At 37.9% G+C, this 72,089-nt stretch overlaps 5 protein-coding genes and 1 non-coding gene across 7 annotated transcripts; 1 reads left to right on the top strand and 5 right to left on the bottom strand.

The window, feature by feature from the left end:
• Positions 1 to 14,691: 14,691 nt before the first annotated feature.
• LOC110888005 lies at positions 14,692 to 15,099 on the bottom strand. Its single transcript, XM_022135552.1, has one exon. The coding sequence runs from the start codon at positions 15,097 to 15,099 to the stop codon at positions 14,692 to 14,694; it is 408 nt and encodes a 135-aa protein (XP_021991244.1).
• A 4,126-nt stretch (positions 15,100 to 19,225) lies between these two features.
• LOC110888006 lies at positions 19,226 to 20,119 on the bottom strand. Its single transcript, XM_022135553.1, has one exon. The coding sequence runs from the start codon at positions 20,117 to 20,119 to the stop codon at positions 19,226 to 19,228; it is 894 nt and encodes a 297-aa protein (XP_021991245.1).
• A 23,179-nt stretch (positions 20,120 to 43,298) lies between these two features.
• LOC110888007 (protein ALP1-like) lies at positions 43,299 to 43,931 on the bottom strand. The gene has a single exon (XM_022135554.1). It carries the CDS (start codon positions 43,929 to 43,931, stop codon positions 43,299 to 43,301), a length of 633 nt encoding a protein of 210 aa, XP_021991246.1.
• Positions 43,932 to 45,181: 1,250 nt separating this feature from the next.
• TRNAA-AGC lies at positions 45,182 to 45,254 on the bottom strand. Its single transcript has one exon. It is a non-coding gene; the product is annotated as a tRNA-Ala (tRNA).
• Positions 45,255 to 55,947: 10,693 nt separating this feature from the next.
• Positions 55,948 to 57,237, bottom strand: LOC110889949 (21.7 kDa class VI heat shock protein). The gene is made up of 2 exons (XM_022137515.2): positions 56,900 to 57,237; positions 55,948 to 56,471 (listed from the first exon to the last, which is right to left on the bottom strand). Exons 1-2 carry the CDS (start codon positions 57,192 to 57,194, stop codon positions 56,224 to 56,226), a joined length of 543 nt encoding a protein of 180 aa, XP_021993207.1. The 5' UTR covers positions 57,195 to 57,237; the 3' UTR covers positions 55,948 to 56,223.
• Positions 57,238 to 62,125: 4,888 nt separating this feature from the next.
• On the top strand, positions 62,126 to 67,999 carry LOC110889950 (formin-like protein 5). 2 transcript variants are annotated; one of them, XM_022137516.2, is made up of 7 exons: positions 62,126 to 62,539; positions 62,949 to 63,366; positions 64,217 to 64,877; positions 65,408 to 65,616; positions 65,684 to 65,919; positions 66,010 to 67,561; positions 67,680 to 67,999. In XM_022137516.2, exons 1-6 carry the CDS (start codon positions 62,471 to 62,473, stop codon positions 67,531 to 67,533), a joined length of 3,117 nt encoding a protein of 1,038 aa, XP_021993208.1. In that variant the 5' UTR covers positions 62,126 to 62,470; the 3' UTR covers positions 67,534 to 67,561; positions 67,680 to 67,999. The 2 variants fall into 2 exon arrangements, with proteins under 2 accessions (XP_021993208.1, XP_021993210.1); XM_022137518.2 differs by having other exon boundaries at positions 62,970 to 63,366; positions 67,680 to 67,993.
• The last annotated feature ends 4,090 nt before the right edge of the window (positions 68,000 to 72,089 follow it).

Below are 72,089 nucleotides of genomic sequence, written 5' to 3'. Positions count from 1 at the left end.
AAATGTTGTTAAAACATAAAAGGATAAGTATTGCACGCACAAAAAAATTAACTATATACCTTGTATATGTCTTTACAAGGCATATAGGTTTATACAAGGCGTATAACCACAAAAAGCACCATTTTGCCCAAGTTTGTAAGAAAATATTACATGGGTCACGTATAGGACTCGTATGCTTATACGTGACGTATAGATCCAGACGCTAGACAAGAACTAACAGCTACAGTTTTGTTTTTTAAAGTTCTGGTTATACGTCGTGTATAGACCTTACATAGTGTTAAAATATACTTTGGGGTGTGTAAGTAGAGAGAGCCTTAATTAAAAACATATTTTATCATAAATCAGTTAGATATGGTGTTCTTTCAGTTTCACTAACCAACAACTACGGCAACAATTATACTTAATCAAGTTATAAAGCTTCCAATCATAATTATAATAACTACCTAAAAAGTATAAAGCCAATCATAATTATAATAACTACCTAAAAAGTATAAAGCTTCAAATCATAATTAACTACCTACAAAGTAAAAACCAGAACTTTAATTAAACAAAAATGTCATTCCTCACAATAGTTCATATCCTCATTGCAATTATAAAAAGGCAACTTCATAAGATCACTCGTAGTGGAAACCAAATTGGACGTTTTTTTACCCCATTCACACTCAAACATGCCGACGCACCGCCCAGGGGCGTGATCTTCATGTTTTTGTTCATGGCGTGTTTCTTTAAATGCCCTAACTCAATTCAAAGGACCAATAGAATATTTTGCTTTTGTTTTATTTTTCTAAAAACAATAATAATTGGGTAATAATTGAAGGGGCATTATTGGTTATTGTACTACTACACCCATTTTAAACAATTGCCCCATAATGGCTCATTGCTGACTGGACTACCACGTGTCGCATCATGCCCAAGAGAGGGGCATTATTTCAAGTCCCACTACACATGGTCTAATAGTAACTGATCAATACAAATATGACCTAAAACTATATAACTTAACCATCGCAATTGAAATTAAAACTAAGAATGTAAAGATAAAAGACCTCAAATATGAGAGATTTGTATATCTGTTTGAATCCAAGCAAGTTGAAAAGTCGTAAAAACTAGCTCCATTTGTCGCCTGTATCGAAAGAAGGTCGCTGATTTAGGTTCTAAACTCTTACAACAATTGTTGTGCTCTCTCACATGACTATGTGATCTCTAACCACTTAGCCGAGTGTTTTCAGTTCTATGAGGGTTCCTCATCGCATACGACTATGTAAATTGTAACTACTTAGCCGTGTATGTTCTTCAGCGTTTTCTTTTAGTATCAAAAAATTAAACGACTAGTATCTTTTCAGATAACTACAAATGTATCTTTCTTTTCATTCTCCGTTAAGATTTCTACTTCACCAATTTATGACTGATCAGACTGTCGCACTCCGGTCAAAGATAATATTTATAGTCCCTAATTACCCTTAACAAATAGTTAGTGGTAGCAAGGGGTCGAACCACGAAGAGTATGTGGTTTGTGAATGGACTTTGAATGAATTGTAGGAGTTGTCACTTTTATGAAGCTTGCTAAGTTGTTTTTGAGGTTTTTGTTTGTTGCAAACATGTTGAATAAAATTACTAAAATAATAGGATTGATTAATTACTAATGAGAAATTGATTGTTTGAACAATATAAGGAAAACAAGGCTCACACCCGGTTTCAACAATTGCAAGACTTAGGGTTACTATATGTTTTAATTTGATTTACTCGAAATAATTCATTAACGGGTCACAATCACAAAGCTTAGGTGCCAATCGCTATCAACGTCATAGACAATGGACTACGATGCACTTCGTTACTTTGGACTAGCAAATCCTATCAAAAGACAAGGCATAAATACGTGTATTCATTTCACAAAGTCAAATTTAATCATTCACTCGACAATTCGCAAATTCAATACAAACGTAGGACAATTGTCTAAAGATTCAAATGTAATTCAAGTTGTCACAAAGCAAACATCAACACATAATAAACCCTAATTCTTACAAAAGTCTACACCGGGGTGAAACCTCCAATAAATTAGCCGCTCATGGAAGGACGAACGCTATCACCGGAAATTGAGAACTCGAACATCATCATCTTGAAGCTTTGAAGTTGTGAAGATGGTGGTTAGGGTTTGGAATGGTTGGTGATGATAAATGGATTGAAGGATGAATGATGGAATTAGGGTTGTGTAATGAAAGTGATAATGATTTGGATCTTGATTCGTGATGGTCGGTGATGGGTAGGTCTTTGATTCGTTCCAAGGCCAAAGAATCAAAAAATTCACGGACCCACTTTTGACGAGCCGTCGCCGACGACCATAAGATCCGTCGCTGACGGTATGTAAAAACTCCAAAAGTTGCCGACGGTGTAATGCGCTGTCTACGGACGTTTTTAGGCCACGGAGCTTTGCAGACGGCGTCGCCAACGGCCCAGTAGGGTGTCGGCGATGGTATGTGTAGATCGCACTTTCTGTTTTCCGCGTTCCTTGCTCCCGGTTGACCCGTTTAGCTTCCCGGTGACCTGTAAAGCTCCCGAAAAGCTCCTTTAACTCCGCTAGACCTGCAAAATACATATCTAATCAAAAGTAGGCTATTCGAAACTAAAAGTTGTGTAAATACATCAAATTAAGCAATTACAATCACCGGTTTTCGACCACGCATCACATCCCCACACTTGTCTTTTGCTTGCCCTCAAGCAAATCTGTTTTTCACTTTCACGTGGGTCGAACAACGAATACACTCCCCATTCCCGAGACGAAGGTTAAGGTCTATTGTCATACTAAAGTTCAAACTCTTTACAATTTTTCAACATATTTAACGGTAAATGAATTCACATATAAAATGGTTATCCAAGATTAACCCGCCCGTGAAACCAACAAATCATGCACATCCCTCACAATGTTCTCTCTACCCGGCTTATAAATTGGCTAATGTTTATAATGTATTATCACTTCACTAATTAATCGCTCAAAACCGATTAGAACACGTACCCGCATAGGCTTGCAACTCAGTCATTCTCCACCACTGATCACGAATACTAAGCACAAGTCATAAGGTCTTTGTAAGGGTTGTAATGGGGCTAGGCTAAGGGTAGGAAATCGGATATTTTAAAGTGGCTAAGGTGATGAAAAGTCCCTTTTTTATTACAAAAGACTACTCTAAACAAAACAAAACTAAACTATAAACATCAATACGAGGCAACAACTTTAGCCTTTTATTCAATAACCACTAACTTCATATTTTTGTTATTTTCTCAATGATTTTCAATTTTTTTTCATAACATTTTTCTAATTTTTCTCTCTTTTTTTTATGCAAACAATCAAATACAACTATACAAACTCGACTCCTATAATCGAATTTCCATCACACGGGTTTAAAAGAAAAAGGTTTAAGGTTATGGGCTATAGGGTGGTCAAACGAAGGGATTAGGCTCAAAATTGGCTACTAGGGAATAATTTTTGGGTAAGGATATAAAAATGGTGCAAAATGGAAAAGATTTACCTAATGCCTTAATCATTCTCGTGCTTGTATTCGGTCTATGGTCTCAAACGTATCAAAAGTTGCAAGTTCTACAATACATGACTAATGGTCCACTCAAACAAAGAAACATAAGTATGTAATCTATGATGTAAAAGTGGCTCAAAACACCACATATCTAAAGGGTATTGTATGTGACATGCATAAAATGCAAGTTTCTTAAGCGAATTATTCCCAAATAACCACCCGCTAAATACCTAACATGCTATTAATTTGAACTTGACCATGACAAAAGACCAAATGGGTTGTGACATCCCTCGTTGACTTAGTTACTTGTGCTTTAAGACCGCTTTTAAAACAAGACATTTTTGAAAAATTTTTGAAAATTTTCCCCATCCCCACACTTGAGGTAAACATTGTCCTCAATGTGTAGTGTTTAAATGAACGGGTCAAAATCGAAAACTTTTACTACTCCCCCATCCTCACACTTGAGGTACACATTGTCCTCAATTGTGTAAGAACTAGAGTTTTAAAAACGCACAAAGGATGCGACACGGCTAACTTCCCAAAAATTCCACCCCGGAAAAATAATATATAATTACACTCCACTTATTACTAATCTAAGAATCAAGGTAAAAAGGAAACGCATGCACCTGATATTTGTCGCTAGATGCTCCTGTCTTCTTCTTCTCGTCACAAAAATGGTTGTCCCGCGAACATGGTGTACCTACAAATCTAAACCCTTGTGTAGAAGCATGCTTCTCACAACCATTAAAATTTAGGTTCTTAGTTCTACCATTTTTATGCAAGTTTTACCAAATCGTGCGTTAATTTACCTTGATTTTTGTGGAAAAATAATGTACAACAATAACAAGCCTAACTCACTTTCGTAGGAATCACAGTTGCATTTAGCTTATGCAACAAGCCCTTTTAAACCCCCCAATAGCTTGGGAGGACGAGAGGTCTCGTGAGGGTTATATAGGGAACACACCCAGAACGTTCATTTAACTAGGCAAAAAGAATTAATAACGAAAAAGAAATAAAGAAACTGAAATATACAACAACAACACAAAACATACCTTGCCCTTACCGCTGATATCGCTCGTTGGGGTTAACTGGCGGGTTTGGCTGGTATGGATAACCAGTGAGGGCTTCAAACATCTCCTTGTAGTTATCGAGGGGCCCTTGCTCTCCTTGAGGTGGTGGTTGGTAGGGTGTCGGAATGAAGCTGGACCCAACTACCTCGGGTCAGTGAGGGGTTGGATCAGATGGGCCTCGTGGATGGGGGAGGTTGGGGTAATTGGTCCACCCCGAGTATTCGGCATAAGGGAGGTCGGCTTCATAGTCTCTTTGATGTCGCTCCTGATCGTGGAGGACCTTGGCATTATTAATAGCCATTTGATTAGAAACACATAAAGTACTCTATCGGCGTCGTTCCAGTTCTCTTTGTTCATTTTGACGCCTCGCCTCATCTTCCTCCCATGCCCGTCTTCGGGCCCTATCTTCCTCTTGCAATTGTAACAAGCGTTCCATTTGTGACCTTTGTAGCGCTTGTTGCAATTGGTGTTACTCCATTTGTTTCTCCATCCTCTCGCGATGGGCTGCTTGGAGAGCCCACTGTTCTTGCATTTAGCCCCCAAGCATCTCTTCCCAAGCCTTCCTTCTTACCTCATATTCTCTTCCCTCACCTATACATGCCGACACGTTATCATAAACCACTTGTTGCCCGCGGTTAAAATTCCTGTACGTTGGCCCCTGTCTTTGATTCACAAAATCTGCTACATTGACAGAAATTTCCCGATGTTTCTGCCTGTATCTCTGCCTTGGTCCCCGTGGACCGGGAGGCTTCATCTCATCCTCCATGTCAACCATCTCCTCATCTTCATCACCCTCTCTAGCCTCACTCGGATCAGTGAACCTGTAACTGTTTCCTTGGTCATCCTCAACTGTGTGAAGATGACCAAAGACCTTAACCGTTATCTTCCAATGCCGCTTCATTGAAGCGAGGTTAAACTAATCGATGGGCTTAGAAACCCACAGCGATTCCGGGGGCAACGCGTTTTGCTGCAAAATCATCGCGCTGATCAACCTCACGTAGGGGATCATCTTCCGTTTGAACGACTCCCTTGTATCCCACGTTTTTATCATCACGATTTGACGCCATGATAGCCTTGGCGTTCCATACAGCAACGAGTGTAAGATCCGGCATTCGGGTGCCTTCACTGTCTCGCGGTCTCCGAACCGCACCATAACATTCTCCAACGAAATGCCCTGTAATATTTTACCCTCCAAGGACAAATCGTTTCTAGATTCCCCCGCACCCCCTGAACCTGGCAAGACCGATGCTAGCATTTGATTCGGATCAGCTATGTTTGTTTTGTTATCCAAAAACTGATCATAGTCATAATAATCATATGCTTCATATCACGGCCCTCGGCCCCGGTTTGACCAGGTCCAGAGCCGCGAGGCAGGAAATCCTGTGGTATTAAATTATAAGCGACAGCGGAAGTCTTTTTAAAACAGGATCTTTTAATATTAAAACTGTCCGTTTACATAAATTAGGGATAAAACCTTGTAATTTACAATAAGGTGATTTCACTGGGAAATCTTTATTTTACAAAACATGTTTCTTTATTTATTTATATTGAGCCACTTCTCTATGCTTGTAGTGCTTCACGGCACTTTTCTTGGATCACAATAGATCACCTGAAACATGTTTGAAAAAGGTTTTGTCAGCGGGGAAATACTGAGTGAACCATTCTATTTACATAAAATGATGCATAGTTATTAATTACAGCATAAGAGTGATTACGATGGCTTATATCTTATTTTTATCTGGCGCTGTGTCACAAGCGCTGTGTCACAATGGTGACATGTCACAATGGTGACGATGGTCATACCACTATTAGGTCAATGAACCCAAATAGTGATGATTATCCCTAGTAGGTCAATGAACCTAACTGGGAGAAAATTAGTAATGTGCACAATACCCCACTAGCCAGTGATTCAAGATATCCACAACTTAGTCCCTGTAATTATAACTTTTGAAAAAAATTTGGAGTATTGTAGAACAGTTGATAAAAAGAGAATGACTCACGTTGCAGATTTAACGAGTAGTGTATAAGCCTACTGATTAGCCTTGATTAACCTAATTTAAATAACAATGCACACAAACGGGGTTAGTAACTAATACAGCAGTTACGTCAATTCACGAGATTAAACCCTCACAACGATTAACAAAGTGCAATACTTAACAATTCAGCGGATTCACAACGAATGACAGAGTATAGCCGGAGTTCGGACAACACTCAAACATTCAAGTCGAAATCACGACGAATGACAAAGTATAAACTCAATTTGAGCAGCACTTAATCATACGTTGGATAGTTTCAATCGATCGGACGTTGAATCGTAATAGCGAGCGAGTTATTACCCTGTATTGCGGCGTCGATTAGTGATCCGTGTGTGTTAATTGTGGTAAACAGAACGTAACTCAGTGCCTAAAACGAATTTCTTCGTCGAACGTACGCAGAATATCAAGTGCCAATGTCTGCTATTTATAGCCAAAATTTGACATTGCTTACGGACCGTAAGACTTTTATCCCTTACGGTCCGTAAGGGACACCTAATGGTCATAGGGTTGCCACGTGTGGGACTAGGCCTGCTGAGTTGATGAAATTGAAAAATTCGAATTTGACAGTACATAATTTAGATAATCGTCACTAGGGTTTACCCCCCCTGAGTTTTAGGGGCCCTGATCCTGATTCTGATTGTTCTGAAAATTTTAGGGTTTTGTGTAGAATCACTTGGGTGTCTTAATTAGGATTTCCTATTGGATAATTAAAATAATAATTAAGACTTTTTGATAGGAGTTGTTACATTCTCCCCACCTTAATAAAAATCTCGTCCTCGAGATTTACTGGAATAATTGAGGATACTTTCGCTTCTTTTCTGATTCGTGTTCCCAAGTGTATTAGGGTCCTATCTTTGAATCCCACTTTACTTGAACTAACACTAATCGTTTGTGTTTTTGAGAAATTTGATCTTTCTATCTTCTATCTGAAAAGGTTTATCTACAAATTTTAATTTTTCGTTTACCTTTATATCTTGGAGAGGTACTACCAAAGATTTGTCTGATAGACATTTCTTGAGATTGGATACATGAAATACATCATGTACTCCAGCTAACTCTCCTGGTAGTTGTAAACGATAAGCAACTGGTCCTATACGTTGGATAACTGGAAATGGTCCTACATACCTTGGACTTAGCTTTCCTTTCTTACCGAATCTAACAACTCCTTTCCAAGGAGATACTTTCAATAGCATTTTGTCTCCGACTTGAAACTCCAACGGCTTTCGTCTATTATCTGTATAACTCTTCTGGCGATCTCTAGTCGTCTTCAGCCTTTCCTTCGTGATACTGAATATTACAGTCGTAGTCACTTAGGATTTTCATCCATCTCCTTTGCCTCATGTTTAATTCTTTTTGCTCAAATATATATCTTAAATTCTTATGACCCGTATAGACAGTAAACTTACTTCCATACAGATAATGTCTCCAAATCTTAAGGGCAAAATTATGGCTCCTAATTCTAAGTCATGAGTGGTATAGCCTTCTCCGTGCTTTTTCAATTGCCTTGATGCATACGCAATTACCTTTTTGCGTTGCATTAACACACATCCAAATCCTAGCTTTGAAGCATCACCATATACTTTAAAATCTTCTGTTCCTTCTGGTAAGGCTAGGATTGGGGCATTTGTTAATTTATGCTTTAAGATCCTAAAGGCTTCTTCTTGTTTAGGTCCTCATTCAAACTTAACTGTTTTACAGGTTAGCTTAGTTAATGATATAGCTATCTTGGAAAAGTCCTTAATAAACCGTCTATAGAATCCGGCTAAACCTACAAAACTCCTAATTTCCATTGCGGATTGCAGAACCTTCCATTTGGTAATTGCTGCTATCTTATCAGGATCTACGTGAATACCTTCATGATTCACCATATGACCTAGAAATTGTACTTCTGGCAGCCAAAATTCACACTTCGAGAATTTGGCGAAAAGCTTCTCTTTTCTTAACAAAGTTAAGAGTGCATGCAAGTGTTGATAACGTTTTTCCTGTTTTTTTTTTTTTTTTTTTTTGCATAAATAAGTATATCGTCGATGAAGATAATTACAAATTTATCCAAATATGGTTTACAGATCCTATTCATTTTGTCCATGAATGTTGCAAGTGCATTCGTTAATCCGAAGGGCATCACTGTAAACTTGTAATGACCATACCTAGTTCTGAAAGCAGTTTTAGGTATGTCTTCCTCTTGTACTTTCAATTGATGATATCCGGAATGTAGGTATATCTTAGAAAAATATCTAGCTCCTTGAAGTTGATCGAAAAGATCATCAATCCTAGGTAATGGGTATCGATTCTTAATTGTAACCTTATTCAATTCTCTATAATCAATACACATCCTCATCGGACCATCCTTTTTCTCAATAAACAACATTGGTGCCCCCTCCCACGGGGATAAACTAGGTTGTATGAAACCTTTACTTAATAATTCATCTAATTGATTTTTCAGTTTTAATATTTCTGTGGGTGCTGACCGATAAGGTGCCTTGGCTATCGGTATAGTTTCTGGAATTAGATGAATCCTAAATTCTACCTCCCTATCTGGTGTTAACCCTGGTAATTCTTCTGGGAATACATCTGGGTATTCTGAAACTACAGAAATTTCCTTAAGTTCTTTATCTTTAGTATTAATGATTACTGAAATCATTTATACTATTCCTTGCTTTTGTTCATAATTAGCAACTTTCATTACTGATATAAACTTTATGGGTTTACATGGCTTATCTCCTGTAATCATTATTACTTCTCCAGTGGGTGCACAAATTTTTATGGAATTCTTATCACAGATAATTTAAGCATCGTTGTTTACTAACCAATCCATTCCTAACACATCATCAAATTCAACTAATTTCATAGATAATGGGGTTGCAGAAATTTATGACTTAAAAGTTCTATTTCTACGTTTTGCAGAACCTTATTTATTTTAACTGAATTCCCATCTGCCGTTTCTACTGTAGAAATTTGCCTAATGCTAAAGGTAAGTTAAGAGTTTGGCAGAATGAAATATTTATAAAACTTTGGTTTGCACCAGAGTCAAATAAGACTTTTGTGTAAACGTTGTGAACTAAGAACGTACCAGCTATCACATCTGAATGAGCTCTGCTTCCTGAGCAGTCAGTTGGAAGGCTCTTACATTCCTTTTTGCATCTTCTACAGGTTTGGCTTTATTGTTAGATAGTTTGTTCAGTTTTGGACAATCTGGCCTAAGATGTCCAGCTTCTCCACAGTTGTAGCAGACTGAAAATCTCTTCCTCCTGCAGTCTTCTTCTTGATGCCCCGGAATTTTGCAAAAATTGCAATATCCTTTGCATCTTCCAAAATGCTTTCTTTTGCAAGAATTGCAAAATGGGCTAGTGGAAGATTGCCTATTCCCTCCTTTCTTGAAATTGTTATGGTTACCCGGACGGAATCCTTGGGTAATCTTTTGGGCTACTTCCTTCCTTCTATTTTCTTCTCTTGTCCGTACTAGTTCGTCAGTCAGAGTATTGGCTAAATCCACCGCATCATCAATCGTGCGAGGTTTCGCAGCCTTGACGAAATTACGGATTTCAGCAATCAATCCCCAAATATAACGAGAAATAAGTACCGGCTCTGGCGAAGCCAGGGTTGGTACTACTCGAGCATACTTGAAGAATGTCGAAGTATACCTTCGACAATCTACATCCACCATCCGGTGGGTTAAAACTTATTTGTCATTTGTTCCTTTTCATATTCGGGACAGAATTTTCTTTCTACAAAGCTCTTAAATTCTTCCCAGTTCATAGCATACGCCATCCTTCTTCCTTTTGCTTGTAACACCGTATTCCACCATTCTAGCGCCCCTTCTTTGAAAAGGTTTGACGCGTACATGACCAGATCATCCTGAGCACATTTACTTATGGCAATTACTGCCTCGGTTTTCTCTAACCAACGCAGTGCCGCAGTCGCTCCTTCATTGCCTGCAAACTCAGTGGGTTTACAAGCAAGAAATTCTTTGTAAGTGCAACCAGGCGTTGCAGCTTTCATTTTCTTAGGGGGAGGAGCTTGTCGTGGTTCATTCTCATGATTAGTATGATTATTGCCTCCGTTTACGCTATTACTGAAGTTATCTTCAGAAATACGTTTGCTAGGAACGATTTGTTGTGGTTCTATTGGATTTTAACAGCAGCAACGATTGCTGGAATAGCGTTGGCTATCCCTTGAGCAACTATTGCTGGAATAGCGTTGGCTATCCCTTGAGCAACGATATTTTCTATATCCTGCCTAGTCATATATTGATCCCCCGGTTGTTGCTCAGATTGATTAACCTCATTAACTGGTTCATTACTAGCATTTTCCATCTGATAATATATTTATTAGTATTAATAATAACAATTATACATAAAATAATTATATTAATTTCCCAATACGCATATAGCCAAAGTTATTGATTTCTTGATTTCCATTTATATTTAATAGTATGCATTAATACACACCATTATCTTACAATGTTTTATTTTAGGTTATTTTACAGACTGATTTTTACTATTACTATTACACAACCACAGTTCCATAAATCCCCTATCCTTTGTCAGATGATATTCTAGTAATGGCGTCCCCTCTCATCGTATTTCCAGGAGATCTGTCCCCCAAATCTCTTGGATCCTATTCCCAGTATCCATTAGTTCTTTGCCAAAGTGGCGGTGTTCAGCCATATTCTCGTTACTCATTGGTGGATTTGGTAAAGGTTCTGGATTGAACTGAGGAAAAAGCTTATAGGGATTGTTTTGGAACTGTATTTCATTAGTTAACCATTCGTCTATTTGCGAGTGGATTGAAGGATTTGGAATAGCTGGTTCTAAGTTCATTGGCAGTTGTGTTTCAAGAAAGTGAATAAAAACATTTTCATTAACAGGCTTAATAGTATTATAGCTTGCCAATATAAAATCTAGCTCTTCCTGAGACGGTAACCTTTCAATTTGCCTAGAACTTTCCCTAATTTCCATTTTCTTAGGCTTGGGTTTCTCGAGAGGTAAAGCGTTGAATTCTATAGGTTCTTCTATGTCTGGTATATACCTATTGAAATCTCTAGAAACCTCTATTCTTACTGGATAGAGATTTAAATTCTGAAGGGCGTCAGACAAGTCACTCATGCTGTTTAGCAAAATATACACAATTACTAAGTTAAAATTTATAACAAAATTTTATAGAAAAACTTTTAAATATTATTTCATACTGGGTAACTACCAAAACAACTGAAATTTAAAACACACTAGGTTTTATTTGTAAATTTATTTTACTGAATAAGGTTTCTAGACGATAGATAATAAAGGTGCTAAAACTTGGGTCAAATTATTTAAGGATTTGCATTAATCGCTATATTGGCTAGCATATAAAGATCTGCCCATACTGTACACAATTAGTCAGATAATAAAACACATAATCACAGAATAGCAATTAATAAAAATTAAGTATTTTCTAAATACTTAATTGGCTTAAATTAGTGGCTCGATCAGTGGCTCTGATACCACCTTTTCCTGTCACGGCCCTCGGCCCCGGTTTGACCAGGTCCAGAGCCGCGAGGCAGGAAATCCCGTGGTATTAAATTTTAAGCGACAGCGGAAGTCTTTTTAAAACAGGATCTTTTAATATTAAAACTGCCCGTTTACATAAATTAGGGATAAAACCTTGTAATATACAATAAGGTGATTTCACTGGGAAATCTTTATTTTACAAAACATGTTTCTTTATTATGTAAACGGGCAGTTGATAAAAAGAGAATGACTCACGTTGCAGATTTAACGAGTAGTGTATAAGCCTACTGATTAGCCTTGATTAACCTAATTTAAATAACAATGCACACAAACGGGGTTAGTAACTAATACAGCAGTTACGTCAATTCACGAGATTAAACCCACACAACGATTAACAAAGTGCAATACTTAACAATTCAGCGGATTCACAACGAATGACAGAGTATAGCCCGAGTTCGGACAGCACTCAAACATTCAAGTCGAAATCACGACGAATGACAAAGTATAAACTCAATTTGAGCAGCACTTAATCATAAGTTGGATAGTTTCAATCGATCGGACGTTGAATCGTAATAGCTACCCTGTATTGCGAAGTCGATTAGTGATCCGTGTGTGTTAATTGTGGTAAACAGAACGTAACTCAGTGCCTAAAACGAATTTCTTCGTCGAACGTACGCAGAATATCAAGTGCCAATGTCTGCTATTTATAGCCAAAATTTGACATTGCTTACGGACCGTAAGACTTTTATCCCTTACGGTCCGTAAGGGACACCTAATGGTCATAGGGTTGCCACGTGTGGGACTAGGCCTGCTGAGTTGATGAAATTGAAAAATTCGAATTTGACAGCACATAATTTAGATAATCGTCACTAGGGTTTACCCCCCCTGAGTTTTAGGGGCCCTGATCCTGATTCTGATTGTTCTGAAAATTTTAGGGTTTTGTGTAGAATCACTTGGGTGTCTTAATTAGGATTTCCTATTGGATAAATTAAATTATAATTAAGACTTTTTGATAGGAGTTGTTACACTTCAACCCCTAATGAATCAAATCTCGCGATAGCATTCATGTTCTCAAACGACATAATCATTTCATTCTTGCCAATGTTGCCAATTAACTGCCACGTAGGAGCCGGCCCATCCGAATTTTCAAACCGTAAAGTCGACAACCATTCACAAACCGCACCCAAATAAACCCGTGTGGTGATATCCTCACACCAATCTAGTACTCGTTCCCACCCGATCTTCTCGAACTTTTGAGCTATGCCAATTGTGCGGAATTCTTCGACATTCACTGCACGTTCACATACTACTCTATCGGGTACAGACTTTGAAACACCCGTGACCATTTTCATCTTCCACATCTTTGCCTCTAACCTTTTGTTGTTGTATCGGGAAAGAGCCTTCTTCTTGTCATCTTTCCATACCGAGGTCGACCGACTATTCTTGAACTCCTCCCAATCCCAAACCTGTTGATAGAGTTGCCCATCACCTTCTTCCACATTGCTTAACTGTTCCCAGTGTCTTAGATAATGCCCTGAGCCTGAACCGACTCCAGAAGATGAACCTTGCCTGGAAGTCTTTGATCTCTTTCTTCCTCCGAACATAGCTTTGATGTAGATTGATCAAGAAAAACTAAGAAGAAGTGCAAATCAAGAAACTTGATTAATACCCTTCAAAAACCTGAATTTTTGACTTCAGAAATCTTGCAAACCAGCAAGAATTAATGAAAACCGTTATGGGGGTTTTGTTCCTCTCAAAAAAATACACCAAATAGGCTCAAGAATTAGTGGATTTGGTGGAGATTTGAAGAAGTTGTGAAGAAAGGAAGGATTAGGGTTCTTGGTGGGAGAGGTTTGGGGAAGATGAAGATGAATGGAAGTAGATGTGATGAATGCAGAAAATGAGTGGATTAGAATGTCTCTTGGTCAGATGAGGGTCCCAAAATCGATTTGTGTGGCCTAAAGCCCATTACATATGTGTTTGAAAGGGTTTAAAGACTTTGGGTTCGATCCTGGATATTTGCCAAAATTTTTGCGTCGGCCAGCTTTTGAAGAACCGTCGGCGACGGTGCATGTATCTGTCGGCGACGGTATGTGTATAATGGTGGAACCGACGACGGTTAAAGTCGCTGCCTACGGACATTTTGAAGCGACGGTCATTTTGGAGGACCGTGGGCGACGGTCAATGATACCGTCGGCGACGGTGAGTCAAAGTTCCATTTTTTTATTTTTCAAAAATGCAATTTTTTTATGAAAACTAGAAAGAATTTTATGAACTTTATCTAAAGGGACTATATACATTTAAAATCGTAAAAAATTTTAAAAATCTTTTTATAAGTTAAATTTTTAAAACACGAAAACCGCTAATGGCCCTACCACCCCCCCCCCCAAACGGCCGTGTATTGTCCTCAATACACACAAATAAGTCTAAAACATACCTTTTGTCTTCAAGACCCGTTCAGAATGTCTGGACTTCACACAATCACAAGGGTTAGTACGAAATGAGAACGATTACCACAAAAATACTCAAACAAATAAATAAATTGTACATAACTTTACAAAACTCATTACCGGTCCTTTCAGTTGACCTCATAAGTTGGCACACTTACCACGAAGTTCACCAACTCCACATTCTCATCCTTTTTCACATTGTTACCGTCAAGGAACGGTTTAAGGCGATGCCTATTAACCGTTTGCTTCGACCCATCCTTCGGGTCCTTGATTGTAACATCTCCAAGTTTTCCAACCCGTGTAATCACATACGGGCCCATCCATTTGCTCTTGAGCTTACCGGGAAAGTATTTAAGCCTTGAATTGTAGAGCCACACCTTTTGACCCACTTCAAACTCTTTTGGCTTCAATTTCGCGTCATGTGCCCTCTTCGTATCATCCTTGTATTTCGAGGTGCACTCATACGCTTCTTCCCGAAGCTCCTCCAACTCGCAAAGCTTTAATTTTCGCTCCTTTCCTACATCGTCATATTTCATGTTAACTTCTTTGATAGCCCACCAAGCACGATGCACAAGCTCAACCGGTAAATGACAATTTCGCCCATAAACTAAACGATACGGTGTAGTTCCAATACGTATTTTATGAGCCGTTCTATAAGCCCACGAAGCATCATTCAACTTCGTCGACCAATCCTTTCGGTCGGGTCGAATGGTCTTTTGCAAAATTTCTTTTATTTGCCTATTGGAAGCCTCCACTTGACCGCTTGTTTGTGGGTGGTAAGGGGTAGCGATTCGATGGTCAACACCATACCGTTTCAAGAGTTTGCCAAAGTTAAAATTCATAAAGTGAGATCCCCCATCACTAATGATCACTCGGGGAATCCCAAATCTGGAAATTATGTTTGTTTGTACAAAATTGCAAGCAATGGTATGGTCATTCGTCTTGGTGGCAATCGCTTCGACCCACTTGGATACATAATTAACCGCCACCAACGTGTACAAGTTGCCATGCGAATTAGGGAATGGGCCCATGAAATCAATCCCCCACACATAAAAAATATCTACAATGAGGATCGGTTGCATGGGCATTTCATTCCTTTTAGAAATACCCCCTAACTTTTGACATTCAACACAATTTTTAGCGAAATTAAAAGCATCCTTAAAAATAGTCGGCCAATAAAGACCGCTATTGAGCACTTTGTGCCCGGTTTTGTGACCACTGAAATGGCCCCCACAAGCAAATGAATGCAAGTGCATCAAAACGCTAGGAATCTCCTCGTCGGGTATGCATCTTCGAACGACTTGATCCGGACGAATCTTGAATAAGTCCGGTTCTTCCAACGTGTAGTACTTGACCTGAGAAAGGAAGTGCATCCTCTTCCTTCTATCCCAATGAGCTGGCAAGTCACATGTGACCAAATAATTAACAATATTAGCATACCATGGTAATATTGAAACTTTTAAAATTAGCTCATCTGGGAATTTCTCATTAATCTCTTCACGGGAAGAATCCTCCTCCACAACCAATCGAGACAAGTGGTCCGCAACCACATTCTCACTCCCTTTCTTGTCCCGAATCTCCAAATCAAATTCCTGTAACAAGAGAACCCATCGGATTAGTCTCGGCTTTGCATCCTTCTTGTCCATGAGATACCTAACTGCAGAATGGTCAGAATATACAATGACCTTAGTACCCCATATATAAGCACGAAATTTATCCAATGCATATACCACCGCAAGTAGCTCTTTCTCGGTAGTTGTATAATTTAATTGTGCATCCGAGAGAGTCTTACTTGCATTGTAAATGGCAACTGGTTTCTTGTCTACCCATTGGCCTAATACGGCCCCCACCGCATAATCACTTGTATCACACATAATTTCAAATGGTAAATACCAATTCGGTGATTGCAAGATTGGGGCCTCAACCAGCTTTTTCTTCAACACGTTAAAGGCATTTTGGCAATTTTTATCGAAATCAAAAGTTTTATCCTTTAACAACAAATTACATAGGGGTTTTGTTATATCACAAAAGCTTTTTATAAACCGCCTATAAAACCCCGCATATCCCAAGAACGACCTAATACCCTTAACACTTGTAGGATAAGGCAAAGTGGATATGACTTGCACTTTTGCTCTATCCACCTCGATCCCATGACTCGAGACGACATGCCCCAACACAATCCCTTCTTAAACCATAAAATGGCTCTTTTCCCAACTCAAAACTAGGTTTTTCTCCACACATCTTTTTAAAACTTTTTCGATTTGGTCAAGGCATGTATCAAATGATGACCCAAATATTGAGAAATCATCCATGAAGATTTCCAAAGACTCCCCCACCATATCTGAAAAAAATACTCATCATACACCTTTGGAAGGTGGTGGGGGCATTACAAAGTCCAAAGGGCATTCGCCTAAATGCGAAGGAACCGTATGGACAAGTAAAAGTACTCTTTGCTTGGTCTTCCGGATGTATAGCAATTTGATTGTATCCTGAATAACCATCCAAAAAACAATAAATTTTTTGTTCGGCCAATTTCTCAACAATTTGGTCAATAAATGGCAAAGGGAAATGATCTTTGGAAGTTGCAACATTTAACTTCCTATAGTCAATACAAATACGCCACCCGGTTACCGGCCGAGTGGCGACCTCTTCACCTGCGTCATTTGTGACGACTTGAATGCCCGCTTTCTTAGGAACTGTTTGTGTCGGGCTTACCCATTGGCTATCCGAGATAGGGTAGATGATACCCGCATCTAGCCACTTCAATACCTCCTTCTTAACCACTTCTCGCATGTTCGGATTTAGTCTCCGTTGTGTGTTGCGAGAAGGACTCATGCCATCTTCCGTGATGATCTTGTGCATCACCACCGAGGGACTAATTCCCTTCAAATCCCCAATGGTCCACCCGATAGCGGCTCTATGAGTGACCAACACTTTCATCAACTTTTCTTCTTGCTCCCCGGTCAAGTTAGATGCAATGATAACAGGGAGCGTGCTACCCTCACCTACATAAGCATACTTAAGATGCTTGGGTAACGCCTTCAACTCAACCACCGGAGGCTCTTCCAATGACGGATTCAACTTTGTGTCGATGCTTTCTGGAAGACTTTCCACTTGATGTGTCCAAGTGGGCCTTCCTTCCCTTGCTGCCATGACCTCCAACTCTTTTACTTCCTCGTCCATGCTCCGATTCGTCTCTCCTTGTAACCTGTCAAACATGAAACGTTCCTCTATTGTGTTTTCCTCTTCGACACTAATGTCGCATAGAGGTATACACTCGTCAACAATGTCCGCCATATAGCATTCATCGCCGACTAGAGGATCCGTCAATCCTGAAAAGACATTTAACCGCAACCGACGGTTACCAAAAGCCATGTCGACCGTGCCCGATTTGCAATTAATTTGGGCATTCGATGTTGCCAAAAATGGTCGACCGAGGATCACCGTTGGTTGCCTGGTTCGGTCCAAAGAAACATAATCTAATACAAGAAAGTCCACCGGATAGTAAAAGTCCTCGGCCTTGACTATTACATCCGTGACTATCCCACGGGGTAGTTTAGGAGTCAAATCGGCTAACACCACGGTGGTGTTTGACACTTGAAGTGGACCAAAATCATATTGGTCATATAAACTACCCGGCAAGATACTCACACTTGCCCCAAGATCCAAAAGTGCCCGGGTCATTTTAAATTCACCGACTTGTATTGAAATAATGGGCGCCCCCGGATCTTGAAGTTTTGGTGGAAGTGCACCCGAAAGAATCGAACTCACATTTTCGGTTAAATCAAGTTTCTTAGGAAACTTGTGAGTCCGCTTTTGGGTGCATAAATCTTTCAAGTATTTAGCATATGAAGGTACTTGCTTAATTGCATCTAAGAGTGGTAAATTGATTTTAACTTGTTTAAAAATTTCCCACATCTCTTCTTGTTGTGGGCCTCGTTTATTTACCACTTTCTTAGATGGTCCCAATAAAGCTTCGGGATAAGGGGCGGTATTAACCTCCACACCCTTTTCCTTAGCCTTTGGGACGGGAATGGTCACAACGGGTGTATTTTTATTAATTTTTAAATCATTTTTATTTTGACCCGTTTGACCGTTATTACCTTCATCATCACTCGCATCTTCCACCACCCCTTCAACAAACTTGGGTGGTGGTGGCTCAACACCATTATCTATCACTCGACCACTACGTAAGGTAATTTTATTGATTGGTACCTCGTTCATGTTCTTCAAGCTTGACCCTTGATGCTTTGGGTTCACATTGGTGTCGCTTGGAAGTCTTCCTCCACTTCCACAAATTTGAGCCATCTCTTGAGCAAGTTGCCCCACTTGCTTCTCCAGCGCCATATGAGATTTATCTCTTACTTCCAACTCTTTTTTCATTTCGGTTTTGAACTCTTGATGTGAATTAGTAAGATTACTCATAGCATTCATGAGGGCATCAAATTTTGAATTTATCGAATCATCACCTTGGGAGTTTGAAGCACCACCCCCATTTCCACTTTGGTTGTAACCCCTTTGATAATTGCTTTCGCGGCTTTGATACCCTTGGTTACCCCCTTGATTGTAATTCCTTTGGTAACCCCCTTGGTTACCACCTTGACGGTTGTTGTAAGAAGAACCACCTTGACTACCCGATAGAAATTTCGGGTTCATTTGATTCTAGGCATTACCATACCGGAAGTTAGGGTGATTTCTCAAACCCGGATGGTACGTGTTGGAATTCATGTCGTATTGCTTTCGATCCCCATACACTTGATTTACCTCCTCGGTGTAATCACTCGGCCCCGTTGGACATTGATCGGTTCTATGACCGATATCCCCACAATCTTCACACACTGCGAATTGAACCGCATTCACCTCCTTCTTTTTCATACGAGTTATCTCCCGCTCTAAAGTAGAAATTCGATCCTTAGAATCAAGATCGGGAAGTGACCGGGAGACGGGGTGTTTCTTAGCTCTATCAGCCGATTCCTTTTCCTTCGACCGCTTGCTCATCCGCTCGAGGAATTCCCAATCATCATCTTCATGATTGCTCAATAGAGTTCCGTTGCTCGTTGACTCGTGGCGATTCCATGTCGCATCATCCAAACCACGTACAAAACACTTAACCAATTCCCACTTGTCTATTTGGTGATGTGGGCATTTCCGAATCAATTCCTTGTATTGAGTGAACGCTTCATGCAACGGTTCACTCGATAGTTGCCGAAACGACCTTATTTCATCCCGTGCATCATCAGTCTTCGCCATTGAATAGTATTCATCAAGAAATACTTGTTGCATCTCGCTCCATGTCCGAATACTATTCGCCGGAAGTGTAAGAAACCATTGCTTCGCCTTGTCTTTTAGCGAAAACTGGAATAATCGAAGCTTGACCTCCTCCAATGCAAAGTTGTGCCCCCCGATAGTGTTACAAATGGAGGAAAACTCCGCCAAATGCGTGTACGGTTCATCATCAGACCTCCCATTGAAGTGGGGAAGTATATTGATGTAATAAGGCTTACAGTCGAACATTCTCCTTTCACAAACTATTGGAGAGCGGTCTAAAACGGTCATTTACTCCCCGTGGAGGTTGTTGAAGACGATGCGGACCGTTAACTTCTTGATCCATCGGCCTTCGATTATCCCTTCTATCACCTCCCCTATCACCTCTTCGGTTTCCACCTTGGTTACCCCTTTGATTGCCCCTCCCACGAAACGAGGAATCCGGTTAGGGTTAGCATTGTTGTTGTTGTTGTAAAACCCATCATTCCTGTTCCTTTGGTTATTGTTTTGTGGTTGGCGGTTATTTTCTTAACCGTCATTTCTCCTATCCCCGTACCCGTAATCATCGGTCCCCACAAAGTTGGCGTTTTGATAGCCAAACTCATCATCTTCAAACCCTCTTGCATTGTAGATGTTACCTTGATTCACATACCCCCAATCTTCGTCATCATTAGCCCGATCATCATAATATCCCCCATCATCCGAATTTTCCGTATGAACACTCACATGTTCCGGCGATTGATAACCGGGAACACTATACGGTTCGTCATCGGGGATGGCGTTCCTCAAATCGTCTATGTTAAAGAACGGGTCTTCATTCGCGGGATTGCCACGATCTCGATTGCCTCGACGGTCGGAATTGACATTCCGGTCATCAAGGTTGATGGGTAAGGAATTTTGTCGATGAAGGTTTTGTTGTTAGGGTGTTCTTTGGGTGTTGTTGGGATTTTGGTTTTGAAAAGGTGGTGTGGGTGGTCCGGAGTTGTTATTACCACCCAGTCGCTCTTGAGGTATAGGTTGAACATTTTGGGCGGGATTGAAGTTACTTCGGTATTGGAATTGGTTTGGGTTTTGGTTGAGGTTGAGGTTTTGGTTTGAATTTTGGTTTGCCATTGAATCGGTTTCAATGGTAGGTGTGAATTGTGGTGTTTGATTGGTTTGATTAGAAGCAAGAGTTGCTTCTAACCGGCTTGCTAGGTTTCTTCTTGCTACTCTTTCGATTTCCGGTTCGTAGACTAACGGTGAAGTCCTCCCGGAGTTTCGCGTATGCATGCACTACCTGTAACCTGCACAAGTAACACACCCGCGTAACAAAGAAAAAGACAAAGTACAAGAAAGGAAACTATGAAAATTAAACAGTTAATCACGCAAATTCAAACACTATCCAAACACAAAGCGCACGCACTCCCCGACAACGGCGCCAAAATTTGATCGGACTGTCGCGCTCCGATCAAAGATAATATTTATAGTCCCTAATTACCCTTAACAAATAGTTAGTGGTAGCAAGGGGTCGAACCACGAAGAGTATGTGGTTTGTGAATGGACTTTGAATGAATTGTAGGAGTTGTCACTTTTATGAAGCTTGCTAAGTTGTTTTTGAGGTTTTTGTTTGTTGCAAAGATGTTGAATAAAATTACTAAAATAATAGGATTGATTAACTACTAATGAGAAATTGATTGTTTGAACAATATAAGGAAAACAAGGCTCACACCCGGTTTCAACAATTGCAAGACTTAGGGTTACTATATGTTTTAATTTGATTTACTCGAAATAATTCATTAACGGGTCACAATCACAAAGCTTAGGTGCCAATCGCTATCAACGTCATAGACAACGGACCACGATGCACTTCGTTACTTTGGACTAGCAAATCCTATCAAAAGACAAGGCATAAATACGTGTATTCATTTCACAAAGTCAAATTTAATCATTCACTCGACAATTCGCAAATTCAATACAAACGTAGGACAATTGTCTAAAGATTCTAAGGTAATTCAAGTTGTCACAAAGCAAACATCAACACATAATAAACCCTAATTCTTACAAAAGTCTACACCGGGGTGAAACCTCCAATAAATTAGCCGCTCATGGAAGGACGAACGCTATCACCGGAAATTGAGAACTCGAACATCATCATCTTGAAGCTTTGAAGTTGTGAAGATGGTGGTTAGGGTTTGGAATGGTTGGTGATGATGAATGGATTGAAGGATGAATGATGGAATTAGGGTTGTGTAATGAAAGTGATAATGATTCGGATCTTGATTCGTGATGGTCGGTGATGGGTAGGTGGATTGGTGATCAAAGATGGTGAAGATAGGCTCCAAGATCAAGTTCAAAATTCCAAAAAATGTGTAACTCCCCGAATTCAATGCTTCCCCCAGACCTTTGATTCCTTCCAAGGCCAAAGAATCAAAAAATTCACGGACCCACTTTTGACAAGCCGTCGCCGACGACCATAAGGTCCGTCGCCGACGGTATGTGAAAACTCCAAAAGTTGCCGACGTTGTAATGCTCTGTCTACGGACATTTTCAGGCCGTGGAGCATTGCAGACGGCGTCGCCGACGGCCCAGTGGGGCATCAGCGATGGTATGTGTAGACCGCACTTTCTGTTTTCCGCGTTCCTTGCTCCCGGTTGACCCGTTTAGCTTCCCGGTGACCCGTAAAGCTCCCGAAAAGCTCCTTTAACTCCGCTAGACCTGCAAAATACATATCTAATCAAAGTAGGCTATTCGAAACTAAAACTTGTGTAAATACATCAAATTAAGCAATTACAATCACCGGTTTTCGACCACGCATCAATGAGATCATATCTCATTCTACCCTTGCACATGAGTACGCGCCTAGGTAAATAGATTACCTATCGTATAATTATGTGTTTTCCCAATTTTCTTTTTTTTTTTTCTTCAAAAACTATCTTCTCAAATGTTTAACATGTTTATTGGAATTCAAACATGCAATTCAAATATAGAACTACTGATGATCAAAAACAATGTTTTCATTGGGTAAAACACCATAACTGCAAATAATTATATACTTAAAAACGTATATCAATTATTTTAGATTGTCAGTCTAGGTCGTGTCTGTAGATCTGGGTTTTTTTTTTTTTTTTTTTTTATTACAATCATATACATGGTTTTAGCATTCTAGGAAACTTCCAAGTAAGGTTAATAACCTTAAAAAGAAGAATAAAAACACATAGGAATGATTTATAGATCTTCATCATGCTTTATTATATATGAAGTTACGTATTCCCTTCAAAGATATGATTGGTAAACTTGTTTTATCTTTATAACAAGTATATTTGATCAACAAAAAGAATCCTTAAAACTCAAATATATAATGATATAATTCTAAGAAAAGACATTAAAAACTATTCACACCAACATGATTTCAAAAAATGTGGATGTGGGTTGCTTTGCAACAAATGAGTGGAGGATATAAATCTTCATCATGAAGAAGAGATTTTGAATTCTGATTTTAATTCCATCATTCTAAGGGTGTAGTAGGGATGAGCATATGCCACCGAATACCGATCCCATACCGATCCCGTACCGATCCCGTACCGATCCCGTACCGATCCCGATCCCGATCGGTATCCCGATCGGTATCCACTTTTTGGCGTTTTCGGTATCGGTACGGTACGGTATCGGTATTACACCGATACCGACCCTCAAAATACGGTATAATACCGATACCGTACCGTACCGATACCTAACCGACATGTTTCGGTATCGGTATCGGTACCTAGTTTGGGTGAAATTCGGGATCGGTATTAGGTGGTATCGGTATCGGTTCGGTATCGGATACCGATATGCTCATCCCTAGGGTGTAGGGAGTGGTTAAACACTTTTAGTGGCAAACCAAAAAATCGACCAATCAGAGCGCGCCATGTCAATCAGTCAAAAGTGTTTAAACTTTGGTGAAAAATATTGGCAATGGTTTAGACACTTGATGAAGTGGTAAACTATTTTTTTTAAAAAAAAAGAAAAAGGTGTGATTGGTTGAAATTGGAATGGACCCCACCCCTTTCTCTCCTTCTTCCCTTCCCCGAATCGGTGTTGCATTACCGATTTCACCTCCATTTCGTCAACATTGCATGCGGCAAATGGGTTGGCATTGGTTTGCCACCCATTGCCGATTCGGTGACATGTGTTTGCCGCACCCACACCTTACCCCCTAAGATACAAAGGCGTTTAAGAGGCTTGATGTCGTCTTGGCCCAATCCAACGGTTCTTCAAGGCACCACCATTTGTCAGGCATTTGTTTTATTTTATATTTGTTTTTGTCAAGGTGGGGTTGTTTATTAGTGTCGTCTTTAGGTGTTGGTTGGTTCGGGTAGTTTTCTTTTCCAAATTAAGATTCAAATCGAATTAAATTTGAATTTCAATCCCTAGTATTGTGTTACAACTGATTTAGACTTGAGTCTCTAAATCGAATTTGAACTTATACGTTATGGCCTGACTTGACCCGACCCGAATATCCGAATTATGTGTATGTGTGTTGTTTGATTCAAATTAACTAGAATTTGAACAGAATTCCAATATTAATATTTGAAACAATTTCGTAGATTAAAATGCCAAAATTGTTCCGAAGGTTTAATCATATTTGTTTGTTCAATCCAAAATGACTTTTCTTTTATGCGTTTAAATCCTCCAGGTTTGTGTTTCATTGTCATTTCCATGTAAATCACTGACTCAGATTATTTTTTATTTTTTCTGTTAAGGGGAATGACATTTTTGTTCTTTTGAATGGAACAAACAGATATAACCAAACCTCATGGACGATTTTGACATTTTACCCTTAAATTTTTGTTTTATATTTTATTTATTACTTGTTTACCCTTTATATAGCATAATGTTTATTATTTTTAATAACTTATTAGATATATGTAAGTTTACTAAAGACATTTTGATAAAAAAAAAAAAAAAGGTTATATTATTTATCAAAATCCATTGACATGTCCATTAACATTTTATGCGGCCCGACTCGACTCGAACCAGACCGAAAAATATTATTACATAGTGATAGAAAAGTGCACCTAAAAATTTCCGTTTTTGGGTCCGCCAATGGTGATATCTGCATGAACATCTTTAGTGTCATAGTTTTAGTATGATTTATCTCTTCATTCACAGTTTATTTTTTACACATGACAAAAAACTATGACATTAAAAATTTCCATGCAGGTATCACCAGCTGCGGACCCAAGAGCGAAATTTTTAGGTGTCGCTTGGCTATCGTTATGATATAATAGTTTTCGGTCTGGTTCGAGTCAGGTCGGGTAGTATAAAATTTTAATGGGTATTTCAAATAATTTTTTATAACAATGTCTTTAGTGAAACACACACACAGATATATATATATATATATAACTAGGATATCGCTAAAATGAAAACCACATCTAGTTGTAAGAACCATGGGAACCACTTTCTAGCCTTTAGATCAACAAGATTGATGGATGAGATTAAAAGTAACAAAAATTAATATTAAATACATTTTGTCTTATTATCTATACTATATAATAAAAGAAACCAGTAAAGGGACACATGTCATTCATTGAAGCCATCAATTAAAAGATAATTATAAAATTAAATTTAATATAAATTTAAACAATTCGTATAGGAGATAATCTAATATTTTAAAATATTTATCAGATTTAATAATAATAATAATAATAATAATAATTTCTCTAAATGAGTGGGTAATATTATAAAATAATTTAGTAAAATTAAAGATGTTATTTTGGAGATTAAAACGGAGCTATAGACAGAAAAAAGATGGATAAGTTGTTAGGGAAATATCATTAAGAATATAGAGATTAGAAATAACTTAGGTAAAATTAATTAATGTTAACGAGTCAAAAAAATCCTAGGAGACAAATCATGTGAAAAATGATTACGTACACCAAGAAAAGTGGTCACCAGATATATTTTTTATTAAATTCATTTAACCTGTGTAATAAACATGATTTTTAAGATATAACATTTTTATTTTTTATCATACAAAATTACATTTATGCAACTCGTGTAATACACGAGGTTTTAAAAATATAACTTTTTCTTATTATGTAGTATGTAAAATTAGATTTATTCAATCCATATAATACATAGAGTTTATAAAGATATAACTTTTTATTGTTCGATATATAAAATTACATGTGCTTAACCCGTATAACACATGAGATTCTAAAAAATGTAACTTTTTTCATTATTTAATATATAAAACTAAATTTACTCAACCCGTACAATACACGGGGTTTCTAAAAGTACAACATTTTTTATTATTTAACATATAAAATTACATTTATTCAACCCATATAATAAACGAGATTTTTAATTATATATTGTTTTATTATTTGATAAATAAAATTATATTTATTCAACCCGTATAATAAACAAGATTTTTAAAGATATATATATTTTTATATTATTTGTTATATAAAAATACATCTATTCAACCCGTGTAATACACGGGTTTCTAACCTAGTGTCTTTAATATTTTAATCCAAAAGGGTAGTTTAGTAAAATAACTTTTTTTTGTCTTTTTGTCTTTATTATTTTTTAATTACTTTTTTGTTTTATTATATTACTTTTTAGTTTTATTATATTACTTTTTATTTTTTTAAAAGATTTTTTATTAAAAAAATTTTTAAATTCAGAATTTTTTAACAAAGACAATTTTTTTTGCATGCCGGTTTTTGCACGCCGTTTTTACGCATTGTTTTTTAATGGGTCGTTTTTTCACGCTGTTTTTTACGCTCGACATTTTCAAGCGTCATTTTTTTAACGCGCCGTTTTTTACGTCCCGTTTTAACGCGGCGTTTTTTATGTCCCATTTTTTTCGCGTCGTTTTTATGCGCCACATTCACGCCCCTTGTTTTAGGCGCCGTTTTATCACACGCTTTTTTACGTTTTACAGGTTACGTAGAAAAAGGTTTACGTTTTACGTTAAAAAGTTTACGTTTTACGTTAAACTTTTTAAACTTTTTACGTTTTACGTTAAACTTTTTACGTTTTACGTTAAACTTTTTACGTATTACGTTAAACGTTTTACTTTTTACGTTTTACGTAAAACTTTTTACGTTTTACGAAAAACTTTTTACGTTTTACGAAAAACTTTTTACGTTTTACGAAAAACTTTTTACGTTTTACATAAAACTTTTTACGTTTTACGTTTTACGAAAAACTTTTTACGTTTTTACATAAACTTTTTACGTTTTGCATTTTACTTTAAAACTTTTTACGTTTTACGTGAATACTTTTTACGTTTTACGTTTTTTATGTTTTACGTTAAAAAGTTTACGGGTTAACTTTTTTTTTTTTACAAAAACTTATTTACGCAAAAACGAACGCACCCAGAAATCGCAAAACTCGGGAGATGTCTCAGATATATTGTTATCATCATCGACTAGGGGGGGGGAATTAAAAACCAATAACATCAAAACAAAGTCTATCTCGAAAAAAACGGGTTTGGCTCAGATTAACGGATAATCAAAAGGCTGCAAAAGAGGGGTTGCAGGTTTAAAAAAACCTACCCTCCGCCGTCCTTGCCGCGCCATCGTCATCAAAATCGGCGTTTTTTTTCATCATCGCCGCCTACATCCAACATATCAAACCCACAAAAGTCCACTGATCAAAATCACCAGATAAACAAGAACACAGGCAAAAAATCAAAGAAACCCAACCAAAAAATCAAACCTTCAAACCCACATAGTCGACAGAACTTGAGCCGGTTGAGCCAAACTTAACCCCGAGCCTGAACATGTACCGAACTGAAGCTTGAACCACCTTCCACTGCCTGTTACCGCCGCCGTGAACAAGACAACCACCACGGCTGTCACTGCTCAAACTCAAACCACGCACCACCACAGTCACTGCCACCGCTGGTAACTCCGGCGCCGGTTGCCATCTTCATTAACATCATCATCTTCGTCCCCATTAATCAGTGATCGGAACGACTTCAAATAGAAGAGAAATAGTAGCAGAACCACAACCACCGCTGTGTCTTGCCGGCGACCACCACCATCACCACCACGACACCAAAATCCCCAAAAAAATAAATCATTAAAGTAACCACGAAACTTCCCGAATCTAAAAGGAAACGACACTTACCGGAGAAAGTTAAGAAGATCGGGGCTGTCGGAGTACACAGCGACCGGAGGGGACGCCGAAGACGTCGGCTCCTTCTTCCGTCTCTCGCTCACGTACTCTCTCTCTGCTCGATCTATAAGTTGCATGCGTGTGGCTGGCATACCGGCGTTGGAGACACTACCGGTGGTTTCATCGGAGATGAAACAAGTGGGGGGCGGTCTGTCAGAGAACCCGTCGACTAGAGGAGTTCATCGATGTTCAGAGGGATCAGAGAAGACTGATGTTTGTATTTTGTGTGTGTGTTGAGAGATGAATTTAAAGATGAGAGATGAGAGATTGAAATGAGAGAGGAGAGTGGAGAGTGGAGAGAGGGAATTAAAATGTGACAACTGTGCTCTTTAATCGATGAACAACGAAAAACAATGTTAATTATTAATAAAACAATGTGTTTTGGTGTTACTATATGTGTTTTATATGTTTGGTGATTTTACGATTTGATTCGGTCCGATTTCAAGCTCTAAATCGCTTTCTGGAAAGTTATACGCAAACTGGTGCGTAAACGCAGTCAGTTAAACGCGACAAACACTCCGGGATAGTGAAATAGGGTTAACATACCTTAAATAACCTTCACATAACTTAGAAATAAGTTTTGGATGGTTTGGTGTGTCGAAAACAAGTTTGTTTGATCGCAGGGACTATTTGTGTCAAACTACGAAACTATACCGATTTGTATAGTAACGAGCATTCCGGAACTTGATCATAAGTTAAATATGCCCTAAATATCCTTTACATAGCTTAGAAATAGGCTTTGAGGTGTTTGGTGCGCAAAAATAAACTTATTGGTCATTCAGGGACTAAAAGCGTCAAATAGTACACAAGTTTGCATTTTCGCTCATATCTTACATTCTGAATACATCCGGACATCCAAAAATTTATGTAATCATTAAAATATTTTATTTTAGTGATTGGCATGATAAAATTCCATTCGTCGCTTAATTTGGATCGTTTTTGCGTATGTTACGACTTCCGTCGTAATTAACCGAACAACGCAACCGTACGACCAAACGAACCGACATCCGAGATATTTTTGAGCATGTTTTGAGTTCCCAATACTTTAACTTCCTTTTAGAGCCTTGAAATGAGGTTAACGGGGCTTAAACGTGTCAAAAATGAGCCGAAATGCAAGATTTGCAAGTTCAGGGGCTAAATTGTCATTTTATGAAAGTGCTGGTCTGCAGGTCCCTTACGGACCGTATGGGCATGTGCTTGCGGTCCGTAAGCAGTCCCCAGATCAGCAGAATTGCAGAAACACTGAATCTGGTCATTTCCTCTTGTTCCAATGGTTTTGATCAATGGTTTTTCATGCTATGGGCTGGTTTGTATGGTGAACAAGTCCCCCAATCCTTCCTTGACATTTGTATGGCCTAGATCATTCCCTCTTCTCCAAGAAACGATCCTAACGGTTTGCGAAAAACTATATATAGCCCAACCATTTCACTTGTTCCTTGCTCATTTCCTCTCATTCTTCTCTACATCTGCATTGGGAGCTCTCTCAATCTGATTTGGAACTTGGTTTTCTTGTAGAAAAGATAGCAGGGACCCATAGTGAGCATTCTTTCATTCTTTTTATTGTTTTCCTAGTTTGAAAGTAAAAAATAGTTTGACTTTCAGCTTTGACCACGAGTTGGTCAATGCAAAGTTCGGTTGAACTTTGCAACGTGATTGTAATCACGTTGGTTATAATCCTTAGTGATTATACCCGTTGATTACCACGTTAACTAGGTGTAGTGACGAGTCAAAGTTTCGGTCAAAATGCGTTCTAGCACGCATTTTGCAACGGAACTACTTTTAGGTATCAAAGCACTTTGTTTTGATACCAAATCAGTAGGTTAAACATGTTTTGACATATTTAGCTCGTCACTTTTAGTTAGTGCTTGTTTAGAGTCGTAAGTCGAGCGGTCTAAACCACCGCTTAGACTTTCGAACTCGACCCGTTTGGTCGATCTTTAGGATCCGACCAAGCATGTTTAGTGACCATAGTTGCATAGGGAATAACCTTCCGAGGTTATACCTTATGGTCACCGAGTTTAAGTAGTTGTATGATAGGTGGATTATATGCCTTAGGTAAATTACCAAAATGCCATTTTCATGCATAATTGGACTTTAAGCATATGTAACCTAACTTTTATCACCTAAACTAATTATGCAACCTATTTAAACATGTTTAGGCATATAATACTTGTCATAGGACTAGTTAGACGTCTCAAACACGCGTTTGCGCGCACGACGCGTTAAAGTAGCGTAAGCTACCTAAACGGGTCATAACGGGTCGAAAGCACTTAGGTTAGGTTTCGATTTAGAATGTAGGCTTTGTTAAACCATATCACATGAGTTCCAACACTCATTTGGTTTACAAGACCTCATTCTGTCCGATCTTCCGATTTAGGTGTCTATTGTTTGACTAGTGATTCGATCATTAGGTGTTGCTTGAGTTTCCTTGGTTTGATTGAGCTTGTTGAGTTCTTCAGATTGAGGATACCTTGCACTTCAAGTGAGTACATAGTTCCCCTATTTTACTGTTTTCAATTGTTTTGGGGTGATTCATATGTACAAAACGATTTCAAGGTTTAAACGATGATTTCAAAAACGATTAAGAAGGTTTATACAAAACTAATAACGATTTCAATAATGTGAACGAACTTGTTGGTTGTAATTACATAACGAATGACATTCATTAGCTTTGGCCGAGCCGACCAGTATTAGGTTATGGTACCATAGGATCTGACAAATCTCGTTATCAGACTATACCCATAGTTATGTGTGGGGGTTATGTAGGTAACGACCGAATCTGTGATTGTTAACTTACCCTTTGGTGGTTTGTTAATACGAGAAACAAGGTAGACGAGTCACGAAGGTTTGAATGTTGTTAACGAGATGACCAAAATTAGTTTCACTATTAAAACGAATACAATTTTGGGACGAGTTAAACGATTTGAGACGACTTAAACGAGATAAACGATTTGGATAAACGATTGGTTTTGGGTAGTGATTAGATAATGGGACGGGTGTAGTATGATAGAATCATGGTAGATACGCCGCTGGTACATCTTATATATAAGTGCTTCTATCATATTACATTGCGTGTCATTATTTAGTTCACTAGGGAAACGATTTTGAAACGATGTCACACAACGGGTTTTTGAAACGAAATAAACCATACGAGTTTTATTAACGAGTTTTTACGAGATGTTTACAAGTTGTTATACGAAAACAAATGTTTTTGGGTTAAGAGTCATGGCTACGAGATTTTATAAACTATAACCATCTTGATTTGAGTTGGTTAATTATGTTGCAATACACTTTTCAAAACGAGATTTGTATTTTGACTCTTGTAGTCTAACGAGGTACTGCAACATATAAACGAGCCATGAATCCGATACTCCCATAAAACCTATGTACTCGCCAGCATTTCTTTGCTGACTTTATTTTTACATATGTTTCAGGTGGTATTGCTTGATGTAGTCTGCTAGGAAGCTTGTGTCACATAGGACCTGGACGAGGCCTTAGTGACTTAAAAACAGTTATAAACAATGTGTAGGTCGTTTGTTTTGGTTTAAAGACAATGTACATTGCATAATATTTCAATAAAAAGAAACTTTTAACTACCATGGTTGTGAAACGATGATTCTGTTACAACACTCCCCGACGTTTCCGCCACGGTTTGTTGTTTTAACGTGGTCGGGGTGTGACAGAAGAGTTGGTATCAGAGCCAATGGTTATAGGGAATTAGGTTATTAGCAATGCTTTGACCTAGACTATAACTTCTAGGACCCTAACACAAGTTTACTTGTGTTTAGATATTAAAACAATACCGTCACCTATCCTTAGGTGATAACCACAACGAAAACACAATAACGAATCCGATTCGAAAAGTAATCATCTATCCTTGGATGATTGATTACTAGGTTTTGAACCTTCTGTTAAAAGGTTTTGAACCCTTTTGAGTTTTCAAAATCTCGTCAAAGTTTGGGTCTAAATAATGTGAACACATGCAAACTGGAAGGGTGAATGCATGTACCCTGAGTTTTTTGTCTAAGGCTAGAGTGTTCGTACAAATCCGCAGTATCGGACCAGTCACTCTTACCTGGGAACTCTTGGGGTGAGTGTTCACTTATAGGCGAGCATGTCTTCGGTGATACATTATTATGACCTATTTACTTTGATTTGTCACTGTGTGTCGTTTGTTTGTTCGAGGTAACGAACGAATGATCGCCTTCCTTATGTTTTGTCAATGTTTTCAATACCTCTTTTGTTTCTCCAATTGTCGACCTCACTCGTTTCTCATGTTTCCTTGTTAGACAATGCCTCCTCGATGCGATGCTCGAACCAATGCTCAAACTTTTACTGCTGAGGAAGTCGCAGCCCTTGTCTCTCAGCAAATGGCTACTGTGCTTTCAGGCATCGTGACCCAAATCCACGAATTATACAACAACAACAATAACAACAATAATGCTCAGTGTAATTTTAAGAATTTCAATTCTGCGAAGCCGCTTAAGTTTTCTGGGTCACAAGGAGCAACCGCGCTCCTGCAGTGGTTTGAGAGTATCGAGAGCACATTCAGACATGTGCAGTGTCCGAATGCGCGCAAAGTTGACTTTGCATCTAGCGTGTTTGAGAAGTGAGCACTTACATGGTGGAACGGAGTGATGCGTGATAGGGGTGCCGAAGTGGCATTAGCACAAACTTGGGAAGAGCTCTGAGCTCTCATGATGAGAGAGTTCTGTCCCCGTCACGAGATTCGAGTTTTGGAACGGGAATTTGACAATCTGAAACAAGTCGGGGGAGAACACCGTGCTTATATGGATCGATTTGAGGAGCTCAGTTTGTTGTGTCCCACTATGGTTACCCCACTGGATAAATCAATCGAGAGGTATATCGATGGTTTACCCGATTCCATTCAGGACATTATGACCGGTGTTAATCCTACTACCCTTCGTCAAGTAATCGAGTTGTCTGCTACCCTGACTGAGTCTCAAGTCAGGAAGGGTAAACTTACCCGCAAGGGTGATAAAAAGAAGTCAACTGATTCTGATAAGGAAAAGGGTAAGGGTAAGAAGCAGGGTGAGTCTTCGAAGAACTCAAGGAAGCGCAAGGCTTCCCAGAACTTTGCAGTTACTGCTCAGAACCCTCAAAACCCACCGACTCAACCTCCTGCGAAGAAAGCATATGCTGGTACCGCACCTCAATGCACTTGATGTAATGGTCACCATGTTGCCCAACAGGCCTGTAAACAGTGTGCTACGTGTGGTAGACTTGGGCATTTGGCCAACATTTGTCGTTTTGGTCAAAATCAGGCTGCCCAGGTTCCAGCACAAGCTCAAGGGAATGCTGCGAGATTCCCACCTGGTTCGTGTTTTAATTGCGGAGAAATGGGTCATTTCCGCAACAATTGCTCGAGATTGGTAAACGCGAATGCAAATGTCAACCCGAATCTGAACGCGAACGCGAATGTGAATCCCGCTCGTGGACGAGCATTCAATCTGAACGCGAACGAGGCAAGGGCAGACAACGAGGTTGTTAACGGTACGTACCTTGTTAACAATCAACTTGCGTCTGTTCTTTTCGAATATGGTGCCGATAGGAGTTTTGTTTCGTTATCCTTTGAGCCTTTACTTGCGATGCCTAGAACTAAACTAAGGAAGCCCTTATCTGTCGAAGTTGCTACTGGTAAACCACTCGTACTCGATTCTGTTCTTCGTGGTTGTCAATTAAACCTCGATAACCATCTTTTCCCTATCGACCTCACACCGATGCAACTTGGGAGTTTTGACATCATCGTAGGGATGGATTGGTTAACCAAACACCATGCTGAGGTGGTTTGTTTCGATAAGATCGTCCGTATTCCTCTTTTGTCTGGTGATGTCTTAGAAGTTCGTGGCGAGAAACCGTCTGCTAGTTTGAAACTCATGTCATGTATGAAAGCTCAAAGCTATCTACGAAAAGGATATGTTGCCTTCCTGGCACATGTCACTGAGGAGAAAGGCAAGAACAAGAGTATTCAGGATATTCTGATTGTTCGGGATTATCCAGAGGTGTTTCCTGATGAACTGCCTGGTTTGCCTCCAGTTCGTCAAGTCGAGTTTCATATTGACCTTGTACCCAATGCTAACCCGATTGCGAAAGCACCTTATCGTCTTGCACCCTCCGAGATGCAAGAGTTATCGAAGCAGCTTCAAGATTTATCTGATAAAGGATTCATCCGACCGAGTTATTCACCTTGGGGAGCTCCTGTCCTCTTTGTGAAAAAGAAAGATGGATCTTTTCGAATGTGTATCGATTATCGTGAGCTTAATAAGCTTACCATCAAGAATCGATATCCCCTACCTCGAATCGATGATCTCTTTGATCAGCTTCAAGGTGCTACCTGTTTTTCCAAGATCGACCTGCGTTCTGGGTATCATCAGCTTCGTGTATTCGAAGAAGATATTCCCAAAACTGCTTTCCGCACGAGATATGGACACTATGAGTTCACTGTCATGCCTTTTGGTTTGACGAATGCTCCAGCTATTTTCATGGACTTAATGAATAAGGTCTGTAAACCTTATTTAGACAAGTTCATCATCGTGTTCATCGACGATATTCTCATTTATTCGAAGTCTCGAGCCGATCACGAGCAACATCTTCGTTTGACATTAGAACTCCTGAAGAAGGAACAACTTTTTGCTAAATTCTCCAAGTGTGAATTCTGGCTTAAAGAAGTTCAGTTCTTGGGACATATAGTCAAAGAGCAAGGTATTCATGTGGATCCATCCAAAATCGCTGCAATTAAGGATTAGAACACACCCACGACACCGACGGAGATTCGATCTTTTCTTGGTCTCGCTGGGTATTGACGTGATGTCGTGGTCACGCAAATTTAATCCCAAGAACAACTATGTAAATAGTGGCAAGTGGGTATCGAACACAGGGAGTTTGTGGAAAATGTGCTATTTGAAGTGTTTCTCTAAGTTAACTAAATTAAGCTAATTGCAAGAAAATAAAATTTCAAGAGTTGGTTGGATTGGTTTCTTTTAAAACTACAATTACTAATTAATTTGCAAAATGAAAAATCGAGGTTGTAAATAATTTAGAGATAAACGACTATCTTGAGTATCCGGTTTGTTTCAACTTTTGTGTTAACATTCAACTAGAAAGAACTACATAGACATAGTTCATGCATAACCAATTGCAGTGATGAAAGGGGACTAAGTACTCAGATTCCGAGAACGTGAGGTTGTCACCCGATGATCAATCAACCCTTACCCAAGTCCAACTATACCCATGATATCTCGATTGCCAACGGCACCAAGAACGTATGGTTTCTAATTAGTTCAATATAAGAGTTAACAAGTTACTAACAATCAATCATACACCATAACAATTAATAGAAAGAAATTGTTATTCTAGAAATATGAAATAAAAACACAAAAGTCTACCACAAACCTTCAACACAAGATAATCATCCAAGTATTTAGCCACTCATGGCTTTAACTAACATCATGACAAAATGGAAAGGAAATAGTGTTCACAAGTTTCACCCACAAGAACTAATGGAAGCTAGATGATTTTAAGTGAAAGATGGTTCAAAAGATGATGTTCCCAAGCTCCTAAGTCTCCAATTTATGATCCCCATTCGTGTCCCAATCAGGTGTAACTGAATACCCATGATGAGGAACCATAAAACATCTTCAATACGGCATTTAATGCGGAAGTTACAAGAGGACATCAGACGGAGCCGTAACCTACGGCTCCCAGCCGTAGGTTACGGCTGGCATTGAAATTCTGCACATCAGCTCAGGGCCGTAACCTACGGCCCCCTGCCGTAGGTTACGGCGATCAACATGCTTTACGGCTTGTGCCTTCTGTCTTACGGCTTGCAATTCTGGATAAAGATGGGGACCGTAACCTACGGCTCCCAGCCGTAGGTTACGGTGCTGAACATAATAATTCTTCTTATTTCTTTATCAACACTTGATTTCTTCAACCCTTTGATCCCCCAACTTCTAGCATCCATTCGTGCCTCCTAAAACCCGTACTTTGAGCACTTTAACACCTGCATAGTCAATCATAAAGTGGTTATCTAGTTCAAGCAATTAACCGAATAAAGAGTAGAATGTGCGTTATATTAAGCCTTTTAAGGGTTGTCCTACGGACCACCCGTCAGGTATTATCGTCATTTCATTGCAAACTTCTCAAAGATTGCGGTTCCACTCACTGCTTTGACTCAGAAGAATAAGCCTTTTGAGTGGGGACCCAAGCAAGAAGAAGCGTTCCAAACGCTGAAACAGAAGCTTTGTAATGCTCCTGTTCTATCTTTACCCAATGGAAACAATGATTTCATTGTCTACTGCGATGCGTCCAACTTAGGCCTTGGTTGTGTTCTTATGCAACGAGGTAAAGTTATAGCATATGCATCTAGACAATTGAAAGTCCACGAGAAGAACTACACGACTCATGATCTTGAGTTAGGAGCTGTAGTTTTTGCTCTCAAAATCTGGAGACACTATCTTTATGGCACAAAATGTGTGGTTTTCACAGACCACAAAAGTCTCCAGCATATTCTTAATCAGAAGGAGTTGAACATGAAGCAACGACGTTGGGTCGAACTCTTGAGTGACTATGATTGCGAGATTCGCTACCATCCTGGTAAAGCGAATGTCGTAGCTGATGCGCTTAGTCGAAAAGAGCGAGTCAAGCTTCATTCTGTTCGAACTCTATCTGATCTGCAAACTCGTGTTCTTCAAGCTCAGCAATCTTGTGTCTCACAAAATTTGATGGGTAAGGAATTACCACATCAGCTTGAGCTTAAGCTCGAAGCAAAGGACGATGGTTTGCTTTATTTCAAGGATCGTTTATGGATTCCGAAACAAGACGATCTTCGCACTTTAGTGATGGACGAATCTCACAAGTCTCGATATTCTATCCATTCTGGTGCTGATAAAATGTACAAGGATCTTCGTACTAAGTTTTGGTGGCCTGGTATGAAGAAAGATATTGCCTTGTATGTATCGAAATGCCTAACTTGTCTCAAAGTCAAGGCTGAACATCAACGACCTTCTGGTTTGCTTGTACAACCAGAAATACCGGTTTGGAAGTGGGAGAACATTGCTATGGATCTCATCACTAAATTACCGCGTACTTCTAAAGGTCACGATGCTATTTGGGTTGTCATCGATCGATTAACGAAGTTAGCTCATTTTATTGCGATTTGCGAGGATCTATCCGCTGATAAACTTGCAAAGATATATGTCGATGAGATTGTATCACGACATGGTGTTCCTTTGGATATCATTTCAGATCGTAATGCTCGATTTTCATCTGTTTTTTGGATAACCATGCAATCTGCTATGGGAACCCAACTAAATCTAAGCACTGCTTATCATCCCCAAACAGATGGACAATCTGAGAGGACGATTCAAACTTTGGAGGATATGCTTAGAGCATGCGTGATAGACTTTGGTGGTAATTGGGATTCTCATCTGCCATCGATCGAGTTCTCTTACAACAATAGTTATCATGCTAGCATCAATATGGCACCATTCGAAGCTCTTTACGGTCGAAAATGTCATTCACCTGTCTGTTGGAATGAGGTCGGTGAGGCTCAGCTTACTGGACCTGAGCTCATTCTGGAAACGACAGACAAAATCAAGAAAATTCGTGATAATCTTGTGACAGCTAGAAGCCGTCAAAAGAGTTATGCGGATTTACGACGCAAGCCCTTAGAATTTCAAGTTGGTACTCAAGGTGTCACCTTGGAAGGGAGTGGTGAGATTTGGAAAGAAAGGAAAACTTGCACCACGATACGTTGGACCATTTAAGATTGTTGAAAGAGTTGGAAAGGTTGCCTATCGACTAGAGCTACCTCCAAAGCTTGGAAATATTCATCCAACTTTTCACGTGTCCAATTTGCGGAAGTGTTTAGCTGACGCTGATCTTCACATTCCTTTCGACGAGATCCAAATCGATGAAACGATGCACTTTGTCAAGAAACCTGTGGAGATAGTGGACTATACATTCAAACAGTTGAAGAACAAACGGATTAAATTAGTCAAAGTTCGTTGGGAATCCAAATGTGGCCCAGAGTTTACTTGGGAACGTGAGGACCAAATGAAGGTGAAATATCCGGAATTGTTCGACCAAATGAAGGCGAAATATCCGCAATTGTTCTCACAAGTTTCCTCTTGTTAAAATTTCGAGGCGAAATTTCCTAAAGCAGGGGAGATTGTGACAACTGTGCTTTTTAATCGATGAATAATGCAAAACAATGTTAATTATTAATAAAACAATGTGTTTTGGTGTTACTATATGTGTCTTATGTGTTTGGTGATTTTACGATTTGATTCGATCCGATTTCAAGCTCTAAATCGCTTTCTGGAAAGTTATACGCAAACTGGCGCGTAAACGCAATCAGTTAAACGCGACAAGCACTCCGGGATAGTGAAATAGGCTTAACATACCTTAAATAACCTTCACATAACTTAGAAATAAGTTTTAGATGGTTTGGTGTGTCGAAAACAAGTTTGTTCAATCGCAGGGACTATTTTTGTCAAACTGCGAAACTATACCGATTAGTGTAGTAACGAACATTCCGGAACTTGATCATAAGTTAAATATGCCCTAAATATCCTTTACATAGCTTAGAAATAGGCTTTGAGGTGTTTGGTGCGCAAAAATAAACTTATTGGTCATTCAGGGACTAAAAGCGTCAAATAATACACAAGTTTGCATTTTTGCGCATATCTTACATTCTGAATATATCCGGACATCCAAAAATTTATGTAATCTTTAAAATATTTTATTTTAGTGATTGGCATGATAAAATTCCATTCGTCGCTTAATTTGGATCGTTTTTGCGTATGTTACGACTTCCGTCGTAATTAACCGAACAACGCAACCGTACGACCAAACGAACCGACATCCGAGATATTTTTGAGCATGTTTTGAGTTCCCAATACTTTAACTTCCTTTTAGAGCCTTGAAATGAGGTTAACGGGGCTTAAACGTGTCAAAAATGAGCCGAAATGCAAGATTTGCAAGTTCAGGGGCTAAATTGTCATTTTATGAAAGTGCTGGTCTGCAGGTCCCTTACGGACCGTATGGGCATGTGCTTGCGGTCCGTAAGCAGTCCCCAGATCAGCAGAATTGCAAAAACACTGAATCTGGCCATTTCCTCTTGTTCCAATGGTTTTGATCAATGGTTTTTCATGCTATGGGCTGGTTTGTATGGTGAACAAGTCCCCCAATCCTTCCTTGACATTTGTATGGCCTAGATCATTCCCTCTTCTCCAAGAAACGATCCTAACGGTTTGCGAAAAACTATATATAGCCCAACCATTTCACTTGTTCCTTGCTCATTTCCTCTCATTCTTCTCTACATCTGCATTGGGAGCTCTCTCAATCTGATTTGGAACTTGGTCTTCTTGTAGAAAAGATAGCAAGGACCCATAGTGAGCATTCTTTCATTCTTTTTATTGTTTTCCTAGTTTGAAAGTCAAAAATAGTTTGACTTTCAGCTTTGACCACGAGTTGGTCAATGCAAAGTTCGGTTGAACTTTGCAACGTGATTGTAATCACGTTGGTTATAATCCTTAGTGATTATACCCGCTGATTACCACGTTAACTAGGTGTAGTGACGAGTCAAAGTTTTGGCCAAAATGCGTTCTAGCACGCATTTTGCAACAGAACTACTTTTAGGTATCAAAGCACTTTGTTTTGATACCAAATCAGTAGGTTAAACATGTTTTGACATATTTAGCTCGTCACTTTTAGTTAGTGCTTGTTTAGAGTCGTAAGTCGAGCGGTCTAAACCACCGCTTAGACTTTCGAACTCGACCCGTTTGGTCGATCTTTAGGATCCGACCAAGCATGTTTAGTGACCATAGTTGCATAGGGAATAACCTTCCGAGGTTATACCTTATGGTCACCGAGTTTAAGTAGTTGTATGATAGGTGGATTATATGCCTTAGGTAAATTACCAAAATGCCCTTTTCATGCATAATTGGACTTTAAGCATATGTAACCTAACTTTTGTCACCTAAACTGATTATGCAACCTATTTAAACATGTTTAGGCATATAATACTTATCATAGGACTAGTTAGACGTCTCAAACGTGCGTTTGCGCGCACGACGCGTTAAAGTAGTGTAAGCTACCTAAACGGGTCATAGCGGGTCGAAAGCACTTAGGTTAGGTTCCGATTTAGAATGTAGGCTTTGTTAAACCATATAACATGAGTTCCAACACTCATTTGGTTTACAAGACCTCATTCTGTCCGATCTTCCGATTTAGGTGTCTATTGTTTGACTAGTGATTCGATCATTAGGTGTTGCTTGAGTTTCCTTGGTTTGATTGAGCTTGTTGAGTTCTTTAGATTGAGGATACCTTGCACTTCAAGTGAGTACATAGTTCCCCTATTTTACTGTTTTCAATTGTTTTGGGGTGATTCATATGTACAAAACGATTTCAAGGTTTAAACGATGATTTCAAAAACGATTAAGATGGTTTATACAAAACTAATAATGATTTCAATAATGTAAACGAAATTGTTGGTTGTAATTACATAACGAATGACATTCATTAGCTTTGGCCGAGCCGACCAGTATTAGGTTATGGTACCATAGGATCTGACAAATCCCGTTATCAGACTACACCCATAGTTATGTGTGGGGGTTATGTAGGTAACGACCGAATCTGTGATTGTTAACTTACCCTTTGGTGGTTTGTTAATATGAGAAACGAGGTAGACGAGTCACGAAGGTTTGAGTGTTATTAACGAGATGACCAAAAGTAGTTTCACTATTAAAACGAATACGATTTTGGGACGAGTTAAACGATTTGAGACGACTTAAACGAGATAAACGATTTGGATAAACGATTGGTTTTGGGTAGTGATTAGATAATGGGACGGGTGTAGTATGATAGAATCATGGTAGATACGCCGCTGGTACATCTTATATATAAGTGCTTCTATCATATTACATTGCGTGTCATTATTTAGTTCACTAGGGAAACGATTTTGAAACGATGTCACACAACGAGGTTTTTGAAACGATATAAACCATACGAGTTTTATTAACGAGTTTTTACGAGATGTTTACAAGTTGTTATACTAAAACAAATGCTCATGGCTACGAGATTTTATAAACTATAACCATCTTGATTTGAGTTGGTTACTTATGTTGCAATACACTTTTCAAAACGAGATTTGTATTTTGACTCTTGTAATCTAACGAGGTACTGCAACAAATAAACGAGCCATGAATCCGATACTCCCATAAAACCTATGTACTCGCCAGCATTTCTTTGCTGACTTTATTTTTACATATGTTTCAGGTGGTATTGCTTGATGTAGTTTGCTAGGAAGCTTGTGTCACATAGGACCTGGACGAGGCCTTAGTGACTTAAAAACAGTTATAAACAATATGTAGTTCGTTTGTTTTGGTTTAAAGACAATGTACATTGCATAATATTTCAATAAAACGAAACTTTTAACTACCATGGTTGTGAAACGATGATTCTGTTACAACACTCCCCGACGTTTCCGCCACGGTTTGTTGTTTTAACGTGGTCGAGGTGTGACATAATAAGTCAGTGATTTAAATTAAGATTGAGAGAGGAGACTTGACATATGGGTAAATGACCAAAATACCCCTTTTCCTGATTGGTTGAGAGTGGTTCTCGTGGTTCTTACAACTGGGGGTGGTTTTCATTTTAGTGGCTCCCTATGTAACTATATAAAGCAAATGTGATGGATAAGATTGTAATTTTACCATGCATACAAGTTATCAAGCACCATGTACATGGATGAGTAAGCCATTTTAGAGGGGTTAAATCTGTATTTCACCTAAAGTTTTAAGACACTAGAGAGTTAGTTGGGGGATTTCAGCCTTCCTATTGAATGCTTCGGTTTCTAATCTATTCAGTTCCTTCAATCATATTCAACTTATACATATAGAGAAAATCTGGAATAAATCTCCAGAAAGATAATCAAGGAAAACGATAAGAGAGAAGAGGATTGAGATCAGGAATGACAAAGATTGAAGCTGCTACGTCTGGTAAACACAATTAGGGTTTCATTCGTGATTTGCCAATTGTGTTTTCTTTGATTTCATGGCTCTGTTTTCCAGGGACATAACCGTTTGACGGCTTTGTCATCCACAACACTGTTGCCGGAATCCTCCATTTTAGGTGCCTCTTCTTCTCTTCTTTGTCCCTCGTTTTCTTCTATTTTTATAACCTGTTGACAATAGTTACGTAGTTTGATTGCTTTTTTTACCCATGTTTAGTGTATATTCGAAAGCAATTCGGTATTTTGATGTTGTTTATGATTTCAATACAGATGATTACAACCTATATTTGATCTAAATCTGTAGATATTTTTAGATTGAAGGTGTGTAGCAATTAATCGAAATTTGTATCTAAATTCGCTAATCGATGTTCTGATGTTTGAAATCAGTATTTGCGTTTGGTGCTCCGGTGACTAGCGACCACGCTTTTAATCAGGTCGGTGTTCCACCAAATCAATTCAACAAAATTAAGTGACATAGGAATATAGGAGGCTTTGGAAACTACCTTTTTTTAACGGCCAACAGAATCAATTCCGTGCACTTTTGGGGCACCCACTGGACCAAACGGAGTATTCCGAGAGTAACCCGAGTTCACCACCAATTCTGCGGAAAACCCGGTAACCCACCCGCCCGTAGGCAGGACGGTGGAATTACTGGTAAAACCCGTTTGGCTTAAAGATCGAACGCAGGTTTCCATGGGCCTCCTATCATTGCCCACCAGTACATTAATCTGCACAAAATGAGAGTTGAATCTACATCTCCCAAAAAAAATGGAGGCCCTCTACCAACCACTTGATCTAGAAATCATTCGCTTTGTAGACTACCTATTACTAGTTACTAGTAACCAAACACAAGGTATGAACTATATGACTAAGTACCAATAATGAATACAATAATTTTATATTTTATATCAATGTGGTAAGGGTGGAGGGTATGGTCGATCACCCTAGGGTGTTTGAGTGAAATCCTACCCAATAATATTATGCCATGTCAACGCCCCATTCCACTCCCCATTTTGCACTCAATCAGGAGGTATGGTCAATCACCCTAGGGTGTTTGAGTTATATATTTTTTATTTTCTAGAAATTATTCATCAAGAAACAAAACATATTTTAATGTAAATAAAAGTACTTTTAATTAAAAAACGCATTACATAAAAAAACCTAATTTAAAATATAAAAATAAATTTAAAAAAAAACCTAATTTATAAAAATAAATTTAAAAAAAAAACCTAATTTAAAATATAAAAATTAATTTAAAACAAAAACCTAATTTAACTATTCGTCGTTGGAATCCGCTAAAAGGTGGGGTAAATCTTGTTCTCCAAGATGCTTCACAAGATCATATTTTAGTCTATAATGCGTATCTTCATCAATGAGCTCGTTATAAGCAGTGTCTTCGAAAACGGGCTCGACTGGAGGATCCCGAATATGTACCGGTGCAATCGCGTTTCCGTCGTCTTTTAGAATTATATTATGCATAATAATGCACACATATACGACCATCCTAATTTTTTTAACACTCGTAGCACGCATCGGGCGATAAAGTATATGCCATTTTGCCTTTAAAACACCAAAAGCCCGCTCCACGTCTTTTCTTTCCGCCTCGTGTTGCCTCTTAAACTTCTTTTCTTTCACAATGTGAGGATACGGAAATGATTTCACAAACACGTACCAAGTAGGGTAGATTCCATCGGTAAGATAGTATCCACGCTTGTACAAGTGGTTGTTCACGTAAAATGGACATTTTGGTGCAGTTCCATTTCGCTCAGTAAGAAATAACGGAGATTGTTGGAGCACGTTGATGTCGTTTTGTGAACCTGCTGGACCACAAAAAACATGCCAAATCCATAAATCCTGAGAGGCCACCGCCTCGAGCATAACTGTCGGGTGACTGTGATCCCCCCTCATATATTGACCCCGCAACTCCGTTGGACACATTCTCCAAAAAAATGTGTACAATCAAGACTACCCAACATCCTAGGAAGGTGATATTTCTCCTCATGAGCTTGGTACAAGAGCGCAACATCGTGGCTAGTAGGTCTACGTAAAAACTCGGAAGCGTATAAATTACATACCGTTTCGCAAAAATATTCTAGACTTTCTCGGGAAGTCCTTGTGGACATATTTAAATACTCGTCGAACTCGTCTGGAGCGTTACCGGTTGCTAGTTGCTTAATCGCCGAAGTAACTTTTTGAATCGATGTAAAACTCTTCCTACCACTAGCATCCGCGGCGTCTTGAAACTACGAGTTATTCGCTTGCATGTCACTCAAAATTTTTAAAAACAACCTTTTGGACATACGAAACCTTTGACGGAAAACCTCTTCGTTGAATACGGGCTCCTCGACAAAATAATCTCTCATAAGGTTTTCGTGACATTTCACTCGATCTCGACGGACAGATTTCCTTTTTCTAGAAGTGTCCGTGTCTTCCAGTTGAGCGGCTTCGTTAATAAGAATTTGGAAAAAAATTTAAACTACTATCGCTCGAGGAAGAATCATCGTCTTCACTAATATCAATTGGAAGGAATAGCGGTGGTATATCATCCATTGAAAAAATAGAAGAAGTGAATTTTTTTTTTAAATAGAGTTGGATGGAGAAGAGTTGTGTGTTAAATTGATGGAGAAAATATGGGTTTTATATAAAAAAAAAAAAAAGCAAACGGTCAAATAGGGGGCAACGGTCAAAAAATCAAATCAATCACCCTCTAACCCATTTTCGGTAAACACTCACCGATTTTCACACTCTCTCTCCAACCCACCGAACACTCTCAATCACTCGGTATAGTCACCGATCGGTGACTATAAGTCACCGCTCAACTTCGCTTATTATACCCGCCACCCTAAATATCTTTGTGTATAAACAACCAATTGAGGAGAGTACACATATTTTTCCAAACAAAAATACAGATTAAACTGAATTTTAGCTGAACAATTTATTTAAAAATTTTGAACTTATATTATTACTTATACGGATCCAAAAGAATATTATCAAAAAATACACTATTTTTTATGCTAGTACATTATCAAATAATCCAAAAGAGTTTATTTATTTTACTTGAAATTTTCTAAAAAGAACATATTCTTTTTTCCATTCGGATCCAAAAGAAAAAAAAAACATGGACTTAAACAAAAAGACCGTAAAATTGTATAAAAAATTGGAGATGCGGGGTATCGATCCCCGTACCTCTCGCATGCTAAGCGAGCGCTCTACCATCTGAGCTACATCCCCTTTTAATACGTTATTACATATATAATATATATATTTAGTGATTACTTCTCACGGGTTGCAAAACTAATCAAACTTGGGTTGCTAATTGACACCCAGATACTACAACATTTTTATCGAACTACTATATAACTCGGTCTGTATTGAGTATTAAGCAACCGAGCACTAATAAAATATATTTAAAAAAAATAATAATAGAACCTGGTTGGTAACAGAACATCGAGTATCATAAGCTTCTAATAATGTCAGATTTTTCATAAAAAAAAAAAAAAAAACTGTACGTTATATTTTGCTTCTTTACATCACGTCTGGTCTTATACTAGAACATGATTATTTAAAAAAACTGGGTTATAATTGAAAGGACTTATCGAATTTTGCATTATTGATTTGTTTTTTGTTTACCAGCATTATTACTCTTGTTATAATGGATAGTAGGGGTAACGGACTAATAGACACGGACAAAATTCACTTAAATCATATAATTAAAATACCCTTTAAGTAATAAACAAATGAATTTGGGACATGTAATTAAAAGTGGGAGGTTAAAATATGTTTTTTTCTAAAATGTGTTCTTTAGGATATTAGGCATGGTGATGTTACTAGTCTCTATATCATCGTCACATCATCTTCTATCTGTCAATCACCAACCAATATAGTGTAGTGATGGTCATCACTAGAGGCGCATCTTTGTAGGGGCCCATGGGGAGGGGGCGCCCGACCCCCTGAATTTTTCGCTCAATAGTGTCTGGTATGTAGTTTTCGTATAGAATTTTTTAGGTATATACGTTTTTAACCCCTCGGTTTTATAATTTATTAAGTATATACGTTTTCGACCTAACGGTCAGAAATTTCAAGCTTCGCCATTGTCCATCACCATCTTCCACCGCCAATCAAATTCATCAAAATCTTTAAAAGATTCTCAAAGTTTGGAAAGGTGGACCGTGGTGAGTGTTAATATATCCATTCTTTCCACGCATGGAGGAGGAGGGGGCAGTGTATCACTATTACCATATCCCTCGTGGCATTCTATAAGCCTCACTATGACCCCATACCCACTAGGCTTAGGCAACTAATGTTTAATTATTTAGTAATGATTCCTTAATTTTTATGTAGATCCTTTTAACATTGTTCTCATAAGTTCATGATTTAGAAAGAAAATCCTTTTTTTTCTTTCCAATTTTAAGCTCTAGAAAGACCATACAAATTAATGCTATAAAAACCAATATACTTTTTCATCTTATATTAAAAAAAAAAAAGAAAACCATAACTCAATTTTGGTACATTAAATTCATTAAACTTGTTTAAAATCCACTTTGTGAAATCAATGATAAACACTAATGATTATATCATATAAACCTCTTTTTGCTAATGTGAGACATTACCTCATCAATTTAGACCACTTTTAAGGGCTGTTGTGTTGGGATTGAACCCTAACAGAGGAACAGATAATGTAAAGCCAAAACCGGATCCCATCAGTGGACTCCTAATAAGCAGCAGTTTACTACAATCTCTCCCCTTGACAGTGGTTATCTAACAGCTGATAAATGTTAAGTGCTGCTCAACTACAACAACTGATAAACCAAACTCTGATGATTACCTAACAACTGCTGAAGACAAACTCTGTTGCTCTATCTACTGCTGTTTCCTAAGTGCTGCTGAAGTTTCAAGCACTGCCCTCTCAAAGGCTGATCATCTTTGAAGGAAGAACTGAAGACTCAACATCTGTGCTAAGGCTACAACAGTGGAACGTGAAGCAGTAGTTTTCCTTATATTTTGTATGTTAGTGAATATCAGTTGTTACATAACAGTAGTTTGTATAGGACAGTATTTGTAGTTTGTTAGGTCGTTAGATGTCACTATCATGGTGACGTCAGCTGAAGTATATCAGTAGTTTGGTTTGCCTATAAGTATGACAGTACTCTGTACTGTTACACTTGATCGTTTTGAGTGAGTTCTTCTCCTCAATTCATCCTTTCATCTTGTGCAACCAACTCTGGTGTGTCAGGCTGAGGGGGAGTTTAGATTGTAAGCTTTTACTGTAATCTTTTGCTTATTTGTAAATCATTTGATTTAATGAAAAGCAATTGTTTATCAATCTCTACTTTCCTTTGTTTGTGTTTACAAAGTTTGCTACCCATTTCCGCTGCACTTCATCATTTTATGCAAACAAACACAAATCATGACAGCCTCAGATCCTAACAATTGGTATCAGAGCTTGGACAGTTAAATTCGATCTAACAATCAATTTGACATAACAGTTCAGCTCAAAATTCATTGATACTAAGGTTGGTTGCATTCAGTTGAAAAACAGAGTAATGAGCAAATCATGATCAAAATGGTTGTTCAAAAACTCTGTAAATCAACCAAGATGTCATATGACACACAAATCTCACACAACAAATGTTTTCATACATATGTCACTTATAGTTTTCAGATTTGCAAAATATCTGATAAATTATGAGATCGTTAAATGTTTCAAAATGAATTACAATTGTTGTTTTCGATATTTGTGATGTTTTTTTAATAAACACTAAAGTATGTACCTCAGATCAGCAAAACTTGTGTTCATCTAAAACACCTGCATACTGCTGATATCGAAAAGAGGGAGAAAAAAACTTTAGTCAAAATCTCTCGTGTGTTCAAAGGCATGTTGAGTGCCTACAAAAGGACCAAATCAACCTTGTCTAACACATATTGAGAAAATTAAAATGTCAAAACAGTCCTAATCATAAGTAATGTGAAATCTGAACTAAAACATGTTCAAACATGGTCAGATTTCTTAAAACATTGCTTCAAAGTGATTATGGACAAGGTATGTTCAAAATATAATCTCCTAGTGAGTATTTCTGAACATATGAATAATAAGGGTAAAAAGGAAAAGGGGGAAATAAACAAAATCTCAAAGTGTGACTATCTCAAAACTTTTGAAATCAAAAGAAAAGAGTATTAGCATAAAACACTTGTGAGGTTAGAATTAGATCTTCAGTGGTCATTATACAACTGTGTGCATTCATCAATACAGAAATTGTTCTGGTAACAATGGCATATCCAGTGATTGTGCTTAAAAGAAATTTACAATCAATTGACAAGAAAATGACCCAAATAATGGTCAGAATAACTTGAGAATAATTTGATCATTTACTTGAAAAGAGTGTCAGATCCTTTTGATTATATCCAAAACATCTTTTTTTTAAAAAAGGGGTGTTTTCCTTTTAATAAAACCAGATGCATTTTAATTTCTATAAAATGTATTTTGAACTTTTACTCATTCTTAATAGTGAAAGTTCATCTCTGGTCAGGATGTAATCTCCTTATTTTTTGTGTGAAATTACTATCCTTAAAACTGGTCAAAAGGAAATGACTCACACATCAAGGTCATGTTCAGCTCAAGTTTAGTTTGTCACAGATCAGAAATTGGTTGTTAATTCATTTTTGAACTACTAAGACACTCATGTTCTAGTAATTAGACATAAAATGAGTTGTTCTAAGTAAAGCAAGACTTCATCATCTGGGATGCTAAACCACTGTCTGAAATAATAGACAGATGGCAAAACCTTGAACAAAATTTCTGAAGATGACTGCTGACAACTTAATCTTGATATGATACATCTAAAATGTATCTTGTTAAGAATAGCATTTCTGTAAACAACAGATGATAGATAAGGTATTGTGTTTTCACAAAGACAAAGATCAATATCTACATCTAAACCAACAGATGCTAAAATTATTTGTCAAAAGTCAAAACACTGCTGCACAAACAGTTGTTAAACATATAATCTTCATTTTTATCCACTGTTGTATCTAAAATGCTGTTGTGCCTTAACATCTGTTTTCTAAAGTCTGTCCACTGCTAAAGTGTCAACCTCTGTTCTTCAAAAACACTGATGTTAAAATCATTGTTTCAACCACTGATACATCCACTGTTTCGTTTTGTTACCGTTGTAACTACTGATGCTTGATCCATCAGTAGTTGTTAAAACAACTGTCTTCCATCATTTACCATTCCATCAGATGTTTGACACGTGGTCCGTTTTTAGCCTTCAGATCAAAATAACCGCTTCCACATCAGCAATCACTTTTTTCCCTAAATAAAACCCTGATTAAATCCAAACAGGGGATTACACTGTCGAATTGAATTCCAAACATTCTCTTCACAAAACAGTTTCCCTCTCATAACTCCAAAAATCTTCTTCGATATTCATCATCAAAAATGACGAAGCCAAAATCGAAATAAAAAACAAAACCTTCATCATCTTCCTCCAAAAAAGCAGAAGCCACTGAAATGGCCGCTGAAACCATGGAGATACGCTACAAAGCTCCACACAATTATGTGGGTATACTCACAAAACCCACCGATAACCACACATTCGATTCCATCCTTGACATCCTTTCTGCATCAAAGTACAAAACTTTGATAACAGCAGACGCTCATATTTACCTTGATACCCAGAGAGAGTTCTGGAAAAATGCCACCCTTGAAAAACAAGGAGACATCATCGCTGCCATCAACTCCTCGATACAGGGTAAGAAGGTAAAAATTTCTCCGAAATCCATCTCTGAAACCTTTAAACTCGATGATCTAAATGGAAAAACCTCTTTTACAAAAGACGAGTTGGTAAAGGATTTCATGAACAGGGGTTATGCAGAACAACCAAAGGTAGATACCCTACAAAAGGGTTATTTCCCTTCTGCACCCAGATTTTTATTTCACACACTGCTCATGTGTGTTTCAAATAAAACAACGTCCTTCAATGAGATACCAACAAAAATTCAATGCCTGGGGTATGCAATTTTAAACGATAAAAACTTTAACTACTCCCAGGTAATATTTGATGATTTGGTAAAGAACGTTGATAATAAGGCTTTTCTGCTCTTTCCGAGATTGCTAAGCTATTATTTTGAACAAACATTTGTAGAGAAAGATGCAGAACTGCCCAAACAAGGTGTCTTATTCAAAATAAACTTTCTAACAAAAGAAACTTTTTCAAGAATGATGGCACCAATAAAATTAAAAACAAAAGAGGCAGAGCAGGTTTTAGAAACTGCCACTGACCCTGTAGCAACCACTGCTGAGCCCACTGCTCCAGGTGATCAAAGTAGCACACCCACTGCTTTGAAACCAACACCTGCCACCAAAAAGACCAAAAGAAAACCATCCAGAAAACCCACCAAACCCACACCAAAGGCAACTCTGGAAGATGAGATCCCAGAGTTAATGCCAGTGACAACACAAAAGTCACAAGAAACCACTGCTGCTACTTCCTCACAGCAGTTGGAAGAAAGATCTCAACCCCAGCCTAAAACTCCTCCTGCATCATCACAAAAGGGTCAGGTTGTAAGCACAGGGACACCACATTATGAAGCTCTGTATCCACTCGGATCCATCTTCCACAGTCCTGATCCCAAGGACATGTCTCTTTCGACCCACACACCCTCACCAATAATATTACCACAATCAATAATGCCCCTGTTGCATGCAGTTGATATGGCACAGACACAAACCAGTTCCTCTCAATCACCTATTACTGAGAGTATACCTCCACAAGTGACTGGGTCTGATGTGCATATCTCTGCTATCCCAGCAACAGTTGAGGAGGTTACACCCCTTGAGTTACAAGTAACTCTTGGTGGTAGTTCAAGTGGAGCAGCAACTACAACTGATGGATCAACAGATCTTCAGTTGAACAGTTGTTTCATAACTAAGACTCCCTTGAAGGCAATTTCTTCCATGGCAACATCGGTAACCACCAGTGAGTTAAATATAACCATTGGTACCATCAAACGTTTATCGATTGCTGAAGAAAGAAGTCCCCAGTACCAAGAACAAGGGGCATCAATGGATGATTTTTGGGATTCACTTCCTAAGTCAAACATTGATACAACCACTGCTGGTGGGGATTCAGATGATCCTGTTAATTCAGGTGATGATTCAAGATATAATGAATTGACGGCCAGAGTTGAAAACCTGGAATCTTCAGTTGTAGAAATAAAAGATATGGTGCAGCAGCTGTTACAAGCTCAAATAGCCCAATCATCTGCTCCTCCTGCTCAAGCACCTGCTCCACAAGCATTTGCTGCAAATGAGCTATGGAACATCCTCCAACCACTGCTTGAACAACAACAACAAATGGCTGCTAAAAAGCATGCTCTTCAAGTACAAATGTTGACCAACATGGTTGAATCTCGGTTCAAAGATACTCAAGCTGCTATCAAGGCTATAAAGGCCAGCATTCAACAGAATGCTCAAAGTGAGAAAGCTCCATCTGCCATTTTCTTCATGGATACACCCCTGGCAGATAATGCCAAAAAGGGGGAGAAAAACAGGTTGAAAAAGAAAGGTATAGAAGATGGGATGCACATTGAACCTGAGAAACCCAAAACAGCTGATGCACCAGCAGTTACAAAAACTGCTGCAAGTAGCCAAACAACTGCCATCTCATCAACACACACACCTCTAACACACACCACCTCATCACACACCATCACAACTACTGTTCCACCACCATCTGTGTCTACAACACAAAAATCATCATCAAAACCAAAAACCACCAAACCACCATCATCCAAAGCCACACCACCACTGCCTCCTGCCATAAAGCAGAAGACAGCAGATGTTACAACATCTGCTGTAGTGACAACAGTGATTGAAGCACCAGTTGTTTCAACCACTGTTAGTCAATCACAATCCACTGCCATCCAATCTCAAACCACTGATCCACCCAAAACATCATCAGCCTCTTCTTCAAAAAGGAGAAGGGTCTTCATTCCTGATGATGAGTCACCACCACCATCACCACCTTCAAATATCATTTCCCATTCTCCATCCCCTGCTCAAAAGCAGAAGACATCTGCTGACATATCAACAGTTGTAATGACAACAGCAGTTGAGACACCAGTTGTTTCAACCACTGTTAGTCAGACATCCACCACTGCCCAAATTCTTCCTATATCTCTTCCTATATCACAACCACAGCTCCTAAAAAGAAAAAGAAAGCCAATCACTGCTGATGAAGGTAGTCATGATCCAAATGCTGCAAAGTATCCACTGGAACTGGAAGCCATCAAAGATGAGATGTGGCAGTTTTACACAGAAGCAGACCCATCAAAAAGAAAATTCTCCTCACTCATCGGCTATATAGCTCCAGAAGATATAAATGATTATCTCAAGATAAAGGCAAGGCAAGCTAAAGTTAAAGCCAAGGTTGACAGTGAGAAAGAAAGGCTAAGTGAAGAAGGCATTGCGAATAGACTGGAGTTCTACCTTGCAAAGGTTAAGCAGATGGAAGAATATGCACAAGAGCTAGACAAAGAAAAGGCTGATCAAAAGAAGAGATTGAGAGATCAACTTCTAGCCTTCATCATGAAAGAAAAGTTCTATTCTGCTGAAGAATCCCAGTTTAAAGAATGGCCTTTAGTAGCTTTGAAGCATGAGGCTGAAAGGATCCAAAGAATCAAAAATGATCCCTCAAAGAAGAAAACTGCTCCAAACTGGAGTAAGTACAAAAGACTCATTGCTGATCTCACTGCTGAGTATAAAAGAAAGAAGAGGGAGTTGGTGGATGCTAAGATAGGCACTGCTGAAGCCATATCAAAATGGTCTAGGCAACAAACTGATGAGGCTTATGAAAGACTTGAGAAGCAGAGGATGAAAGCCTCTAACTCTCCTAAAAGGTCTGACTACAAAAAGCTTCAAGAGCAAGTCAAACTTTCCGAAACACAGATCAGCACAGCAGAAGATTTTGTCACAAAGCTGAGTAAAGAAAAGAAGGAAATGCTATCTGCTGGAGTAGATAAGAACAAAGAAGCTGAACAGATTGAAGAAGCTATGAAGAAAATAACTTCAGATAAAGAAAGATTGGCTAAACTACAAGTCCTTGCCAAAAAGGTTAAAGTAGTAAGCCAAAAGTCATCAGCAGGCATCACAAACAGTGAGCTGATTGACAAAGAAGTTGAAGCAGATATAGCTGAAGCCAACAAGATCATTGAACAAGCATTCATACGAGTGTCTGAAGCTCATGATGCTGCTCTTCACTTCTTCAGGCCAATCACTTCAAGTTCATCAGATAATAAAGCTCTCCCAAGAAACCCATTGAGTTCAAAAATACTAAAGTGGATGTCTGATCAAAAGACCCACGTATTGACTTTGCTCAGATTCAATGGTGATGTGAAGCATATATCAAAGAATCAGGCACTAGGCCTAGGTGCTGAAGATCTACAGGATCTCCTTGAGCTTACACTGTGCAGGGATGAGGATGATACAAGTTCCAAGGATTTTGAGGAAGATTTTAAAAGAAAAGCAATGGAACTTCTGATGAAAAATAAAGGTCCTGAATAAGGAAGGGTTTTGGCATTATCTGTTCCAGGGGGAGATTGTTGGGATTGAACCCTAACAGAGGAACAGATAATGTAAAGCCAAAACCGGATCCCATCAGTGGACTCCTAATAAGCAGCAGTTTACTCTAATCTCTCCCCTTGACAGTGGTTATCTAACAGCTGATAAATGTTAAGTGCTGCTCAACTACAACAACTGATAAACCAAACTCTGATGATTACCTAACAACTGCTGAAGACAAACTCTGTTGCTCTATCTACTGCTGTTTCCTAAGTGCTGCTGAAGTTTCAAGCACTGCCCTCTCAAAGGCTGATCATCTTTGAAGGAAGAACTGAAGACTCAACATTTGTGCTAAGGCTACAACAGTGGAACGTGAAGCAGTAGTTTTCCTTATGTTTTGTATGTTAGTGAATATCAGTTGTTACATAACAGTAGTTTGTATAGGACAGTATTTGTAGTTTGTTAGGTCGTTAGATGTCACTATCATGGTGACGTCAGCTGAAGTATATCAGTAGTTTGGTTTGCCTATAAGTATGATAGTACTCTGTACTGTTACACTTGATCGTTTTGAGTGAGTTCTTCTCCTCAATTCATCCTTTCATCTTGTGCAACCAACTCTGGTGTATCAGGCTGAGGGGGAGTTTAGATTGTAAGCTTTTACTGTAATCTTTTGCTTATTCGTAAATCATTTGATTCAATGAAAAGCAATTGTTTATCAATCTCTACTTTCCTTTGTTTGTGTTTACAAAGTTTGCTACCCATTTCCGCTGCACTTCATCATTTTATGCAAACAAACACAAATCATGACAGCCTCAGATCCTAACAGTTTGTTTACTTTTTAACGAGACTCTTAATGGTTCAGATCTCTTACTGGTTCAGCACTTAATGGTTCAGACTGTTTGTTTCATGAGCAGATGTCTGAATGGTTCAGACATTTGCCTCTGAATGGTTAAGTATTATACAGAGTTTGAATGGTTAAGACCTCTAATCTGAATTGGTCAGACATTTGTCTCTGAAGGGTTAAGCATTATACTGGCTCTTAATGGTTTAGACCTCTTACTGGTTCAGCACTTAGGGGCTGTTTGGTAGCCTCTTAATGACCATTCAGATGCTACCTCTTAATGGTTTAAAACCTCTGAATGAATAAGAGGTAACCTCAAGTCTGAATGGTTAAGAGGTAACCTCAAGTCTGAATGGTAAATCATCACATGTCACATTATTCTACCTTCTCATTGGTAAAATTCTTAATGGTTTCATTAAGGGGTAGCCTCTTAATGAACATTCAGAGGCTACCAAACAACCCCTTAATGGTTCAGAACTCTTATTGGTTCAACACTTAACCATTCAGAAGTTGCTAAACAGCCCCTTAATATTAATCATCTGAAAGAATACCACATCAATTTTAACTCTTTAAATATAAATTCATAATATCTTATGTAATAAAAAGATATATTCGCGTTGGAAGGTCACTTCATCACTTGTTTAATGGTATAACAAGTCATTTTTTAAAATTTACAAATACATATATTTTAAACAGCTTTAGTGAATTTAATATATTAAAGTTGGGTTGAGTGATTCTTTTTCATTTACATAAGAAAATATGCTGTTTTTTTTATGATATTGTCGATAATAAGAAAAAAAAAAGTAACAAGATTATAAATATCAAATAACATTGGTGTATGGAACTTTAGTTCAAAATGATTGTTAATTAAAATCAGGAGGTTAAGATTTAACCGGTTCAAAAATATGTAGTGGATTGGAATGTAACCAAAAGACATGTTTTAAGTGCTCTCATCTTAGTTTTTTTTTTTTTTTTTTAACAACAAATTTGGATCACTGACAGACTACTGGAGTATCATCGTGCCACCAACGGAACTACCCGATCATATCCATCTCCACTAGACATAATGCCTATACACCAATTCAAGATGAAACCCAATAAATATGGGAAAAACCCTCTTGTGAGAATCGAACTCAGGACCTATTGGTCCTAAAGTCTTATCCCACCCCCAAGATACCACTAGACTATAAAGCCATATAATTTACGGGCAAAACATACAACAAAAATTACCATAAATAAAAAACCAGTATGTTTTCTTTTTGGGGTTCTTAGGGGAGTGAAGTTCTGACATGAAATTTACAGGCTTGGGTTTAGTCTAAATGGTTTGGATCAGTTTCAGGTCAAACTTACAGTTTAGCTAAACCGGTCGCGTTTGGTCGCCAATGCGTGTTTGCAGGTTTACCCATTTAACTCGTGTTGTGTTCGGGTTCGTGTGTGTGACATGATTTTTACATTCGTGTCAGGTTCGACTCGCCAACTAGGGTACACGACCCATTTAATACCCCTCGCTTTAAACCTTCAAGAACAAACAACAAAAAAATATATATATATTTTCCTTTGAATGTTCATAGACCACTTTAGGTTTGTCTGTTCTTTTATATACTTTCCTATTGTTTCTTCATTGTATGGAACTATGGAAGTAACAAGACATCAAGATTCAAGATCCATATGGCTTTACTATCTTTTCATATAGAAATGCACACTCAAGTTGTTTATATAGTTGTTAAAAAACCAAACACTGGAAACCTTTGAGTCGATATCATGCGCTAGCATATGTAGAATCTTTGATCACCCTTCCCTTATGTCACATTCTGTTGAAGTTTGGGAAGTCTGATGTCCAAAATGGTGTCGTTGTTCACATGCGCCTCGGTTTTCTTCCAATCCACATTTTCAGGCAATTCTAGCCTGCGTACGAAGCCTCGTTCCCACCATTTGCCACTTTGCCAGTCCGGTGACGCTCTTGATTCTCCTTTGTGGTTCCATAGCCCACTAATCTCCATAACCTTCCCATTCTCAACATAAACTCTAATGCTGCTTTTTTCTATATCTGTTGCAAATGAGTTGAAAGGTTTATTTTACTAGAAGAAATAGATTTGTATTGAAACAATATCATTTTGCAATCATATTTGACATATTATTTATATTTATATAAAATACAAAGTTATTTGACAAAAAGTGTTTAAGTCAACCCAACCAGGCGAAACATGTCAACGTGTTCAAGCTTCACAAAAATCACCCGTTTTAACCCGCCCATTTATCACTTCTAGTCAATAGCATCTATTAACATGTAAGAATTATTAACATGCTTTTACTACAAATTTGACAAAATAAATGGATAGTTAAACTACTTGGGTGTTGATCAATCAATAAAGATGTTCGTATGCTGGTCTAATCGCTACAACCGTATATATACTTCAGCGTTAAACAGATCAAAATCTTGAATGATTCAAATCTAAGGATAACATAGAGGCTTACCTGGTAGCTCGGTTTTTAGGACATAACACGCTTCTGTTTGAAACCAATCCACACACGGGTTCTGAAGATCAGACAACAACACACCCGGCTCAAATTCCCAAAGTGGAAACGCGTCTGATGGATCAAAGAACTTCTTAAACAATAATGGTCCAAACAATGATTTATTACCAAAAACCTTATGCATGACTGGACCTCCTTTCGCCATAAATGCACCAAAAACGTCTTCTTTCAAAGGAACACGCCATTTATGTGGAGTATGATCTTCGAATACAACCTCAAGTCGCATGCTAGCCATTATTCTAGAGTCGCGCAAAGTTAAAGTTTAGATGTTTTAACACTTCTTATAGTTTAAAAGCTACACAAAAAAGCAGAAAGAATATATATATTCGACTCGAATATATGCAAGAGTGTAAAGTTTTGCACGAATATTTCATTTTTTAGATATTTTATGGAGAAATTTTGGGCACCATGGCTAGTGACTCAACCATTGGACTATAATTAGGAAATATGTCTTGATTCTGAAGTTATATCCTTGGATCACACTACTCGTATCGCTTTAGTTATTATTCGCAACCTTTTACGGCCAAGAATTCAAAAGAACATCTTTATGACAAAAAAAAATGATGCATAAGAATCTTGGAAGCTCTTGTCATCTTGCATTACATGAGTGGCCTTATCTTTAGCCCTAGGAACAAAAAGAGTTGATTTTTTAGGACATTTGACTTAGAATCTCATGTTTGGTGGCATCTGTGTTATGGGTTTTTAGTGGGGTCTTTAAAGGTGTGTTTTGATGTGTTTTCTATGTGGTGAGTTCTATGCTTCTATAGTTGCTTTTTAGCAAGTGGAGTTTGATAGATTCTTCATCAAAGGTAGATGTGTGCAATTGTCAATAAGGCAGTGGTGGAGGCATAAAAATCTATATATTGAGTGCATAAGAAGTTTCAATCCTACACGTGGGTAATATGCCACTTTAAAATAAATAGTATAACGTGACGAGGTTATATTTTAAAAGTATAAATGGACGCATATATAATCTGGTTTTAAAAAACCGAGCTTGATAAGTTGATTAAACATGGTTCTTCATCAAACAAACGGATTATATATACCAATCAATGATACCTGATTCGAAGTGCAACAACAAGTCTTGAACTTGGTAACAATTCCTTATATCGAACTGGGTTTGACATATTTTTGTTTTATATTTTTCATGTATAAAACCCATTTCTTTACTATGATATGTGTTCTATTAAAGGTCTTCTATTAAATTTTACAAATAAGATATCCATGTCGTGAAAACAATGTTAATGTGTAATTAGCTAAAATACTTAAATTGTATTATACATATATCATAGGGTGGGGTTCTAGAGTGAACACTAGGGTATTTGTGAATTGAGTGAACAAATCTTGATTTAAGATAATGATTTAACTTTAAAGGAAGCTGATGAAATAAGTTTTTAAGTATAAAAATACTTAAAATAGGGAAAAAATAATCCTAAATAAGTATTTAAACTTAACATTATACAAATTTTGACGGATCCAAACTTTTGAATCAAAATTCAAAATACGTAGGGACCAACTGACACGGGTGGATAGGCCCATGAATATTGCAAATTCATTATTGTCTTTTTCCCTTTTTTAAACAGAAAATATGTGATTCTACTTACGGCCGAGCAATTTACAGTTTTGAATCACGAGAACTGGGGAACTGAAACTGAACCGTCAGATCCGTATCACATTGTGTATTTAGGGTCCGGATCCGGTTCTTAAAATCGAGAGAAAACGGTCCCGCTTATAACTGACAGATCCGTTTAAATAATTGCTAGAACCGGTTTGAGTTCAAACTTTAAATATTATATTAAAAGCCCTATTAGTTTATTTAAACTTTAAATATTATATTTAAAAGTATGTTTTTAGAATTAAAGAATATAGAAATAGTTTTTACATCATGTTTGAATGAAGTTTTTGTGATGGTTAACTAACAATGTTTTAGTTAAATTTCGTCTTTTATATTTAAAAGTATGTTTTTAGGATTAAAGAATATAGAACTAGTTTTTACATAATGTTTGAATGAAGTTTTTGTGATGGTTAACTAACAATTTTTAGTTAAATTTCGTCTTTTATATTGTATACTTTCGTTTTTTGGTTTGAAAAATTTTGTTATTGCTACTTTTACTTTGAATGATTTGAACTTTGGATGTTGCGACTCTTAGTTAAATTTTTAAACGGTTTGATTGTTTTTATTTACTTATTAATTTTAGGGTTTAAAACATAACCGATTCTGGCGAGAACCATTTACATAAGAACCATTTAACCCGGTTTCAAACCGAACCAGAACCATTAATATATAGTCCAGTTCCGGTTCTTATCTTTAGCATCTAACGGTTCCGGTTCAGTTCTAATTCGGTTCAATCCGGTTCTGAAGTGTTGCACGAGCCTAATTCTACCCCCACTTTACTACTTACTCCTAAAATAAAGATAATTTAATTTTGTCAGGAATTAAACCCAAGACCACATCTTTGTTGGTTTCAGCGTATTTTTTGTTTTAAAACTCAGCCCAATTCTGAACTGGGGGCCCGTATTGCAGGGGGCTCATTTTAACCGATTACAATTTTACATGAAACTTAATTATTATTGTTGTTTCTTGGTATTTGGTTTTTTTAGATATCTGATTAACTATGTTAAAATGATTATTGAATAATCAAAACTTCCTTGTTTGCATATCTTAATTATTCTTATGTAGCTCCTTTGTTCGAGCTAGAAAAAATGCGTCATTTCGTAATGTTTTTTTTTATTATTTTTTAAATCAAATTGGTATTAGGTTCACTAAACTAATGCCAATGAGCTAACTTATAGACCATAAAAATTGTTTTGTACACTGGCGGCTATGATGGTGTGCGGGGAGAACCTCCACACAAAGCCCGTGATTTTAAGAGACACGCGATTTTAAAAAAAAATCAATACATATATGTTAGTATTTTTAAATAGTAAACGCTTACCAATTCCAATATAGGCTCATTTACAGATATTTTTTATGGTTTAGAATGTAGCCCACTTGGCATTAGGTTTTTGAGCCCAGTACTAATTTGATTTTTTTAAATAATAATAAAATATTACGGAAGAGCACATTTTTTCGAGCTCGAACAGGGTACTTGAATTCTTAGAGACGCCTCTGGTTTTGTAAATGAGTCTATCTTGTAGTTGGTATATGTATACTGCTTAAAACATTAACATATATACAACGGATTTAAAAAAAACACGCACCCCTTGAAATCACGGGCCCTGTGCGGTGGTCCTCCCGCCATAACCTCATCACCGCCCATGCAAAGTGTTATCCAAATCAAATCTGATCCACTTTTTACCTACAAAATTCTTGTATTCGTCACTGATAATGACCCGTAGTTTTGTAATTTAAGTTGAAAATTAAATGAACAACATGACCCATTTCTTTGAACCGCATAAACACGACTTATTTTTTTTTTAATTGTGGTATATATGATGTCGTAAGCTCGTTTTGATATCGTCCAACTTTCTCCCTCTCACACTACATCTTATCATCACTCCCTCTCATAGTCATCTATTAATGCCCAGTTAGTCAAGGGTTTCTACTAAGTAGTTTCCTCTTAAGAGGGTTTCGAGTTCGAATCCAACAAGTGTATGTTAATAATCCGGGTAAACACCACTATTCTAGGATTCGACCCCGAGTAAGGTACCAACATGTATAGCCCTACCGTGTTACAAACCAATTGCAATGAAGTCGTTAAAAATATATCTATTTAAAATTAATCTTCTATTCCCTTATCAAAGATAACTCTAAAATCCTGCTCGTCCAAGGAGAGAGTTTGTTTTACCCAACCCCTTATTTGATAATAAGGCAGAAAGCCCCGACCTGACATTCATTAGTTTCGAATAAAGAGTGCCCTGCCGCACCTACTCATATCAAATAGTGAGACTTTACTAAACAAGAAAAACCCATTCTATATTCTTAGTAAAGCGCTAACGCGCGCCCTTTAATCAAACTCAAGTTTCGCCTTGATCGATACGGGTTCCTAACCCTTCCTCCCTTGCCCAGAGAGGTTTTTTCAATTAAATCGTAGGCGGGCTCGTAACAAACCAGCTTTCAACAACCTGAAAAAGCTTCAAAGACTACTTTTAAAGGGATACCGGTGGTGGATCAAAGCAAAATTTGACCCTTGGGATGGCTTGAATTGGTTATGTATTTTGAGGGATGGTATTACATTATGGGTATGTTTGGCAAAAGTAGCTGGTGGTTGGTGGCTGGAAGCTGATAGCTAGCTGGTGGCTAGAAGCTGTTAGTTGGTAGCTATAGCTGTAGTTTTTTTAGATATATTTGGTGTTTGCCAGAGTAGGTAGAGCTTTTAATAAAATGTATAAAATGACCAAAATGAACATAACTGAAAATTTAAAAAGTTTGTGCATTAAAAAGTTCATTATCTTTAGAGGTTAATAGTCATTTTTTCCCTAACAGCTTGTAGCTCATTCTAAACGCTACCAGTAGGGGTATGTTTGGCAAAAGTAGCTGGTGGCTTGTAGCTGGTGGCTGGAGGCTGGAAGCTGGTAGCTAGTGGCTGTAGCTTTTTAGATATATTTGGTGTTTGGTAGAGTAGCTGGAGCTTTTAATAAAATGTATAAAATGACCAAAATGGACATAACTAAAAATTTAGAAAGTTGGTGCATTAAAAAGTTCCTTATTTTAGTGGTTAAAATAGTCATTTTTCTCTAAAAGCTTGTAGCTCCTTTTAAACGCTACTAGTAGTAGCGTTCAACCAAAAGCTTGAAGCTCCTAACCTAAAAGCTTAAAACTCCTTCAACCAAACAAGACTTTTTATTGAATAGGAGCTTTTTTCTTAAAAGCTTAAAGCTAGCTCCTAAAAGCTCCATGCCAAACATACCCACCAAAAGCTTCAAGCTCCTAATCTAAAAGCTTCCAACTCCTTCAACCAAATAAGGTTTTTTATTGAGTATGAGTTTTTTCTTAAAAGATTAAAGCTAGAACCTGCTAAAAGACTCATGCCAAACATACCCATAGCGTATGTTTATTGATTATTGGCGTCCCAAAACTTTTTTCAAGTATAACAAACCACGACAACAACATAAAAAAACATACACGCTTTTAAAACGTTAACAACCCACGACAACAACATAAAAAACATACACACTTTTAAAACGTCTCTTTTTTTTTTTTAATAAAAACATGCATCACTTTTAATTGATTATCTACGACTGAACCTAACCGTTTTGATATTCCGTACGACGATCATTCCATAAAAAAATTTCAACAATGTTCATGATCAAGTCCCCCCAATCCGTGAAATAGTTCGATCATCAATGCGTTTATGAAATTTTATGTATAAATTCTTCAAAACGTGAACGAAATTCAAGATTTTATATCAAAAACCTAACCTAACCCACCCCAACTTATTTCAAAATTCAATTTATTTTATTCCTAAATCGGAAACCCAGCATTCGATATTTGTTCCATAATTATCAATCAACGATTTGATGTGAGTTGTGAAACAAAATCGTGAGATGATGATCATTCCACCCACATAAATGGGTGCCCAAGGGATGGTTTCATTCATCGCAATTGCTCTTCTACTTTTCCCTTTGGCAACATCAATGGTACCACTCTGTTTTTGCTCTTTTTTAAACTTAAATTACCAAATGCTCGTTTGTTTTTTTATGGACTTTAGGGGTAAATATATAGTTATTGTTGTTGATTACTTGTTTACTTTCATGAATTGTTGTCAACATTGGTTCAGATAGCTTAAATCTTGGTTTTCTTTCATGCACACCAAGTGTTTGTTCTTTTGCTTAACCCACAATTTGATGTTTTTTGAACTTAGATTACCAGATGGTAGTCTGATTTTTTGTTTCTTTCATGAACTTTAGGTGTAAGTATATAGTTATTGATGTTGATTATTGCTTTTAAGACAGGTTAAGATTGTTAATTTTTGGTTTATTTTCATGCACACCAAGTGTTTGATGTTTTGCTTAACCCACAATTTGTTATGGTATTATGTTAAAACAGGATGATGTTCGCTATCTGCAGGTTGAACAGTTATTCGTCAATTGCGGATCAGAGTTTACTCATTCAATGGAAGCTCTTCAAGATCTTCAATCCAGCGACATTGATCAAGCTACAGACGATACACATATTAGAAGGCCTAATACTGTCGCCATAAGACGCAAGTTGACTGGATTAAATTGTGAGCCTCATTGCGGTGAAGAACATGATCGTTCTTCATCGGATGTATACATGAAACCTATTCCATTTACTGTTTCTAAAGCAGACACGGGTGGTGGCATTGATAATACAACAATTATTGTCGTTGTTGTTTCTACTGCAGCCGTAACTTTTCTTCTTGCTACCCTATTATTTTGCTGGTATACAAAAACGTATGGCGGGGTACAGAATGATGAAAAGCCTCTTTTGAGCTTGAGTAGGGGTGAGTTCTTGAATGCCATTTCCTAAAGAAATTATAGCATACAAAAATAACACTGTTTGGTGTCGTGTCTGATGATGTAACGGTTAAACTTTCAAAAGATTGATAAAAGTTGCTAACTTTCAAGATTTATGATTTACGATAACCCGTATAATTTTTTTTGCCCTTAAGTTTGCTCATGTTTTTTTTTCTAACTTGTAAGCTTAACTTTTTATGCAATCTTTGATCAAGTACATATAGGGCTCCAAACAAACCGAATGTTCCGCGAACAGTTCGTGAACCGTTCGACGGGAAGTTTGTTTGTTTAATAAATAAACAAACACGAACAAGAAATTTAGTTCGTTTAGTTAAATGAACGAACATGAACAGAGGCTGTGTTCGTTCATTTATATTCCTGAACGTTCGCTAACGTGTTCGTTTATGTTCGTCTGTGTTTCATAGTTCATTAGTTTTTTTAGTTTTATATTTTTATATAAATACTTCAAAAATCTAACAAATAAAATATTTAATAAGCACAAATGTTTTATATATTCTGTTCATGAACAATCGTGTTTGTTCGTTTGTTTCCATTTGTATTCATGAACATTTGTTTGTGTTCATGAACGTTCGTTGCCTAAAATTAACAAACGAACACGAACATGTTCATTTCCTTAATGAACAAACACGAACGTAAAATCTCGTTCCGTAAGTGTTCATAAACAGTTCGTGAACACATACATTTCCTTAACAAACCAACACAAACAAGGTCTTGTTCGTGTTCGTCCGGTTTGTTTGCAGCCCTAAGTACGTAGGTCATTTCAAGTTTGTTTGCATGTAGGATGTTTTAATGTGGATTTGAAGTTAATCTTTTCAGGTTCTTCACAAAAACCGCCATATAGTATGCAAAACTCCATCAAGGGTTCCGGAAATACCGGTGTCCAAGTGTTATGTACCAGTTCCGACCAACAAAAACGACTTTCGTCTGTAAATTCAAGCGTATCGTTAGGTATCCCAATAGAACCACCACCTGGAATATTAACTGCTTCCGGAATACCTCCTCTGAAACCGCCACCTGGCAGGCCGGACTTGGCTCTAAAGACTCCACCCGCAAGGACCAATCTATCCGTACAGTGCCCACCTGTCGGAACTACTCATTCTCCACCTAACCGCTCACCTGCCGCCGCAGTTCCGCCTGCTCGAATTCCATCAGGCAGACGACCACCGCTTCCACCGCCTTCTGCTGCACCTGCACCTGCACCGCCACCACCACCTCCACCGCTAGCTGGAAAAGCACCACCACCGCCTCCACCATTAAAGAAAAATCCAGCCCCACCGCCTCCACCGGGTGGCAGTAGACCACCGCCTAGACCGCCCGGTCCGGGGTTGAAAGCTTCCCGCCCTTCGTCTGAACCAGGTGAGGTCGATGGTGATGACGCTAACAAAGCTAAGCTAAAGCCGTTCTTCTGGGATAAGGTTAACATGGCTAACCCTGATCAAGCAATGGTTTGGAGTCAGATACGAGCCGGGTCATTCCAGTACGTTGTGATTCATTGGTTTTAAGGTAAATTGCATTTTTACGTCCTTTAAGTTTGAGCAAAATTGCAGGCGTTGTCCTTTAACTAACAAAATTACATTGGATGTCCTTTATGTTACACTTTCTCATCATGCGGTGTCCTTTTGCCCTAACTCAGTTAGTTTTTTCTGTTAAGTGTTAACACGTGCCACTCACATGAGGGCACAATGGACATTTTCACTTAATAACTAAAACAAAAAATATAAAAGTTACCCGTGAAACTTCAAGAGGAATGTATATTTTAAGTGAAAATGACCATTATACCCTCATGTGAGTGGCACATGTTAAGCATTAACATAAAAACTTAACTGAGTTAGGGCAAAAGGACACCGGTTGATGAGAAATTGTAACATAAAGGACATCTAGTAATTTTGTTAGTTAAATTACAGCGCCTGCAAAATTGATCAAACTTAAAGGACGTAAAATGCAATTTACACTTGAGGTTTATAAAGAAATAAGCTTGAAAAACATAATGTGTTTCTTAATAAACAGGTTTAATGAAGAAATGATTGAAAATTTGTTTGGATATAATAATGCTGCCGAGAAAAACAAAGGTAGCAACAACAAGAAGAAGACTTCATCACAAGACCCCTCTTCGAATTTAGTTCAAATTCTTGATCCGAAGAAGGCCCAAAATTTGTCAATTCTTCTAAAAGCACTTAATGTGACAACAAATGAAGTTTGTGATGCACTTAAAGAAGGTAATTCTGAACTTGAGCATGTGTTTTATAGTTTGTAATCATTTCTAACCTATATGAACTCAATTAGGAAGCGAGCTCCCGTTAGAACTTATTCAAACTCTGCTAAAAATGGCACCAACCGGGGAAGAAGAATTGAAGCTAAGGCTATATAACGGGGATATTTCTCGCCTTGGAACCGCAGAACGGTTTTTAAAAAGATTGGTGGAAATACCATTTGCCTACAAACGGCTCGAGTCGTTACTTTTTATGTGCACACTTCAAGAGGAACAAGATGTGATGAAGGAGTCCTTTCAAACTTTAGAGGTGAAACCGATGGAACACTTTTTTTTGGGTTTTTTTTTTTTTTTTGGGGTTAATTTTGTATATAAAAACCACCAAACTTCTGATATACAGGCTGCTTGTATACAACTTAAGAAAAGCCGGTTATTCCTTAAACTCCTGGAAGCCGTTTTAAAAACCGGGAATCGTATGAACGATGGAACATTCCGTGGGAGTGCCCAAGCATTTAAACTCGACACACTCTTGAAACTTGCCGACGTAAAAGGTGTCGACGGAAAAACAACTCTTTTGCATTTTGTAGTACTCGAAATGATTCGGGCCGAAGGTATACGAGCTGCCAAAACAGCTGAACAGACCAAAAAACTCTCCTCCTTTAGTTCCGATGAACTTCTAGAAGAATCCGCTAACACTTCTCAAGATTCAGATGAATATTATCGCAATCTTGGCCTTGAAGTGGTTTCCAGTTTGAGCAACGAGCTTGACGATGTCAAAAAAGCCGCCATTCTTGACGCCGAAGGGTTGACCGGCATGGTTTCGAAATTCGGACACGCGCTTATAAAAGCACGCGAGTTTTTAAATACGGAACTGAAGAGCATAAATGAAGGAAAAGGTGACGATGAAGATGATGAGGATGAGTTTTCGGTGATTTTGTCGAGTTTTACGCAGGATGCGGAGAAGGATGTGATGTGGATGCTTGAGGAAGAAAAGAGAATAATGGCGCTTGTGAAGGATACAGCGGATTATTTTCATGGACAGGCGGGGAAGGATGAAGGGTTGAGATTATTCGTGATTGTTCGCGATTTTTTAATTATTTTGGATAAAGTGTGTAAAGAAATTAAGAATAATCCTCTCGTGAGACCGATTAAGATGACACTGAAAAAAGATGGTTCGCCGTCTAAGCAGACGGAAAAGAAAGACGTTTCGTCGTCCGAGACAAAAGATGTTTCGGAACCCAGGATGACACAAACGGCAGATGTTTCAGAACCTAAAACATCACAAACGTCAGATGTTTCGGAACCTAAGACAGCACAAACGTCAGATGTATCAGAACCTAAGAGGACACAAGCGTCATATGTTTCAGAACCTAGGACAACACAAACATCAGATGTTTCGGAACCTACGACAACACAAACATCAGATGTTTCAGAACCTAGGACAACACAAACATCAGATGTTTCAGAACCTAGGACAACACAAACATCAGATGTTTCGGAACCTAAGATGACACAAACAGCAGATGTTTCATCACCTAGGACACGTGAAACTGATGATGTGCAACATGAGACGCGTGAAAACAGGGATGTACAACATATGACACTAGAAACTGAGGATTTGAAACATGAGATACAGGAAACTGGTGATTCTAGTACACAAAAAACTGATGATTCGAAACATGAGACACGTGAAGATAAAGATTTACAACCTGCGAAAGAAGAAGAGGACGATTCACAACATAAGGAAACTGATGATTCACAACCCGAGAGTCAAAAGAAAGACGTTGAGGAAACGAGTGGGAAAGCATCAGAAACAAAGAAAGTCCCATTTCGTGTTCCACATGAACGACTTATTCCTGCCATTGCTATGAGACGTGTGGATAGTTTTAGTTCCAGTTCAAGTTCAAGTTCAGATGAGGACTAGTCCATAGTTCTTTTTCCTGATATATAAGGTATATCTGGTTTCTTCATTTGTTCTATGTTTCCACACAAAAAACATATATTTCTGTTATGATCATCATTTCACCGAAGACGACACGCATGTGCTGATAACTTGTTACTTTTGGTTAGGAAAAGGAGAGGGTAGCAGGTCCCTCGCCGTTGTACCATTTGTTGAGAGAAAAGAAGAACGTAGTCGTGTAAATTGTTGTAAAATCTCGATACAAACCCACTGTCCTCGATCTTTATGCGTTGTTGAGTGGAGGATGAAAGCTTGAAATGATTGTATATAGTGATGTACAAGGGCATTTTTCATAGGCTAGTTGATGTATCTTGTGAGTAGGATGATGGTAATGTTATCAAAATGAAAACTTGTTAGGGGTGTTTGGGGCTTGCTTGTTTACATATTTTGAAAAGCAAACAAGCAATTTTTATGTTTGGTTGAAGATTAAGGTGTTTGTTTTTTTCAGAAAAGCTCCGCGCAACCTCTTCTGTCTGCGCGGCGCAGACCACGCGCAGACTGTTTGTTTTTCCGAAGACGTTTCATTAAAAAAAAACGTCTACAAAGGGTTAAAAACCACCATCCACCATCACCGTCCACCATCTTCCATCACCACCATCCACCACCGTCCATCACCACCACCACCACCACCACCGTCTACCACCATTACCATCCACCACCACCACCGTCCGTACACCACCACCAATTTATTTTAGAAGTTTACATACGTTAAAAAAACAAATAGGCTTCTTCTTGCAGATTGTAGAGGTTTGGTCCACCTCTTGTTCTGCAGATGTGGTCCATAGACTGCAGACATTTTACCTTTTAAAAAACAAACAACACCTAAGTGCTTGTGATCTCTTATTCTAGGATGAAATAAATTGTTTTTTTTTATATTGCTTGTTAATATAATTATACTAGTTATGGATGTGAAATTGCAAGTTTGCTCTTTAACATGATTTTGTAGTAAATCCGGATTTGCCAAAGGAATTGTAATTTAAAAAAAAAAAATAGATTGGGGGTCTCACTGGAAGTAGCCTCTCTATTTCTACGGGGTAGAGGTAAGGCTGTTTAGCTTTGCTATTGGTGGAATTTAGTGATGATGATGATGATGAGATTTGGAAGTTAAAATTGTCAAAGGAGTAGGAGTTTTAATGAAATGGATTTGTAATTTAATTTTGTCAAAGAAATTGGCATTTGAAACAAAAATGAAGATGGAAATGAAATTTGTAAATAACAATTGAAATTTGTGATCACTTGTTTGACAAATCAATGCTTGTTGATTTGGTAATGATGTTAAAATGTAGTGGTGATGGTGGGCATGGTGGCCTTATATAGTTGAGTCGGGTCAACATCAACTTGCGATTGGGATCTCAACAATACTTGTCGATCTAACTTGACTAAAAAAGTTATAACCCAAGCAAGAAGTAGAGGGTTTCCGGCTCGTGAGTAGGTGAGCTAGCTTGTTACTATTATCGTCAATGTTGTTTGGTCACATTCATCCAAAATCTTTTTCTGAAGTGATGAAAATGACCAAACCAGATGAACAAAAATAACAATTTACTCTTAAAAAATAGCACTCTTTGTTTAATTGGAATTTAATAATTTAAAATTAATAATCTTTAGTTTCATCATTGCCACCATATGGATGAAGAACACCAAAAACGGCCACATGATCACCCAAAAACACCTAAACCAAAAGAGATAGTAATAAGAAAAACTTTTCAAATTTACAACAAGAAGTCACCATAAAGCTAAAAGCCTAAAATGCACAAATACAGTGATACAATACAACGATCACCCAACTGTTCAACGAAAATTAGTAACACATGTTCATCATCAACAGATGCTTTAGAACCACCAAATTTCTTAGGCAAAAGAAGATTGTGAATGTTTATATCCCATCAACTATGATTTTGTTCATTCATTTGACTTCTCCGTTAGCCTGTGGGTGCTCTTGTTCACATGTACTGGTTTCACTTGATACACATAGATACCCGATTAACAATTTTCAAAACGTGTAGTCACTTATCTTAAAGCAAAATTTATTTTCAACTACTTAATCAAAATTCCATTTAAACCTCATCTAATGAGTTCTGAGCCTAAGTATCTGTTAAAATACTATATGTTTTATCATCCATTTGGGCTTATGTTATGTTGTTAATTATTGGGCTCATGTTGAGTTTGGGCCTGCATTTATTGGTCTGTTACATGAAGTTGTTAAGTCGGTTCAAGTTGGTTGCAACAGGATAAAATATCTGGGGGTGCTTTCTGTAACATTGAAGGATTGCGATTGCCATAAGCTAAAGTTGTGGACCTGGATGTAAAGTTCTGTGACCGAGAATATAAAAGGGCTGTTATCAGTCTTGTTGAGATCATCTCTCTCATTTGTTCACTTTCACTTCTCTGTAATAGATTAGGGTTTGTTGGTTGCTTCTCCGTTGTATCTTTGTATCTCTCATCTGTTAGAGAGATCTCTGGTGTATTGTTGGTATAGATGATCATCAATTGATGATCATCAAGACTGGTTGTATCGTTCCTTTTGTTCAGATCTTACTTTTGTAAGATCTTAGGGTTTTTGGGGGGCAAAGTTTTCTGGTTTGGGTTAATAAGAGTTTTGTCACGTTTTGTCGCTATTTTGTTGTTTGTCTTTGTTGATTTGTTGTTGATTCACCATAATACCATAGTTTTAACAGTATCCACTTTATTAAAGTACCCATTCTCACAAACTCGATTTAGCCAAGGGGATTTTAAAATTTTCCTTCTCTTCCACACTTAAGACTTCAACTATTCATTCTCAACCGATAAAATCTTTTCTCACAACTATGGTTTTTGCCATCTCATTTTATAGGATTCCGTCCTTATCCACCTAGAAATTTCCCACTTAATTACTCTTCAAGGTGATTTACCAAAACACTCCTTTTTGGTCGTCTATTTTCTAAATCCGGTCACATTACCACCGCCTAAACATGCACCCACCCATTTTTACAACTTTTTTCCACTTACTCATGGATAAGACCTCAATCCATCTTTAAACAAACAGATTAAGCTTACAAAGTCATCTATTTATTTGGATAGCGGCGCAGCTTGTTGCCCGTTTACCAACTATCTCGATATAAATTATTATATAATATCAATAAAAAGGTATTCGGATTAGCCAACCAAATAGTTTAATCTATCCACACCTCAATGAATCATCAATTTAGCCAAAACATTCGTTAGCCGATTTTGTATGTCACATTTAACTTGCTTTCAATTTATACGCTTTCACGTAATACTTTATAGTAACTAGACAACAATCTCTTCCATAGTCAAATAATCTAACTAGTTACCACTCGTATCCAACCACTAGAATACCACCTTTTACCTCTTTCCTAGAAACCAACTCTTAAATAAATTTTGAGACGAAATTTCCTCAAGTAGGGGAGACTGTAACATTCCGTATTTTCAAGCTTTTTTCCATTTTATTTTTAATTCGTATTCTATCTTCAACCCTTTGTAATTCAAGAATTGATCATAATGGAAAACCTATTTTGTATCATTCTTGTTTATTCACACTTGCATAATACGTAAACAATCACGAAATACGCGTTTTTTAAATTAAAAACTGAGCCATACATCGAGATTATATTTTCTCGGAATGTTATTCATACGTGTTTATACATCACATATGCTTATGTACACCTTAAAACCTTAAAAACATGCTTAACTATGTGTTTTGGGCACCAAATAACCAACAAAACAACCACAAGGACCAAAAATAAAATTTCCCCCATCCTAACTTCCAACCAACTCATTTAAAACCCAAACCACTTATTCCGCTTATAAATACCAACCCCTAACACCTTCTAAACACTTTCACAATTTCTAAGTCACTTTCAAACACTCTCTAATCTTCCAATTCTTCCACTTTGGGTAGAAAGTTCAAGAACCAAAATAGTGACTTTTGGTCTTCCTTCTTACACTTTTCTTCTTGTTTTTCTTCTTCACCTTCATTGGATAACCTCTAGGACTATTACCATATGTTTACCTTGGTAAACAAAGTTGGTATACCACCATTTTTTGAGGTCCAAGTGAGGATTTTTGTTAAACTTTATAAACATGTTCATCTTTAATTTGTTTTTGGAACATTTTTGCACCAAACCAAGTCATCAACAAACTTCCATGTTGAAGGGCTGTTCATATGCCTTCTTTTAAGTTCTTGTAAGTCTCTAAGTAATCTCCAAGTCATAAAGTGAGTAAACCTACACCAAGCCTCCAATTTCGCAATGTTGGAAGTACTCGTCTAGGTGATATCTCACTTGGTTACTTAGTGAATTAGATAGTTTACTTATGAAGACCATCCGAATCATCCACGTTGATATTTTTTGTGCATTGGTGAATTCTTGAGGTTAGTGGATTACCCTGCCTCCAATACACGACAAATATTTGTCCATATAAATAATGATAATCTATGTATATACCTATAATACTTAACTCCAAAATCAAACCATAATATCAACCAAAACCAAGGTTGAACGTTCTGTGTTAAGGTGGAAAAT

The sequence above is a fragment of the Helianthus annuus genome, chromosome 11 (assembly GCF_002127325.2).
Source record: "Helianthus annuus cultivar XRQ/B chromosome 11, HanXRQr2.0-SUNRISE, whole genome shotgun sequence".
Lineage (NCBI taxonomy): Eukaryota > Viridiplantae > Streptophyta > Magnoliopsida > Asterales > Asteraceae > Helianthus > Helianthus annuus.
The sequence above is the reverse complement of the archived record's forward strand: the minus strand, read 5'-3'. Positions and strand labels throughout refer to the sequence as shown.

Bases quoted from the DNA above. Each gene is read 5' to 3' on its own strand.
- LOC110888005 (XM_022135552.1), bottom strand. From the start codon at position 15,099: ATGAAATATGACGATGTAGGAAAGGAGCGAAAATTAAAGCTTTGCGAG.
- LOC110888006 (XM_022135553.1), bottom strand. From the start codon at position 20,119: ATGACCGTTTTAGACCGCTCTCCAATAGTTTGTGAAAGGAGAATGTTC.
- LOC110888007 (XM_022135554.1), bottom strand. From the start codon at position 43,931: ATGAGGGGGGATCACAGTCACCCGACAGTTATGCTCGAGGCGGTGGCC.
- LOC110889949 (XM_022137515.2), bottom strand. From the start codon at position 57,194: ATGGCTAGCATGCGACTTGAGGTTGTATTCGAAGATCATACTCCACAT. The intron at 56,472-56,899 runs GTAAGCCTCTAT...CATTTGCAACAG, and splicing joins CCTAAAAACCGAGCTACCAG to ATATAGAAAAAAGCAGCATT.
- LOC110889950 (XM_022137516.2), top strand. From the start codon at position 62,471: ATGGGTGCCCAAGGGATGGTTTCATTCATCGCAATTGCTCTTCTACTT. The intron at 62,540-62,948 runs GTACCACTCTGT...ATGTTAAAACAG, and splicing joins TCCCTTTGGCAACATCAATG to GATGATGTTCGCTATCTGCA. The intron at 64,878-65,407 runs GTACGTTGTGAT...CTTAATAAACAG, and splicing joins ATACGAGCCGGGTCATTCCA to GTTTAATGAAGAAATGATTG.